This window comes from Gobio gobio, assembly GCF_949357685.1.
Source record: "Gobio gobio genome assembly, chromosome: 12".
In the NCBI taxonomy this organism is placed as follows: Eukaryota; Metazoa; Chordata; class Actinopteri; order Cypriniformes; family Gobionidae; genus Gobio; species Gobio gobio.
The window spans coordinates 56,971,901-57,043,989 of NC_137105.1; the positions used below are offsets into that span (position 1 = coordinate 56,971,901).

General features: G+C 39.9%; 3 protein-coding genes across 3 annotated transcripts in view; 2 read left to right on the plus strand and 1 right to left on the minus strand.

The window, feature by feature from the left end:
• Nucleotides 1-1,283: 1,283 nt before the first annotated feature.
• LOC307135156 (fatty acid-binding protein, brain-like) lies at nucleotides 1,284-2,179 on the minus strand. Its single transcript, XM_079831361.1, has 4 exons — nucleotides 2,068-2,179; nucleotides 1,777-1,958; nucleotides 1,515-1,616; nucleotides 1,284-1,432 (listed from the first exon to the last, which is right to left on the minus strand). Exons 1-4 carry the CDS (start codon nucleotides 2,138-2,140, stop codon nucleotides 1,382-1,384), a joined length of 408 nt encoding a protein of 135 aa, XP_079687487.1. The 5' UTR covers nucleotides 2,141-2,179; the 3' UTR covers nucleotides 1,284-1,381.
• A 12,308-nt stretch (nucleotides 2,180-14,487) lies between these two features.
• LOC307134802 (NLR family CARD domain-containing protein 3-like) lies at nucleotides 14,488-53,317 on the plus strand. Its single transcript, XM_079830798.1, has 8 exons — nucleotides 14,488-15,087; nucleotides 15,148-16,352; nucleotides 21,483-21,656; nucleotides 21,732-21,905; nucleotides 22,009-22,182; nucleotides 51,440-51,613; nucleotides 51,695-51,741; nucleotides 52,439-53,317. Exons 1-8 carry the CDS (start codon nucleotides 14,521-14,523, stop codon nucleotides 53,032-53,034), a joined length of 3,111 nt encoding a protein of 1,036 aa, XP_079686924.1. The 5' UTR covers nucleotides 14,488-14,520; the 3' UTR covers nucleotides 53,035-53,317.
• Nucleotides 53,318-67,136: 13,819 nt separating this feature from the next.
• Nucleotides 67,137-72,089, plus strand: part of slc16a10 (solute carrier family 16 member 10) — a 44,026-nt gene continuing 39,073 nt past the window's right edge. Inside the window, exon 1 of the mRNA XM_079831884.1 lies at nucleotides 67,137-67,480. Within this exon, the coding sequence (XP_079688010.1) occupies nucleotides 67,207-67,480 (274 nt within the window). The 5' untranslated portion in view covers nucleotides 67,137-67,206. The remainder of the gene's footprint in view (nucleotides 67,481-72,089) is intronic.

The following is a 72,089-nucleotide window of genomic DNA, read 5'->3' on the forward strand; positions in this document are numbered from 1 at the left end:
AACATGATACAGGTATTAAATTATTAAAAGAGTAAAAAGATGTGGACGTTGTGGCGGCCAAAACACCCCGGACAGTCGAGTGACCACACACACTTCCTCCCGCACACACACTTTATGATGCCAAGGACCCCCAAATATGATGAACCTTTATGAGGGACCCCTTCCTAAAATCCATCTATTTTTATGCATGAAAAAACATTTAAACTAGATAAATAGTGTGACATTATAAATATAATATTGTTTCCCAACTGAAATGGGCTATTAATGTTGGATGCATAAACCTGAAGAAGAACCTTTTCCATTAAAAATGATTTGTATAAGCAGCTTTCACAATAAATGTGTGTAAGAAAACCGCCGTACACCCCAGTGAGCGAGATAAAGGACTATAGTGAGAGAAACAAACTACAGATACAAAGGAAACATACACAATTATGGAATGTGTACGGCAAGAAAGGAGAGAAACATATAGAAATTAAACAGAATATTAGGTCGACTTTATCCACTTTTGCTTTGTCTTTTTATTTTCTGAACTTTTCTGGGGATCCTTCTGGAGGACCCCTGGCATAAAAAACACATTATTCCCATGTTTTTACCACAAAATTTTGTTTTATGTATGGACAGCACATACTCTCACACACACACACACACACAGACAGAAACGTGTTGTCAGCGCTGCTGTGTTATTTTTTTCTCAACTTCTGAAACAATTGAGATGCATTTTTTTTATTTATTTCAGAAACAATTTTAAACTGTAACTATTTCAATTGCATTGAATCAGAACAATAAATCAAGATTAGAGACATGATTATTTCACCGATGTTCTGTGATGTGAGCAATCCGCAGTTCACTCGTGTTGTTGTGAGATTGTGTGTGTGTGTGTGTGTGTGTTATAGTGATCTATGTCCCTCATCAGAGCTGATGAACACTTCCTGTAGTTCTAAAGGAGTCGGCGTGTGTGAGATGCTGAGCGTTCCCATCATCCATCAGTCTAACACTCTTCACACTCGAGTGTGTGTGTGTGTGTGTGTGTGTGTGTGTGTGTGTGTGTGTGTGTGTGTGTGTGTGTGTGTGTGTGTGTGTGTGTGTGTGTGTGTGTGTGTGTGTGTGTGTGTGTGTGTGTGTGTGTGTGTGTGTGTGTGTGTGTGTGTGTGTGTGAAAGTTGGATTTATTATATACAGCACAGATATACTGTTATACTATTGTGATCAAGTGACAGAAATCAGGGCTATGGAATCATCAACATCAATCTCAAGAGAATGAAGCGTAAGAGAGTAAATCAGAATCAGTTTGATCAGTTTGTGTTTATTCAGTTCTCCACTCATGAACATTTCCTGCCGCTCCGCACATTCACATGTTCTCAGTGAGTCACACGTCCATCAGTTTATTCCCTGTCGTATGTGCGGACCGCCTGCACGCCCTCGAACATCAAGGTCTGGAGACGCCAGAGACCAGGAGAGGACATTCAGGAACATCAGCATCATATATAAGAGTAAAACATGAATAATGCTGCTTACCATAATCATCTGCCCACCCTTGAGTTCTCTGGTGAACGTCGTCTCCTTGCCGTCCCACCTCTGAACCTGGACAAGATTTCCTCCGTCCAAGGTTATGATGGACTGAAGTGAGATGAAGAGAAGCGAGTCATCGTTGTGCATCATATAAACCAAACGTGTCCTATATGAAGGAACTCACGCAGGGTAAAGAGACACACCCTGCCAAAGAGCTTCAGAAACTGCAGTCAGATGTGCTGGAGACTCACTGAATGAAGAAACTAACCTTCACACGTCTGTCATCGGCGGTGCTTTCCTCAAACTCCTCTCCCAGTGTGAAGGAAATCTCGTTGACTTTGACGCTGGTGTCGGTCAGTAATGTCTCTATGACGACTCTGTCCCCCTCACGACTGATGACAATCGTGGTTTTGGCAGCATTTCCTGCATCCCTGATGGCAGAATCAACACCTGTGGAACAGAGACATCAGGAAACATCACAGACAGAACTAGAAACCACACAGAACATATACGTCATGCGTTTAAACCCCAGACTGCACTACAGCTTCTCCTATCTCACCCAGTGCTCTCAGGTATTCATCAAAGTTCTGGCTGTCCACCAGTTTCCAAGAGCCACAAAATGCATCCACCATATTGAGAGAGTAAGAGCTCAAACACACTGCGGTCCGGTCTCAGAGTTCTCCTGTCTGAGGACACGAAGCCCAGACTCATTAATACTGTCAGGAGGCGGGGCTTTAGGCCAGGTGTGTGCTGATTGGGTGGATTTTTATCTACTGAAGCTGTTATGTGAGAAATTACTGTAATTTCAATAGTCAAATCCAGTAACTGGTCTGGGACTTTGCCTTCGAGCAAATATTAAAATGTTAATAATGTGACAGTTTAGTATTTGCATATTGGCCTGGTTCCACAGACAGGGTTTAGATTAAGTCAGGATTAGGCTTTAGGTCAATCGGGATGTTTGGCTTTTATAAACGTGCCTTAGAAATAAAGCATCACTGGTGTGTGTCTTCAGACTAAACCTGGTGGTGTGTGATTCCAGAACGAGCACGAGTGGGAAAGGACAAGACACATTTCACCCTTCACCAGGAGTTTGATGGACAGGTAATTTGAGCAATCCTAACACGGAGTCCGCCTTTATGTCTGACAAAGCAGTCAGGAGAGTTAGTAGATTAACACCGGTGGACTTGAACTTGATAAGATGGTGTGTACTGACGTCTTGTATTGCTCAAATGCCTCCCTAATCTCAGATCTCAACAGCGGTACCAAAACATCCAGAAGGGGAAACTGGGTCATAAAGAAGAAATGCTTTTTCCTTGAGCCCTGAGAGGTTAAACCATAGTGTGGCCTATGGCATGGGCGTGAGCTTGGTGACATCTGGACCTGGTAGGTTTGCCGCTGACTGGTGTAGTCTATCAGGGCTTTGATGGTAAGACCAGAGCCTTCCATGAGGATGTCACACCAGGAGAGAGACAGATCACAAGCGTATCTTTAATCTGGGACATCCTCTCATAACTGTGTTCAACCAGCCCCTTCACATTCAAACACGTTTCAAGGGGCTTGAACACAAGCCAAATACAGCTTCTCCCGCCATCTGGACACTTCATCATGGAGATCGGGACGGAACGGACGGCTCACCAGAGTGGGATGTTTATGACCCGTGAGGAATTGCTCATCCAGTCAGCCAGAGGCAGATTCCTCCTTCTCCACTGATGTCTATGTTAAGTGTGGCCGTAGCGCGGGTCAGAACGGTGACCAACATGAGGGAGGAGACGGGCTCACCTGAACATCCATCTCAACTCCATCACATCTGGCTCCTCAGGACTAGATCAGGCCAACTACACGCTCTCTGCCACATCATGCTCTCCAGAGTGAAGCAGAACGGGACATGACCCGCAGACGCCTGACTCCCACCCCCTTAAAGAATCGATATTTTGTAATATTTTGCTCAAGATAAGGGTTTATTAAGTCCACATGGAGACTCTGCTTCTAACCGCAGGTCGAGAGCTGTCGCTGCACACGTTTGTGAATGTTCGCTGGAGCGATGGTTTCGGGAAACACAGACTGGTTGAGCTATGTTGATAACGGTGGAACTTGCAGCCAGAGTTCCCTAACGCTGCTTTTGGGAAACGCTCTGGACGGGTCTTCATGAGGACAGATCTCTTCCTCCAGGCGGTGATGACGGCTCAGACGGTTTATGATTTATGTTTAACGCATTCCTCCTAGGATTGTCTGTCAAACGCTCCCTCTGTATAAAATGATCCTAATAATCCCGTTCTTCAATCATTATGAGCGACTGTGATTGTTGTGTTTTGATCAGCGCAGAGAAAGGAAGGAGGTATGATGTGAGGGCTGATACGCTCTTCTTCACCTGCGATCTGGGCAATAATCACACCTGAAGAAAGAATATGAGAAACTAACACCACTGCACGGAGAACACCTTTAACACTGGAGAACAGAGGAGCTCATAAACTGGTGTTATGGTGAGTGAAACTCTAATGGATAATATCATTCTTTGTTTCCTCTCACTCAGTCAGTCTGTAGACATCATGACTTTACTGTGTTTTATAAATCAGTTCCTGAATCAGTAATGCTCTTCCCCTGCAGTCTCTCAGCCAACATACACATACAGAGCAATCACTGAATACACGGAGTCAACTAATAAAGGGTTCATATCACACTCTAGGAATTCTTCATTATATAACACAGAACACAAAAGCTGTGATGTATGTATTTGTCCCTTCAGGGGCTCCGTATGAAGTGTTGTGTTCCCACGGGAAACTCTGCATCTGCTCTAAAGCACTGAGACAGTTTTTCCTCATATTATTCTCATATGGAAATATCTCAATGCTTTGACTGTAAAGTTTCTCCCACAGATTATTTACATCACTAATGTTTCACGAGCGAAGGTTCAGGCCAATAAACAACACATTAAAGGGTTAGTTCACCCAAAAAGGAAAATTCTGTCATTAATTACTCACCCTCATGTCGTTGGACACCCGTAAGACCTCCGTCCATATTCGGAACACAAATGAAGATATTTTAGTGTAAAGCTGATGCTGAGAAAGGCTTCACACAGGCCTCCATTGGCATTCAGTACATTGACACTTCCAAGATCCATGAAAGGCACTTAAAACGTCGTTACAAAGTCTATCTCACCACAGTGGCTCTACAATAATTTTACGATGTGACGACAATAGTTTTTGTGCGAAAAAAAAAATCAAAATAACACCTTTAACCAACTTGTTCTCGACTTCCGTGTGTGCCTCCACGACGCATGCGCGAGAATATGACGCAGATCTGGCGTTCGGACACATGACCCAGAAGAGATTTGTTTACGAGCAGAGGAAGACGCGCGTGTCTAAGCTGTTGGATTCTACATTGATCGTGCTTTAGGCCTCGGCATAGTTCTCAAAATGGGGTTAAAGTGTGTATTTCATGGATTCCCGAACGCCGGCGCTACGTCATATTCTCGCGCATGCGTCGTGGAGGCGCACACGGAAGTCGAGAACAAGTTGGATAAAGGTGTTATTTTGATTTTGTTTTGCGCACAAAAAATATTGTCGTCGCATCGTAAAATTATTGTAGAGCCACTGTGGTGAGATAGACTTTGTAACGACGTTTTAAGTGCCTTTCATGGATCTTGGAAGTGTCAATGTACTGAATGCCAATGGAGGCCTGTGTGAAGCCTTTCTCAGCATCAGCTTTACACTAAAATATCTTCATTTGTGTTCCGAATACGAACGGAGGTCTTACAGGTGTCCAACGACATGAGGGTGAGTAATTAATGACAGAATTTTCATTTTTGGGTGAACTAACCCTTTAATATTGGAGGAACTTCAGGATTAATGAATATTAGTTGGGTTATATGTAATAAATTAAATTACATGTAGACAAAGGTCTGTGCAGAACCTCACAGTTATAGAACAAACATTAAATTCATTATTTGTGTGTTTTGGGAACACTAGAGAATACAGTATAACAGTATATCTGTGCTGTACATAAAAAATCAAACTTACACACACACACACACACACACACACACACACACACACACACACACACACACACACACACACACACACACACACACACACACACACACACACACACACACACACTCGAGTGTGAAGAGTGTTAGACTGATGGATGATGGGAACGCTCAATATCTCACACACACCGACTCCTTCAGAACTGCAGGAAGTGTTCATCAGCTCTGATGAGGGATATAGTTCACTATAACACACACACACACACACACACTCGAGTGTGAAGAGCGTTAGACTGATGGATGATGGGAACGCTCAGCATCTCACACACACACACACACACACACACACTCACACACACACACACACACACACACACACACACACACACACACACACACACACACACACACACACACACACACACACACACACACACACACACACACACACACACACACACACACACACACACACACACACACACACACACACACACACACACACTCGAGTGTGAAGAGTGTTAGACTGATGGATGATGGGAACGCTCAATATCTCACACACACCGACTCCTTCAGAACTACAGGAAGTGTTCATCAGCTCTGATGAGGGATATAGTTCACTATAACACACAGACACACACACACACACACAGACACACACACACACACACACACACACACAGACACACACACACACACACACACACACACACACACACACACACACACACACGAGTGAACTGTGGATTGCTCACGTCACAGAACATCAGTGAAATATTAAAGTTCAATTCACATTTATTTGAATAGCACTTCTCACAATATAGTTTGAAAGCAGCTTTACAGTAAAAGTGTCTACAGTACAGATGATCTGTTATCAGAGGAGACTGTGAGATCAGAGATGGAGGAAGCCATTATATTACACACTCCAGTACAGGAGGAGGCGCTAAACACACTTGACGAGCGACTGAACACTAAGAGCAGAAGAAGAGAGATGGGCGGGGTTTGTGTGTTGTTGACACCTGAGGCCTCCTGCGCATGCGCCTTCTGAGGAAACACCTGAGAGTCCAAACCGAAAGTAAAGACTCGATTCTGACGAGATGTAAAGTCTCATTTCCAGGAGTTAAAAACGGCCATAAATATCACATTACGGTAAGTTCATTCATCAGCTTCTGATATCATGTTATATTTTTGTGCAGTGTTTTCTGTGTGATCATATTAAACTTTGTTAAAACGTTAAACTCGATCTTTACAGTTTAACGGCCATTTTAAGGAGTTGTGACGCATGTAAAAATGACGACACGTTCATCTTCAGGATTATAATAATATTGATATATAATTATTATTGAATATAATAACTCTGCTAAGTTTCTGCTTTAGCTGAGATTAGTTTACGGATTCTTTATCATCTGAAATACTCAAAGCTGTTAATGTACACATTTAAAGTAAATCTAAACTCGATCTGGCTTCTGGAGGCCTGATCCTCAGCTTTAGTGATCATCTTCATAATCACACAGAAATATAGTTCTGATGGATATTAACTCTATAACACTATTGCATCTCTGCTTTGAGGTATTTAAAGGATGAAGATAAATAAGAGAATTTTCCACATTTAATGTGATGATGCAAACAAAATAAATAAGTAGGCTAATGTGAAAAATTAAGAGGAGAAAAGTAAAATATAAGACGTATAATATCATGATTGCAATAATTAATTATGAAATATTTTAAGGAAAATAGCATCTCCGCAGTTTCTCTTTCACTCTCACTCTGTCTCTTTCCAATTATGATATTAATAATCAGGACATATGAATCGCTTCATTAAAGCTGTTTTAGTTCACTGGAGATTTCACAACCATCTTTACAAGACAAGACTTTGATCATATATTTTAGAAGGCTGTGATATCAGTAGAGTTATGATTTCTGGCCTCATAGAGATGATGGATATATTATAATCTGATTATTTAATATAATATGCAGTCAATAGGAGTACCGCACCGTTTTCCACATAAAAACAATGAATGTGTTGGAATAATAAGACTAAAGTGAAATGTGAGTCGACCTTATTTGTGGTGAATTTAATGAACTTGTTTGTTTAATAAATACATTAAAGCTCATTGTGGAGGGAGAGCAACTATTACACATTTAACAAATGTAATGTTTAAGCTTTCAGAGGTTATTATTAGTGCTTCAGTGATGAAAAGCAATGGTCAACACTGTCCAGTAAGAGCATCAGTGAGGTCAGACAGTGCTGATGGGTAATAAATCACTGATCCAGTTCATCTCAAAGCGGCTCAGACCTGATCTACGGTCAGTAAACATCACTTAAAGGAGCTGTATGTAGGACTGTGGCCAAAACTGGTACTGCAATCACTTTCACATGACTGTAGAGCGGTGTATCCCCTCTCCCCCTCCCCCTGACTCGAGGCTGCCAGATAGGCTGCAGATCCAGCAGGAACGTAGGCTGCTACACGGAGCTTTCAATGGCAAGTGACGAGTCGTACACAGTACGTTTTTTTTCTTTCTGTTAATTATGTTTATGCTTCAAGAGCGATGTTTTGAGAAGTAATTATGAATCGCAAAAATTTACTAATGGCGATTAGCCAAATATAATTGTAAATATGAACGATCGTATGTGACAGTACATTCCCACATGAAAAAATACTATGGTAAAATTACAGCAAAGCTAAATAACATTAGCAATATACACAAGTTTACGCGCCAAATCGTGGGCGGCGCCATTACTCTACACAAATGCATTTCATTTCCGCCGGAAGTGGTGCGCAGCGTCTGCCGGTGTAAACACAGCGAACACAAAATTGGAACTATTAACGGTTTGGATTCATATGAAATTTGCAGTTCACAAATGGATGGGTTCAGGAGCTGCAGATCATGAAGCCTATGTAACGTTAACCTTTTACCTTGAAGCATTCTGCACCGTTCTGTGTTCTCAGGTTGCACTACTTGCAAATAAACACTGAAAAATATCTGATTGTGTGACACTTCTTGCTTTTGCACATTATACGGTTATTGCGATTGTGTGACACTTCTTGCTTTTGCACATTATACTGATTTAAGTATATTTATTGTGAAGATTGTGGGTATGGATGCAACAGACACTTATGGCTGTATTTAATGCACATTTATTTCAGCACAACGCTAGGGCTCATGTTTGTCAGAGCACAACATACAGGCACAATCTTATAGAGGAATGTCATGTCTTCGTCCTTGCTTGGCAACACCATGTGAATCGGTACTTTATCTGACAAAATAGTGTACTTGTTACGGACGGTTCCAATCACCCTTTCCACGTGAATTCGGAGGTGGGCATTTTTTCTTGTGCTCCCCACATCTCTTGCATCCAGCTGACAGCGTTCTTTTGTGAAAGCAGGGATCTTTACCTCGGCACACATAAGTCCCACACTGTCCTTTATGTCAAAGCCGCGATCAGCCAACACCATATCCCCAGGTAACAGTTTGTTTTACAAGCGCGATCCAAGCGAGCCGACGACTCTTTGTTACCTCGGATACTTGGTCTCCGTGGTTGCGTCTCCAAGCAGGAAAGCGGTGGAAAGTTAATCCATTTTCGACCTTTTTCCCATGGCGATTATGTGATGCAGTGTTACACCCCACAATGCAGCAACGGTTTACCATGGTTTCCAATAATAACGCCAAATTAAGACACACGACTGAGAGGGAGCACGTCTACTCGTTCCCGAGCCACTTTTCTTCATGTTGTAATTGTTTAACGTTATATCCTCTTTGTAACTGCGATATCAGTGCTTTGTCGGCACAACGGAGCTAGCTAGCGAAACAAACCCAGCCCGCCAGAACGGAAGTGGATTGCATCGATGGGAGGAGTTTACGATGTTGAGCGGAAACGGCTCAAAAACTTGTGTATTGGTCATACAGGTCCACTTGCAGCATGTTTTGTCCACTATATATGCGAAGAACGAATGAGGAATCATTTTTACTGAGGTAACGTTAGGCTACTGTCTCAAATACTTTTTCACATTGCAATAATAAGCGTGCTAATGTTGTTTTCCTCAGCGTCCAGCATGATGACAGAGAAACGGGCTCTGATAATGCATTACTAATGTTAGCAATGACGACTCGCCGTTTTTATTTACCAAACAATTCCTTAACGTTACCTTTTCAATTCAATGACCCGCCTCCTCCATCTGCGCTAACCTAACGTTACTTTGCATGAACATGCATAACTTTGTTCGACTGTCATGAATATTTGAAATGTCCATTTACATTAAGTACAAGTTAGCCAAACATAGATGAACCTTACCTGTCCAGGAGAAAATTAGCAACGTTGGCATCAGTCTTCAAATTATTCTCCGTTTTCAGCCGTCTCCATCTTTCAAAGGCATCTCTTATACAAATCCTTGTTTTATTTCGGACACTGTCACAACGTTTTTCTGATTCTTAACGAGGTCGTTTAGGTTTCGTAAAGTTAGACATTGTTTATCCAAAAAGTTTGTAGCTGCAGCTGTGGTAACTAGAGCAGAGCTGGCAACCCGAATGCAGAAACACTACTGACTTCGTGATTGGTCGACAGGTGGAGGGTGGGGCTTCAGGCCAAAACACAACATGACAACATCAACATCAGTTGAGGGCTGCAACTTCACTTTTAAAATGACAATATCTTGGCTGGACAACCGTTGTCAGTGATATAAGTATTAGAAATTAACATGATTTCTTAATGTCTAATGACATATCAGGGCCATTTTATGATTAATTGAAATACATTTCTTACATACAGCTCCTTTAATGGACATCAGAAGATCCTCCAGAAACTGCAGATTCTCCAGAACATCTGTGTAGCATTAAGATTGAGCATTAGCATAAATATTGAGCATTAGCATTAAGATTTAGCATTAGCATAAAGATTGAGCATTAGCATTAAGATTGAGCATTAACATTAAGATTTTTTTTATTTTATTTTTATTTTTTTTAACTTTATTTATATAGCGCTTTTCACAAAGTAGATTGTTTCAAAGCAGCTTTACAGTGTTAAACAGGAAAATAATGCAGCATAATTTTATTCAGCTGTATAGCCACTCCGGAAAAAACGCTGATGTCATCAGTTCATTTCAACCATCACACAGCGACAGTGTGGGCTTTAGATCAATAATTCGATCAGTAATTTAGTTTAAATGGTTAATTTAGTTTATTATTTAGATTTATTTCGATGTTTATTTGAAAAATTTAGTGTCCCCAATTTGAGCATTAGCATTAAGATTGAGCATTAGCATTAAGATTTAGCATTAGCATTAAGATTGAGCATTAGCATTAAGATTTAGCATTAGCATTAAGATTGAGCATTAGCATTAAGATTTATCATTAAGGTTGAACATTAGCATTAAGATTTAGCATTAGCATTAAGATTTAGCATAAGCATTAAGATCAGGTTTCCACTGAACAGGTAAAGCGTTATGTGTGATTTTGTTCTGTGTGCAGGTCTGAGGTCAGTTCATCATTATGGAGAACAGAGGGAGCAGTGAGAGATCTTCATCTGCAGAACCCAGCTGTGTGACCTCTGACCCCAGCTGTGTGTCTATGAAGAGTGACCGATCCATGGGTCAACCTTCTAATATCAGTGATGAAGCAGTGACCTCTGACCCCAGGTGAGATATATTCCAGTATTAGAGACATCAGACTGACTCATAATAAATGAAATACCAGGCAGAACTAAAGGAATAATTATTTCGATGTGTTTTCTCAGGATCTCCAGGAAGAGAAAGAGAGACAGATCTTCATCTCCAAATCCCAGCTGTGTGTCTGTGAGGAGTGACCGATCCATTGGTCTTCCTCCTGGACTCAGTGAAGCAGTGACCTCTGACCCCAGCTGTGTGTCTGTGAGGAGTGACCGATCCATTGGTCTTCCTCCTGGACTCAGTGAAGCAGTGACCTCTGACCCCAGCTGTGTGTCTGTGAGGAGTGACCGATCCATTGGTCTTCCTCCTGGACTCAGTGAAGCAGTGACCTCTGACCCCAGCTGTGTGTCTGTGAGGAGTGACCGATCCATTGGTCTTCCTCCTGGACTCAGTGAAGCAGTGACCTCTGACCCCAGCTGTGTGTCTGTGAGGAGTGACCGATCCATTGGTCTTCCTCCTGGACTCAGTGAAGCAGTGACCTCTGACCCCAGCTGTGTGTCTGTGAGGAGTGACCGATCCATTGGTCTTCCTCCTGGACTCAGTGAAGCAGTGACCTCTGACCCCAGCTGTGTGTCTGTGAGGAGTGACCGATCCATTGGTCTTCCTCCTGGACTCAGTGAAGCAGTGACCTCTGACCCCAGCTGTGTGTCTGTGAGGAGTGACCGATCAATTGGTCTTCCTCCTGGACTCAGTGAAGCAGTGACCTCTGACCCCAGCTGTGTGTCTGTGAGGAGTGACCGATCCATTGGTCTTCCTCCTGGACTCAGTGAAGCAGTGACCTCTGACCCCAGCTGTGTGTCTGTGAGGAGTGACCGATCCATTGGTCTTCCTCCTGGACTCAATGAAGCAGTGACCTCTGACCCCAGCTGTGTGTCTGTGAGGAGTGACCGATCCATTGGTCTTCCTCCTGGACTCAGTGAAGCAGTGACCTCTGACCCCAGCTGTGTGTCTGTGAGGAGTGACCGATCCATTGGTCTTCCTCCTGGACTCAGTGAAGCAGTGACCTCTGACCCCAGCTGTGTGTCTGTGAGGAGTGACCGATCCATTGGTCTTCCTCCTGGACTCAGTGAAGCAGTGACCTCTGACCCCAGCTGTGTGTCTGTGAGGAGTGACCGATCCATTGGTCTTCCTCCTGGACTCAGTGAAGCAGTGACCTCTGACCCCAGCTGTGTGTCTGTAAGGAGTGACCGATCAATTGGTCTTCCTCCTGGACTCAGTGAAGCAGTGACCTCTGACCCCAGGTGAGACACAAAATTACAGATTTTTTAATGCAGTCAGATGACTTTGTGCGATTTATTTAATTGCAAAAGACTCAATTCAATTGAAAAAATATGCAGATCAGGCATAAAATTATGACCTTAATATTGTGTTGGTCCCCCTTTTGTTGCACTGTGATTGAAACTGAGATGCTCTGTGTATTCTGACACCTTTCTATCAGAACCAGCATTAAAGGGTTAGTTCACCCAAAAATGAAAATTCTGTCATTAATTCCTCACCCTCATGTCGTTCGACACCCGTCAGACCTCCGTTCATCTTCGGAACACAAATGAAGATATTTTAGTGTAAAGCTGATGCTGAGAAAGGCTTCAGATAGGCCTCCATTGGCATTCAGTACATTTACACTCACAAGACCCATAAAAGGCACTAAAAACGTCGTTACAAAGTCCATCTCACCACAGTGACTAAATAATTTTACGCAGCGACGACAATAGTTTTTGTGCAAAAAAAAAATCTAAATAACGACTTTATTCAACCTCTTGTCTTCCGTGTGTGCCTCCTCGACGCATACGTGAGAATATGACGCAGATCCGGCGTTCGGGAATCCATGAAATGCACACTCTAACCCCATTTTGAGAACTACGCCGAAACCTAAAGCACGATCAGTGTAGAATTCAACAGCTGAGACACGCGCGTCTTCCTCTGCTTGTAAACAAATCGCTTCTGGGTCATGTGTCCGAACGCCGGATCTGCTCATATTCTCACGCATGCGTCGTGGAGACACACACGGAAGACAAGAACAAGCTGGATAAAGGCGTTATTTCGATTTTTTTTTGCGCACAAAAACTATTGTCGTCGCATCGTAAAATTATTGTAGAGTCACTGTGGTGAGATGGACTTTGTAACGACGTTTTTAGTGCCTTTTATGGGTCTTGTGAGTGTAAATGTACTGAATGCCAATGGAGGCCTATCTGAAGCCTTTCTCAGCATCAGCTTTACACTAAAATATCTTCATTTGTGTCTGAAGATGAACGGAGGTCTGACGGGTGTCCAACCACATGAGGGTGAGGAATTAATGACAGAATTTTCATTTTTGGGTGAACTAACCCTTTAACTTCTTGAGCAGTTTGAGCACCAGTAGCTCGTCTGTTTGATCGGACAACACGGGCCAGCCTTCTGACCCTGTGGCCGGTTCTCCACTGGTCCTTCATGACCCTGTGGCCGGTTCTCCACTGGTCCTTCACTTTTGATAGAGACTGACCACTGCAGACCGGGAACACCCACAAGAGCTGCAGTTTTGGAGATGCTCTGATCCAGTCGTCTAGCCGTCACAATCTGGCCCTTGTCAAACTCGCTCAAATCCTTACGCTTGCCCATTTTTCCTGCTTCTAACACATCAACTCTGAGGACAACATGTTCACTTGCTGCCTAATATATCCCACCCACTAACAGAGATTATCAGTGTTATTCACTTCACCTGTCAGTGGTCATAATGTTATGCCTGATCGGTGAATAGTATGCATGTGCGGCATGTTTCAGAGTTACACACACTCATGATACAGTGTTTTAGAGCGGCTTGGTATCTTACTGAGACATTATTAAAGTATCAGAAAGCCTTATTTTGAAAGAAAATCCTGCTCCACACAAACTCCATCTCTGAAGGTGAATCGAGATCAAAATCAACAAATCTCAAAATCTAAAGACTAAACACAAACAGTGTGACTTATAATAAATAAAACAGCAGGCGGAACTAAAGGTAGAGTTCAGACATGTGTCTGTGAAGAGTGACAGATCATTGCCTCTTCCTCCTGAGTTCAGTGGTGACGCAGTGACCTCTGACCCCAGGTGAGAATAAATGTGTAGTGGGTGATTTAAACTGCTCTATGGGACTCAAAAGCACACTGAATGCACACAGAGAGAAGAGTTTGGTTTTCCACTATACAATATGGATTCTGTTTTGATTTATTATATCATTTAAATTATTTTATTTTATTTATACGTTTAAATCCTTTATTTTACATATTTTTTTAACCTGTTCTTTTGTCATTGTTTGATCAGAGTGGATAGAGATGATCAGACTAGAGGTTCTCCTCAACCAATGAATGATGAGCTCCAGAGAGTCAAAGACCGGCACAAAACCAGCATGAAGAACAAGTATGAGAGATTATTTGAGGGAATGAAACTCCAGGAGAATGAAGCCCTCCTGAACAGGATCTACACACAGCTCTACATCATAGAGGGAGAGAGAGGAGGAGTGAATGAAGAACATGAGGTTTTACAGATGGAGAAAACAACCAGAACACAACACTCACAAGACACTCCAATCTACTGCAATGACATCTTTACAGCCTCACCTGAACCAGGACGTGAGGAGAAAGAGCAGATCAAGACTGTTCTTACTAAAGGCATCGCTGGAATCGGAAAAACCGTCTCTGTGCAGAAGTTCATTCTGGACTGGGCCGAGGGAAGAGCCAATCAGGATGTAGATTTCATGTTTGTGCTTCCATTTCGAGAGCTGAACTTGATCCGAGATCATCAGTACAGTCTTCACAGACTTCTGCTGGACTTTCATCCTGAACTTCAAGATCTGGACTCAAGGATTTATGAGCAGTGTAAAGTTGTGTTCATCTTTGATGGTCTGGATGAAAGCAGAATCACACTGAGGTTTTCAGACGCTCAGGAAGTTTCTGGTGTGACTGAGACTTCATCAGTGGATGTGTTGATGTCAAAGGAAGTTTCTGATGTGACTGAGACTTCATCAGTGGATGTGTTGATGTCAAAGCTCATGAAAGGAGAGATGCTTCCCTCGGCTCTCATCTGGATCACCTCCAGACCAGCAGCAGCCAATCAGATCCCCTCCAAATACATCAACCGTCTGACAGAGATTCGGGGATTCAATGAGCCTCAGAAGGAGGAATATTTCAGGAAGAGAATCAGGGACGAGCATCAAGCCAGCAGAATCATCTCACACATCAGAAGAGCAAGAAGCCTCCACATCATGTGCCACATACCCGTCTTCTGCTGGATCTCATCCACTGTGCTTCAAAAGCTTCTGGAAGAAGATCTGAGTGCAGAAATCCCTCAAACTCTGACTGAAATGTACATCCACTTCCTGCTGATTCAGATCAACATGAGGAATCAGAAGTATGAAGAGAGAGATCCAGAGAAACTCCTGCCGTCCAACAGAGAAGTGATTGTGAAACTTGCTGAAGTGGCTTTCAAACAGCTGATGAAGGGCAATGTGATGTTCTATGAGGAGGACCTGAGAGAGAGCGGCATAGACGTCACTGACGCCGCAGTGCATTCTGGGATCTGCACTGAGATCTTTAAGGAGGGATCTGTGATTCATCAGAGGAAAGTCTACAGCTTCATTCATCTGAGCGTCCAGGAGTTTCTCGCTGCTTTCTATCTGTTTTACTCTCATGTGATCAAGAACGAGGAACCACTGCAGAAATTCAGATCTTACTGGTCTGATAAAGACCCTCTGTATGATCTACTAACATCAGCAGTAGATGAAGCCCTCAGGAGTGAGAATGGACGGCTGGATCTGTTCCTGCGGTTCCTGCTGGGCGTCTCTCTGGAGTCCAATCAGAGACTCTTACAGGATCTACTGACACACACAGAGAAAAGCTCAGAGAGCATCAGGAGAACCACACAGTACATTCAACAGATGATCAAAGAAGGACCTGAACTCTCAGCTAAACTCTCAGCTCAACTCTCAGCTGATCAGTCCATCAATCTGTTCCTCTGTCTGCTGGAAGTGAAAGATCAGACTCTGTCCAGAGAGATTCAGGAGTTTGTGAAATCAGACAAACACTCAGAGAAGAAACTCTCTCCGTCTCACTGCTCAACAATCGCCTACATGCTTCAGATCTCAGAGGAGCCGCTGGATGAGCTGAACCTCAGGAAATACAACACATCAGATGAGGGCAGAAGAAGACTGATACCAGCTGTGAGCAACTGCACAAAAGCTCTGTGAGTGTTAATTATTCACTAATGAAGAATCATGTGTAATAATGAATCAGCACCATTTGTTAAATGAGAGGTTTTCTCCTAAAGAACAAGCTCACAGTCTTTAAAAGCTCATGATTTCATTATTTTAATGTTCCATGAGGCTCACTTATTCTGATGGTAAAGATTTTTTTGCTCAAAAACAGTCATATATTTGCATAATGTGATTTATTATCTAGTTTTATTCGGACTCTTGTCAGTAAATGCCCACCACATTTTTCAACATTCAAATTTCTGAACAGAAGCACAGAAGTAGAGCTGCCCCCTAATAGTTGACCAAACGTTAGTCATTGAGAAGAGACTTAGTTAAACAATTTGAAATTGGTCGGTTAGTTGCAGAAAAACTCCATAGGAAGTGGCGAAGTCACACAGACTGTGACGGACAGATCGTTAACACAGCTGGTGCACAAGTTTACATGGCCACTCACTCTAATTTTAATGTGAACCTGCATAAATGGGCTATTAGACGCAAATCCAAGTGTTTGTGCGGAGTGTGGAAGCTAAATTAATACCACGCTTTCAGTTTTCTGCTATATAATTTATTTATTCGTATATAAATCGTAATTCGTACATTAGTTTTACAATCTCTGTATGAAATTTTTGAAGCTTCAAAGTGGTAGTTGCATTGATAGTCCAATGGAGGGACAGAAATCTCTCAGATTTTATTAAAAGTATCTTCATTTGTGTTTCGAAGATTAACAAAAGTCTTATGGATTCGGAATGACATGAGGGTAATATTAAGTGAACTAACACTTTACCTGTTGTGCACTGTGGATGCATTTTGGCAGGTGTAGTTTTAATTTGTATTGGATTATACATTGGTTCTTTAGTTTTGATTGAGTCACTCGCACCGGTTCACAATCACATGCTGTATTTTTCAGCCGCATGCACTGTAGAATAGAATAGAGAATAGAATAGAATAGAATATACTTTATTATCCCGTTCCTGGGAAATTTGTCTTAGACATCATGACACGGCCAGTATACAATACAACACAATACATACATACATAAAAAACCTACATTCTAATATATGAAATTACAGCATATATCTCAGACATAAGATTCCCTATTTAAAATTTTGACCGCAGTTGGCACAAAATAATTTTTGTAACGATTCGACTTACACTTCAAAACCCTAAATCGTCTCCTTGATGGTAACAAATTAAAATTCATGTGTAAAATGTGTGTGTCATCAGCAACAATTTTTTTAGCTTGCTTAAAAATAGATGCCTCGTACAGCTCTTGTATGGTTCTTTTATCCTCCCCCCCTATAATTTTTTGAGCTGTGTGTACTAGTTGTGATAATTTTGATTTTAATTGAACAGTCAGATTCCCATACCAAGCAGTGATACCATACCTTATTAAACTCTCAAATACAGACTGGTAAAACAAAAACAAGATCTTCTGATTCACTCCAAACACTTTTAACCTTCACAGGAAGTATAACCTTTGCTGTAATCTAGAGCACAGACCGTTAATGTGAGGAGACCAGCATAGTAAGTTGTCTACATAAACACCTACATATTTGATTGAAGTCAAGTCAAGTCAACTTTATTTATATAGCGCTTTTAACAATGTAGATTGTTTCAAACCAGCTTTACAGTGTTAAACAGGAAAATAATGCAGCATAATTTTATTCAGCTGTATAGCCATTCTGGAAAAATTTCAAGTATCATACAGTGACAGTGTGGGCTTTAGATCAATAATTTGATCAGTAATTTAGTTTAAATGGTTAATTTAGTTTATTATTTAGATGTATTTCGATGTTTAGTTGAAAAATTTAGTGTCCCCAACTGAGCACGCCAAGCCAGAGGCAACAGTGGCAGGGAAACCAAAACCCCATTAGGTGACCTAATGATAAAACAAGATTGAAGAAACCTGTTCAATAATATTACCATGTATTATAACAGGACCACAGATCTAGGGTCGAAAATCATTTCAGCAGTCTTTTTTTCGTTTAAAAGCAAAGAATTAGAATCACACAAGCCTACAAACCTGTCAACATCAAAAAAGTACTGCAAAGGTTTTGTTTTTCTATTCAATAAACTCAGTATTGCAGTATCATCAGAAAATTTGATGAAAAATGTATTCTCCTGACTAGCAATACAATCATTCGTATAAAGTGTAAATAAAATGGGTGAACTGACACAACCTTGTGGGGCCCCTGTATTAATGGTTTTCACTTCAGAATAAGAGTTGTTAACTCTGACCTGTTGTGTATGATTAGTTAAGAACGAATATAACCACTTAATGACGAATGTATTTACATTTAACTCTATCAACTTATTGTTTCTGTATCTTGGGTTGAAGTGTATTAAACGCTGAGCTAAAATCTATAAAAAGTAAACAGGCATATGCATGTGAATCTTCTAAATGGCTATTAACCAAATGAGTGATGCAATTAATAGCATCCTCAGTGTCTCTTCCAACCTTGTATGCAAACTGAAGTGGGTCAAGGAATTGTTTAACCTGATCCTTTAAAACAGATAAAACAAGTTTTTCAAAGCATTTCATAATATTTGAAGTCAAAGCCACAGGTCTAAAATCACAATTCTCAACTGGGCAAGCTTTCTTAGGAACTGGCGTAATTATAGTTTTTTTCCACAAAGATGGAATATGTGAGTCCAAAGATTTCTGAAAGATGGGGCAGAATGCTGAAGTAAGCTCATTAGCACAAGTTTTTAGCAGAAAAGCAGAAATTCCATCAGGACCTGTAGATTTTTTAGTACATATCCCTCTAAATAGTGCCCTTACTCTTTCTGGTGTAACTTCTAGCCTCTGACTTGAGTCACATGTAATATAGTCCAGAGTACACATTGGTTCTGCCGATGATTCAAACCTAAGAAAGAAATCATTCAGGTCATCTGCTTTTTGCTGGTTATTGCTGGTTATAAGCTTTTTCCTAGGGGGTGCCATATTGGTTACTACCTTCATAGCATTCCACAGTTTTTTAGAGTCCCCTGAATTAAAATTTTGCTCTATAGTATCCCTATGTTTTTTCCTTGCCCCTTTCAATAACACATTTAATTCCTTTTGGACTAATTTTAATTCAATTTTGTCTTGGTTAATAAAAGCCCACTTCTTCCTGTTTAAGCACTTTTTAACTTCTTTTTAGGGCTGTCAAAAGATTAATTGCGATTAATCGCATCCAAAATAAAAGTTTGTGTTTACATAATATATGTGTGTGTACTCTGTTAATTATTATTTATATATAAATACACACACATTCATGTATATATTTAAGAAATATTTGCATGTATATACTGTATATACATTTATATAATCTATAATATATATAAATATAAATGTTTTATATATAAAAAATTATATTTTTTTCTTAAATATATACATGCTTTTGTGTGTATTTATATATAAATAATAATTAACAGAGTACACACACATATATTATGTAAACGCAAACTTTTATTTTGGATGCGATTAATCGCGATTAATCTTTTGACAGCCCTACTTCTTTTGTTATATAACTTTTGTTATTAGGAAATACAGTTAAATTTTTCTTCTCTACAACTGTATCTACACAATTTTTTTTATAATCAGTCATGGTTTCTGTGGCAACCTCAATTTCCATATCATGAAAGAGTTCCCAGTCCGTCGAAGCAAAGCAGCCTTTTAAAATTTCAATGCTGTCATCAGACCAAACAGAAACTGTCTTTGTCTGAGGTTTAAACCTTTTAAAAAGGGTCTTATAAGTTGGCATCAAGTGAATCGTGTTGTGATCACAGTTCGATATAGGGGGTTTAGCCTTGGCAACATATGCATCCTTCACATTCCCATAGCATTTATCTAAAATCGTATTACCTCGAGTAACGCACTTGATATACTGTTCATAGCCTGGAAGTGAAAGTTACAGTCTGCATTGATTAAAATCTCCAAGAATAAACATTGGTGCTCCTGGATTATGCTTTAATTGCTTGTTGACACAGCTGGCCGCTTTAACGGCGTTCCCACTCGGTGGAACATACACTGCGCAGATAACAATGTTTCCAAATTCTCGCGAAGATAAAAAGGCCTCAGTGATAAACACAGTAATTCCACATCAGAACTGCACATTGTTTCTCTCACCATATATTGACTGCACCATCTGTCCTTTATGTAGGCACAAACGCCACCGCCTCTCGTCTTTCCCGAGTTTTTATCCCTGTCTGCTCGAACAAGGGAAAACCCCTCAAGTTCCACCATTGAGCTAGGGACATCACGGTGGAGCCAGGTCTCTGTAAAGACCATCAAACACGAGTCTCGATACTCATGGCAAATTCTTGAGTTTATACGTAGCTCCTCTATTTTGTTCCTTAAAGACCGCACATTGCTCAAAATCATGGACGGCAGCCGTGGTTTGTTGCCCCGGTTTTTGAGACTGAGACGGATTCCTCCTCTCTTTCCTCTTTTTCGGGGGCCTCTGTGGATGAACTTGCTTCCTCCTGACATCTTCAGGTATGTCTGTGGATAGCGCCGTCCTGGCAGGCCTCAGTGAAAGCAGCTCCTCTCTAGTATAGCAAAACGATAGTATGCCAGCAGAGCATGCAGGTCTCACTGCATTCGAAGCAAAAATTTCCTCTCCGATCAGTACCAAGAGTAAAAACTGTGCCAAAATCATCTTCATTATGATAAAAGCATACTTAACTGAACTAAAACCAGAAAATAAAATAAAAATACTTAAAATAAACGCATACGACAACAAGCTGGCCAATGCACACGTGTCCGAGTCGCCAGCAAAGCAGCGCCACCGGATGTTCAATTTTCAATTGAGGCCTGTATAATGTAGAAGAAGGTTAGCAATAATACATATAACATTTACATATAACTTTCCCATGCTGATTAGTCAACAAAATAGACAGTGACTAGTCGTCCAGGAAAATCGTTAGTCAAGGGCAGCCCTACACGGCAGTAGCCGAAAAAAGATCTCTTATCTTAATGAACCTGAATGATAAAATTATCAGACTATTTCCTCACGCTCAGGAGCTCATTTTATAGTGATTTTAGGCTGGAATGTTACAATAGTTTATAAAATATTTTACATCTGTTTATTGTTATTTTATTATTGTTTTAATTTAGTTATTTTCATCTATTTCAGTCTTTCTGGCTTTAAACTCACTGATCAGTGTTGTAAGAGTTTGTCATCAGCTCTTCAATCCTCAAACTGTGTCCTGAGAGAGCTGGACCTGCATAACATTGACCTGCAGGATTCAAGAGTGAAGCTGCTCTCTGATGGGCTGAAGAGTCCAAACTGTCAGCTGCAGATACTGAGGTATTTAAGAACAAATAAGAGAGAATTTTACATTCAGCCGGTCATAATGTTGATGTGTGTTCTGCTCTCTTTCAGTCTTACTCACTGTAATCTCACTGATCAGTGCTGTGAGAGTTTGTCATCAGCTCTTCAATCCTCAAACTACGTCCTTAGAGAGTTGGACCTGAGTAACAATGACCTGCAGGATTTAGGAGTGAAGCGGCTCTCTGATGGATTAAAGAGTCCAAACTGTCAACTGGAGATACTAAGGTATTTAAGTAAACATAAGATCAAATGGACAGTCAGCCTGGTCATACTGTTAATGTCTGTGGTAGATGATCTGACTGTTGATGTGTGTTCTGCTCTCTTTCAGTCTTGCTGGCTGTAATTTCACTTTTCATTGCTGTGAGAGTTTGTCATCAGCTCTTCAATCCTCAAACTGTGTCCTGAGAGAGCTGGACCTGAGTAACAATGACCTGCAGGATTCAGGAGTAAAGCTGCTATCTGATGGGCTGAAGAGTCCAAACTGTAAGCTGCAGATACTGAGGTATTTAAGAATATATGATGGATCATTTACAGTCAGCCGGTCATAATGTTGATGTGTGTTTGTAGATAATCTGACTGTTGATGTGTATGTTAAATGTGGGTGGAAAAGCGACTATTGAGTTAGCCATTTGAACAAATCGGTTGAATGAATGATTCATTCAGGAATGATGAAGTAACAGTTTAGTTTAGTTTATTTATTTATTTATTTATTTATATATTTATTTATATAGCACAATACAACAACAGCCGCTGCCCATTGTGCTGTGCAAAAAAAGTTAAAAAACAATATAATAAAAACAACAGTAAAGATAGTAAAATTACATACAAAGACACTTATACATAGAACAAGCTCAAAATTGACTCACGTATTATAAGCATTCTCTTAAAGATAAGTTTTGCTTTAAATAAAAATTCTGTAGATATTAATCTAATCGATAACGGTAGGCTATTCCACAATTTAGGGCTGACTATGGCAAAAGCCCGGTCTCCCTTTCTTTTTAGACGCTATCTAGGAACCTTCAGTAGCTTTTGATTTGATGACCTTAAACATTTACATTTACATTTACATTTATGCATTTGGCAGACGCTTTTATCCAAAGCGACTTACATTACATTCAAGGTACACATTTTTTCAATTTTGTCAGTTCTCGCTTTCCCTGGGAATCGAACCCATGACCTTGGCATTGCTAGCACCATGCTCTACTGTTTGAGCTACAGGAAAGCCTGTGCACAAACATCTAGCAGATATGTTAATAGTCACCAGCTCAGAAAGATAGGAAGGTGCCAGCCCATTTAAAGCCTTAAAAACAAAAAGTAAAATCTTAAACTCTATTTTAAAGCACACCTGCAACCAATGGAGAGAGAGTAAGATGGGGGCAATGTGCTCATATTTGCGTGTGCCCGAGAGAAGTCTTGCAGCTGCATTTTGGACTTTTTGCAAGCGGTTAATATAGGACTGACCTATATAGTAGTTGCAGCTGGAAAAAGCATGATTTGACTACTGCATTACAGTGCACACTGCAATGACAAGGCAGAGTCAAAAATGACACCCAAGTTTTTAACAGATGGCTTTACATAAGCATCTAAACTGCCCAACACTTGATTTAAGCTGCCAGAGAGAGCTAATGGTCCAAACACAATTGCCTCAGTCTTACTCTCGTTGAGGTTTAAGAAATTATTGGATATCCATGCCTTAATGTCTAATAAAAAAGCAGTAAAAGCACAGAGACCAGAATTATCGTTATGCTTAATTGGCACATATCTGAGTGTCGTCCGCATAACATTGAAATAATCCTCCATGTTTTCAAAAAATTTAACCCAAAGGGAGCATATACAAAGAAAACAAAATGGGGGCAAGGAAGATCCTTGGGGAACCCCGCAGGACAGGCGTGATTTAGAGGATAAATGTCAATTTATATAGACAGAAAAAGATCTATTGTTAAAATAAGATTTGAACCAGTTTAATATCTGAATATCTGACCTGCGCAATGTTCAAGACGAGAAATAAGAATTTCATGATCGACCGTATTAAATGCCGCACTCAAATCCAACATAAGAAGTACTACCGAGTCAACAGATAATAAAATATCATTGAACACTCTTAAAAGAGCAGTTTCTGTACTGTGCTTTTTTCTAAAACCAGACTGAAAAGATTCAAAAACTCCACTGGACTCTAAAAAATCCAATAATTGGACCTAACCTACCTTTTCGAGAATTTTTGAAATAAAGGGTAAATTAGGTAAGATTAATTTAAGTTAGGTAAAAAAGGGTAAATTGGCCTAAAATTTGAGAGAACTGTCACTTCAAGGTTGGATTTTTTCAGGTTTAACAACAGCATGCTTCAAATATTCTGGGACAAATCCTAACGAGAGAATCTTTTTTATAATTGCTTGTTTATGAGGTCCAATGACAATAAAAAACCTGAATAAAGCGGTGCGCAGGGATAATGTCAGATACAGATGAGGCTAATTTTAACTTCATAAGCAGTTCCTGAAGAGAGGTTAGCGATATAGTTTCAAAAGCATTAAAAAATGAAGTACAAACCTGAAGACAGGGGGGATCATAGTTTATGGGGACAATAAGCTCTCTAATGTTGCATATTTTGTTTGTAAAGAACCTTAAAAAGCGTTCACACACAGTGGCTGGGTCGTCAAAGTGCAGATCACTAGAAGGATTTATAACGGAGTCAATTGTTGAGAAAAGAATCTTAGGTCTTTGATAATTTATAGCTATAATGTCAGACAAATACTTCTTCTAACTTCTATCATACTCCTTCACAGCCCTCTGATAATTAGTTAATGAAGTACATCATATCTTTAATGACACATGCATCTTATCTTTTTTCCATTTCTGTTCTGCACGCCGACATACTTGTCTCAGGGCCAGTGTATCATTATTTAGCCATGGTTCTGCCTTAGGAAGAAACCAGTTTACTCGACTCACAAATGTGGGATGCAAAATCCTCATTAAACGTAGGGCTAAACATACGCAACCAAATAATAGGTTTCTTATCTTTAACAACCTGATCTGCAATAGAGCAACATCATCCGAGAAACTTAGATCACAGATTTCAAGGTCATAAATAGTGACACCATATGACAAAATAAGATCAAGTGTATGGCCGAGTAAGTGTGTAGGCCCCGTAACCATTTGGATTAAGTCGAATAAGTCAATAAGGCTGATAAACTCTTTAGCCAGTGGATTTGTATCACAGCAGACATGAATATTAAAATCACCAACAATCAAAATTCTATCAAACTGTGTAAAAAATCCCACCTAAAAGGTTGGCTAACTCATTTATAAAGTCTTTGTTTGGTTTTTGGGGGGGCGGTATATAACGGCAATCGCTAAGTTTTTTACCCTTTTCAGTTTTCAGTAACAGTACCTCAAAACTGGAGAATCTCTCAGATTTTAAAGTCCGACCGGAGAAGCAGCTTTTAAGAATGCAAGCTAATCCGCCACCATTTCCAATTGTTCTTGAACAGTTAAAAAAATAACAGTTTGAAGGCACAAGTTCAGAAAAAGGACTCACGTCCTCAATTGGCAACCAAGTTATGAATAAGAAGTCCAGCTTGTTTGTTATAAAAAAGTAATGTAAAATAAATGTCTTGTTTACCACCGATCTTGAATTTATAAGGGGCATCTTAACTTGTTCTGACTCACCAACAGACTGTGCTGCATGATTTAGTGGATGTAGATCTCTGTGGTTTATTCCTAAAAAAAAAAAAGTGGTTTATTAATGGACAACCGACATCGTGCAGGGACTGGTCGCATATACTGATGAGTAGCCTCCACAAATCACCACAAGACGAAACAACCACTGACTGGCTGGCACGCAGACGCACGCGTTAGCTGCATTTTTAGCTTAACAGCAAATCCTCCCCACTTTCCTCTTCGTCTGCAGCATTTCCTCAGAGGAAAGTTCCATGGCCCTCGGCGCAAGCAGGCTGGAATAGACGCCAGTACAGGTGGAGGTGGAGAGTTAAAATAATTTCCCCTTGGAGCGGTGTTAGATAAAGTTTCTACTCCGCTCCGTATATTAAGGAGCGTTTGCCGATCATAGACCACAAGTGTTTGAACAGTTTGAGCCAGGAAAGAGCTTAAACAAGCAACAAACAACACAGAGAACACAGAGAGCAGACAGCCGGCCACACACATCATGACAGCTTTTTTGGAAGTGTCATTGAATCATTGACTCACCGATTTGTTAACAACATGATATCATTAAGTAACTAAACACCAATGTGTTTCTGGGAAATGCAAGTTCTGTGGTTACAAAAAGCAGGCAATAGGCAAGGCAAGTTTATTTATATAGCACTTTACATACACTATGGTAATTCAAAGTGCTTTACATGAAAAGGAAAGAATAATAAAAAGAGGGTGCATAAAAGATTGACACTAAATGCATTAAAACAGTTAAAAATAAAATAAAAATGAGAAAAAGAATTAAAAAGAGTACATAAAATAAAGTGAAGTAAGTTCAGACAGAGCTCATTCAGTAAATGCACAGCTAAACAGATGTGTTTTGAGCCTGTATTTGAAAGTGGCTACTGTTGGAGCACATCTGATCTGATCAGGAAGCTGGTTCAGCTGCGGCTGGCATTATAGCTAAATGCAGACTCTCCTTGCTTTGAGTGAACCCTTGTTATTTCTAGTTGATGTGATCCTGATGATCTGTGATGTGAGATGGTGGTCCAGTGGGTTAAACCATGGAACTGATACACAGAAGGTTGCTGGTTCAATCCCAGCGGTCACCACCAGTGTGTCCTTGAGCAAGGCACTTTACTCCATGTTGCTCCAGGGATTGTCCCTGTAATAAGGGCACTGTAAGTCGCTTTGGAAAAAAGCGTCTGCCAAATGCATAAATGTAAATGATCTGAGTGATCTGTTAGGTTTATATTTTATGAGCATATCTGCAATGTATTTAGGTCCTAGGCCTTTGAGTGATTTATATACCAGTAATAATACTTTAAAATCTATTCTAAATGTAACTGGAAGCCAGTGTAAAGACCTGAGGACTGGTGTGATATGGTCATATGTTCTGGTTCTGCTCAGCGTTCTGTATGAGCTTCAGCTGTCTAATGGTCTTTTTGGTAAGGCCAGTGAGAAGACCATTACAATAGACCACCCTACTGGTGATAAAAGCATGAACGAGTTTCTCTAGGTCTTGTCCAGAAACAAAGCATCTAATTCTTGCAATATTTGAGGACTATACCAGAAAGCCCGACCCAGTTTTCTAGCCTGTCAAGAAGTATGTTGTGGTCAACAGTGTTGAATGCAGCACTGAGGTCGAGTAGCACCAGCACTGATAATTTACCTGTATCTGTATTGAGGCGAATATCCTTTATTATCTTTATGAGCGCTGTCTCTGTGCTGTGATGTGGTCGGAAACCAGATTGAAAATTGTCAAAGTATCCGATTGAGCTTAAAAATGTGTTCAGCTGACTGAAAACAACTTTTTCAATGATCTTGCCTATGAAGGGGACATTTGAGATTGGTCTGTAGTTGCTCAATATGGTCATATCTAGATTGCTCTTTTTCAGGAGAGGCTTAACTACTGCAGTTTTAAGGGAGTTTGGAAAAGTCCCATAGAGAAGTGAGGAGTTTATTTCTTCTAGGAGATCTGCTTCTAAACAGTTAAACACACGTTTGAAAAAAGAAGTGGGGAGTGTGTCAAGGGCGCAGACTGATGTTTTAAGGTGCTTGTACCGTTTAGTCTAAAATTTGACCACTAATTGCTTCAAAATCAGACACAGTAACTTTCTGAGGTTGTGGTCTGATCTGACTGATCCCAGAGCAACTGAAGGATGTGCTGATCTCCTTTCTGATATTATTAATTTTCTCGGAGAAGAAGGAAGCAAACTCACTACATTTGCTGTCTGAGAGCATTTCTCTGGGAATGTGACTTGGGGTTTGTTAGTCTCTCGACAGTAGCAAAAAGAGTGCGCATGTTGTTTATGTTTCTGTTTATAATATTTGAGAATAAGGTCTGTCTAGCTTTGTTAGTTCCACATTGAAAGCATGAAGACTGTCTTTATAAATGTTATAATGGACTAAAAGTTTTGTCTTTCATATTTTGAACTGCTGTTGTGTTTCTCCAAAGTGATTTTTTTTTTTTGTCTGCCGCTCTTCTTCCTGACTTTCACAGGAGCAATAATATCAATTACACACTTAACTTTTGTGTTAAATAAATCAAGGAGAGAATCAACAGAGTATGCAGATTTGCTTGGTGTAGATATGGCCTTCATAAACAGCACATTATTGTCTCATTTAAGCATCTCTTTTTGACAGAGACAGATCTAGCTTAAATGGCAGGAGAGATCAATATATCAAAGTAAATACAGAAATGATCAGACAGTGTTACATACTTAATAGCAATCGATGAAATGTTTAGACCCTTACTGATAAGTAAATCTAGGGTGTGTCCACGATTATGTGTGGGCCCATGTACATGTTGAGTCAAATCAAAAGTATTTAAAACAGTTATGATTTATTTTGCAATATTGATTTCTGCATTATCTATGTGAATGTTAAAATCCCCAGCAATAGCAAAACAGTCAAACTGGAAATGGTTGATATCAGCTCTGTAAAGTAAATCTTGAACATTTGCAATTGTGCTAATTTTCAGTAAGACATAACCCTATTTGCATTATATTGGTCAGATCTATCACATGATATAAATTAAGGGTGTTGCGATGTACCAGTATTGACAATGCATACTCCACATAAGGGTCATTTTGACATAATTGTGTGTGTATTTGACCATTCAAGTGCATGTTCTTTTTAACAGCTTATTGTGCTTAACCCCTTAACCAACGCCCCTATTTTTGAGAATTTTCTGAAAACGACATACCCAATTGAGAATGTCTGCAGCTCTTAAACCCTATGGTCTATATTCATAAATCTGGTCTTATTTTAAACTGGACACGTGAAATGTTGCTGCCCAAGAGTCATAAAAACTCAGAGTAATATGGGAACAGAGTAAAACAAGGTGACTCACGTTTTTTGTTTTTTATTCACTTTAGGAAAAAATTATGAGACTTTAATGTTAAAGGTCCCATGGCATGAAATTTTCATTTTATGAGGTTTTTCAACATTGATATGAGTTCCCCTAGCCTGAATATTGTCCCCAAGTGGCTAGAAACTCGGTGTAAACCGAGTTCTGGCTGTCTTTCTCTGCCTTTGAGAAAATGACAGCTCAGACTAGCTGATCTGGAATGCTCCTGTTATGACGTCATAACAGGAACGGTTACCTCGCTTTCCTCCGCCCAGAGAATTTGGCACGCCCATGCGAGCACCATATTTGTCCTGGAGAGATCATGGCTTGTGAACGAGTGAATGTGGGCAGTTTCTCAGTGTTTGGAGGTACAAATGAAAACAGAAGTCTTTTTTCAGTTCCCTCTGATCTGTGATCAGTGATCAGTGATTTCTGATGTGTAGCTAAATATTCAAGTTCACACAGAACTTTTTTATTCGTGCACACGCTGCGTCTTCTCTCTCTCCCGAACCAACGCTGTTTTCGTGTTTTTCTATCTTGTGAGTCAGTGTTTTTGTACGTTCTCGTCGCGTCTATCTGTTCTAAAATGTGCATACAGTCATGAGTTTCTGCTCAACATCGGCAAAGCCACATCTTTAGAGATAAACCTCACGCACGCCGAAGCTCGGGCTGCACTGACCGGTCGGCCTTCAACATCCCCGACCCCCAGTACTGCATCTGGCCCACAGCGCGAGATTAAGCAGAAGAGAGGTAAGCGTGGGTGTATCCTGGCTATGCTAGCCAGGTATTCCCACAATAAACTGAATTACATTCGATTACTGCTGTTGTGTATTTGTTTGCGCTGTGTACTCAATGCGCGTTACTGACACTTTTCATATGATAGGAAAATATCTAAAAATAATGCTATAAATCAACACTTGCTCGTAACTCGTTCATCTCAACAGCTGTAATGGTTCATTACATGTGTTACAAAGTTGGTAGAATAATGATGAATACGGACTCGGCGTGACTGGGACTCGTTTATTCAGAACTCGTGTTTATTCAGAACTCTCAGATACAAACAAAATAAACTCACTGACAGCGCTCTCACAACTCAGTAATTACTATATAACTTTGTTAGCAATCGCTCCGTCTCTGGTCCGTGATGTCAGGTTCGCGAACAAATCATTCTTTGGAACCGGTTCTTTTTAGTGAACCGGTCGAACCAGTTCACCAAATTGGACTGAATCGTTCTAAACTGTTTGTGTCTCGAGTCAGCGCTGATCCATAATTAACTAAAGTTACTAAATTTCTGACATGAGTGACAGACAGCCCCTCCGACTAGAAATAAACTAATAACCTGAAGTATATGCTAGTAACTACAACAGTTCACTGAACTGAGACGTGCTGAGAGAACTGATGAGAAGTGAACTCCGGTCCATCCAGCTCTCTGGCAGCAGGCTCGTGCCATAGACCTCGTTAAACCATGCCCTCTCCGCTACAAGATCTGATACTCATTTCAAATGCAAAGATGTCAGCCAATCACAATAGTGGGCGTTTTTACTGAAGTCTCACAGCAGACACACCCCTTGAAACAGGGCATTCAGCCAGAGGGCAAACATCGGTATAGAAAAAAATGCCTTTTATTTTTAAATTATGACATTATGGCCCGGTTTCACAGACATGGCTTAGACTAAGCCAGGATTAGGCCTTAGTTCAATTAGGACATTTAAGTAACTTTTATAAACGTGCCATATAAAAAAAACATTGCTGGTGTGCATCTTGAGACAAAACAATGACACTGACATATTTTAAGATATCTCAGTGCAAGTTGCTTTCAGTTAAAACTGCTCAAACATGCATTTTAGTCTAGGACTAGCTTAAGCCTTGTCTGTGAAACCGGGGGTCTATGATGTAAAAATCATACTAACATGATAAGTACACCTCAGAATACATTATAAAATAAAATAAAAAATCCATGCCATGGGACCCTTTAAGAGCCTATAAATAACCTAAATATAAAACTGAATGTCTAATGATATGATTCAAATTTGAGGATGATACTCTCAGAAATGTAGCTTCTGTAAGCTTTTATGTAAAGAAAAGTCTAGGCGTCCTTTCAAAAAGGCAATTTTTTCAGAACATTTGTAATTGTAAAAAGTAGTTTCTCATTCAAATAAATCTGCAATAAACTGCTAATTATAATGGATATACAGTTACTGAATAACGCTTCGGTTAATAACGTAACCTCGGTTCCCTGAGAAGAGGGAACGAGTATTGCGTTTGGTAAACGCTACGGGGAATTTCCTTTCCTCAAGATTTTGAAGCAAATTTTTATCCTAAAAATACCATGTAAAACGCAGTGCAGCTGCACGGCTCTCAGCAGGAAGCAGCTGCGTGCTGATTGGCTGTGTTGCTGCAACTGCATGAACCTATGGCGAGACCGCTGGGCGGGAAGGACTAATCAGGTCCCTCTAATATTCCCGCCACAGGGGGCAGCAGAATTTGCATAGCCAAGGGTATAAAAGACCCTGTCTCGCCAGGTTCGTCAAGTTAATCGACTGAAGCGACTCCCAGAGCAAGCCAAGCACGGCAAGCAAATTCAAAACTCGTTCCCTCTTCTCAGGGAACTGAGGTTACGTAAGTAACCGAAGCGTTCCCTTTCGAGAGTACTCTCGTATTGTATTTGCTAAACGCTAGGGGACCCAATGTTAAACACTGTGCTTGCTTAACGGCTCTGATAGCCTGGAGAAACCATACCCAGGCCGACCTAAGTGGGCCCGTAAATATGATATTCATAGAAGTCCCCCATATGAGTCGGGCTATTTCAATGAGAATAACACAAAAAATATATATATATATATTTTTCCTCATTACTAGCCCTAAATTGCTCCTGTCCCAACTTTTTTTGAAATGTGTTGCAGGTCTGAATGACAGGAAAGGATGCATATTTACAAATGACATGAAGTTGACCAGACAAAACATGAAATATTTTGTTTTCATATTGTCTGCAATGAAATACAAGTCAAAGTAAATTTAGAAATCACCTCTTTTTTTTTGCGTTTTCCATACTGTCCCAACTTTTTCTGATATATATATATATATATATATATAGACCAGACAGAGTCGGGCCAATAGGAATATTGAACGACCAGACAAGTCGAGTCATATAAGGAATGTGCTTATGACTTATACAAATACTTAACCCAGACTGGACTATCGGGCCGTAAGGGGTTAATATGTATTATACGGCGAGAAGCCCAGCCTGTAAGGCAGGGACATCCAAATTATAAAACCTGATAAAAATTAACGGGGAGGCTCAGCCTGCCGCCGCACAGATATCATCCAGTGAAATGCCAGTAGACCAAGCCCATGACGAGGCCATGCCTTTAGTAGAATGGGCTTCGATGCCTATAGGGCAGCTGAGATCTTTGGACTCATAAGCCAGCGATATGGCATCCACTATCCATCATGACAAGGTGTGCTTTGTAACTGCGCACCCACGGGTGCGGCCCCAAAGCCTCTATGTATATTCTCAGCGCTCTGACAGGACAGAGCAAATTAGCATCTTCCTCATCTAGTGATGATGAGAGTGCTGAAAGTGAAATGACCTGTGCTCTGAACGGAGTCGAGAGCACCATAGGTACATATCAATGTCTTGGTTTGAGGACGACTTTAGAGTCGTTTGGCCCAAATTCCAGACAAGAGGTGCTCACTGAGAGCGTGTGCAGATCACCCACTCACTTGACTGATGCGATTGCTAGCAGAAAAGCGGTTTTGAGTGATAGGAGCTTTAAGCTCACCAAATGCAGAGGCTCGAATGTTGAGCCTTTCATAGCATCCAGGACCGTGGACAGGTCCCATACAGGGACTGAAGGGGGGCGAGGTGGGTGAAGCCTTCTAGCCCCTTTGGGGAAGAACGATCTTATCGTGCGCTTCCTCAGTGACAGTCCATTCACTTGAATGTGACACGCTGCTATAGCAGCCACATAAACTTTGAGCGTGGAGGGGGAGCGACCCGCGTCCAGTAGCTCTTGTAAAAAAGTGAGCACTTTTGACACTTCACAATTACGTGGGAAGAGCCTTCGTGCTTTACACCAGTCCGAAAAGACTGACCTTTTGCCTGAATAGAGCCACCTGGTCGCGGGAGCTCTAGATTCAGAAATAGTGTTTAACACACTTTCAGAGAGGTTCTCATGTACCCGTTGATGAGCCAGACATGAAGCGCCCATAGATCGGGACGGGGATGCCAGATCTGCCGTTTCGCCTGCATGAGGAGGTCTCTCCTCAGCGGAATTGGCCACGGGGCTGTATCTGACAACCGACTTAGCTGTGAGAACCATGGTTGATTTCTCCAAAGCAGGGCTATTAAAAGCACAGCGCATTTGCTCTCCCTGATCCTCTCTATGACCTGAGGTAACATTGAGATTGAGGGAAAAGCATAAAGAGGAAGTCTGGGCCATTCGTGGGCCAACGCGTCCTTTTGCTTGGAGAAATATATTCGGCATTGAGCATTGTCTTGTGAGGCGAAAAGATACACTTTTGCCTCACCAAACATGCCCCAAATTGTCTGAATCATTTGTGGGTGAAGAGACCACTCTGCTGGGGACACTTTGCCCCTGGACAGCATGTCCGGACCCAGATTCAGAATGCCTGGCACGTGAGTCGCTCTCAGCGAACTCAAGTTGTGCTCCGCCCATATTAGGACTTTTTTCGCCATCGTGTGTAGACCAATAGATCTTAGGCCGCCCTGGCGATTTATATAGGCTACCACTGACCTGCTGTCCGTTCGGATCAGGACATGGTGGTGCTTTATGTACGGAAGGAAAGCTCTTAGCGATAGCGTGACCACTTTCATCTCTAGACAGTTTATGTGAAGGCTCTTTTCCAAGTCTTACTAGAGACCGGAGACTGGCCTGCCCTTGTGAAGGGCTCCCCAACCTAGGTTGGATGCATCTGTCGAGATAACTTTCCACTTCGTAACAGTGCCCAAACTCACGCCTGTCTGATACCAGACAGGATTTTTCCAAGGAACCAGAGCCAACACAGCTGTGGTCAACCTTGATTTGTAATCGGCCCGAGAGCCATGCGTGAGCTGGAATGTGGCGATTCAGCCAGTGCTGTAGGGGGCGCATGTGTGACAGACCTAGTCTGAGAACTGGCGCCGCCGAGGCCATGAGACCCAACATCCTCTGAAAGTGTTTGAGAGGAGTGCGTGCACCGGACCTGAGGGAAACGGCTCAGTTTCCGAACAGAGAGCGCGCGCTGTGACGTCAGTCGCGCGTTCATCTGTAGTGAGTCCAATACTGTTCCCAGAAACGAAACGTTCTGTGTGGGAGACAATGAGCTCTTTGACACATTGATTCTGAGGCACAAGCATTTCAAGTGGTTGAGAAGCCAAGATCTGTGGTTTAATAACTGTATCTCTGACTGAGCTATTATGAGCCAGTCGTCGAGATAGTTGAGAATTCTCATTTCCCGAAGCCTCAGCGGGGTTAACGCCGCTTCCATGCTCTTTGTAAACGTGCGGGGAGCCAGAGATAGACCAAAGGGTAGCACCCTGTATTGGTATGCTTTCCCCTTGAAGGCGAATCTCAAGAATCACTGCATGAAAAAAGGTGTATCCGGACCAGTATACTCCTGTATACACTGCTGAAATTCGGAAGAATCCAGGAGTATACTGGCCGGATAGGTCAAATTCCATGGATCCGTATATATCCGTATACATCCGAAATGGTACCAAATCGGATGTATGTTGTGGCCGTATACTCCCATGCTACAGCCATTTGTTGCCATGGCAAATAATCCCATCAAGTTTTTCCCAGGAGACATTTTCACACCTCTAAACAGCTTTGCCTTCTATCCCCTATTGGTCCTTCATCTCAAACTGGATTGGTTGTTTTTCTAAAACCACTCCCAAAACCCAGACTGCTATTGGAGGACAGGACGCATTGAAAACCCAGTAAAGTGATTTTATTGGTTACTTCTAAGGCTAAGGGTGGGCTAGGTTTTGTAGCATAGTGACTTGATTGGTTATAAGCCAGCTATGCAGATTTTGCAAATATATATATATGCAAAATCTCTCTCTCTCTATAAATATATCCCCTCTCCCCCCCAAAAGAAAAATACACTCAAAACAATTTGATAAAGTCTGAAATATTTATTAAAAAGGTATTAAAAAAACATTCTTAAGAGCATTATAAACAAACATTAAAACAATGGGGAAACAAATGTAACAAAATGTATTTAAAAGGGATGAAAATGTAAAGGAACAAATGTAAAAATATAAACAGTCCAAAGAACATTATAAACATACGTTAAAATGAAGTGGTTAAGAAACAAAAGAAAAAAAAGTGAACAAAATGCAGTTAAATGTACATGTAAAGTAAAGTGCATTTAAGAGATGTAAAGGAATAAAATACACAGTGTACATAAAAAGGAACATCAAAAAAAAAGGAATAAATATACAAAGTACACAATAAAAAATGAGAACAATAAATTTACAAGACAAAAAAAAAAGTGTATATAAAATACCCATAAATATTCCAAGTAAACAATATAACCAAGAAAAAAGAACAAAGAGCCTTATAAACATACATTAAAATGAATGGGGGAAAAGATAAGTGACACAAAATATATCTAAAGGAAGGCAACGTAAAAGGAACAACAATACAAAACGTGGAGATCAAAAGCTACATGGACATCTAAAAAGGAACAAATATACAAAGTATACAATATAAAACGAAAGAAATCTATACATTAAAAAGTGTATATAAAATATATGTAAATATTCTATATATGGGAACCAATAAAAGTATAAGTATATAAACATAGGAATAAAGAAAAAATAAAATGGAACAATTGAATATTAAAATTATAAATATAAAGGAATTGTGACCAACTCTAACACAATGTTGTTTGAGTTTTGAACATTTTTTCAAACTGCCGTGATGGGCTGGTGATGTGATGTGATGCGTAGCGTGGGTCAGCCTAGTCTGGTTTATAGTACCTAGCCTAACCATCCACACTGGCCATCCATTAACAACAGCATCATCTTCATCAGACATCAGGTCTATAGTTGTGGTCTTCCACAGGTTCTGTGTTGGTTTGTGCAACCCTGGACCTGGTCTCCAGCAACTGCAAAACATGACAGTAAATTAAAACTCAGAGAGGAGTATAGTAACATTCTGGGGGGAAAAAGCTTAACCGGTTTCTTAACTTACCCGTCTCTTTCTCTGACGGTTCTGTGTGATGTTCTTCATAGTGTTCTTCTTCTCTGGGCCTTTTCAGACTGAGCCAAAGAATACTTCCTCAGCAAAGTCTCACAAAATAAAATACATCTTGCAACCTGCCAAATAAATCATGAATAATATATAGTTAATGCCAATAAAATTAAGTAAAACAATTCAATTAAAATTTATTTGTATAGCGCTTTTCACAATACACATTGTTTCAAAGCAACTTCACAGAAAATGCATGCGTCTACATTACAGAAAAAAACAGAGAACATTAAAATAATTACAACATTTTTAAGATTACCTTTTACACATTCAGGGTCAACATCTGTAAAAGTTCTTCAGGATCATGGATCCAAAACTTCTGGATCATGAGGGGGGAAGAAACATGCACACACAAAAGAATATTAATTTGTTTGATAAAACATTAATATTAATTATCAACTTACTGACATGGACTTGCAAAACGTACTCACCAGGTCCATACAAAAACTTCACAGTAGAGACAAAATCCTGGTTTTCCTGTAATTCTTCAGTCCAAGGATGGTGGTTTCCTGTCCTCTCTGCTGAATGAGTGTACATGATCTCAGATTAATCATTCCAAAGCTCCTTTACATTTATGACAAGCTTGATCTTAAAACTAGCTGACAGTAGGGATGGGCATTATGACCATATTATTCTACATACATGAGAAATTGTATTTCACAATAACGATATCACAATATATTTATTTTATTTTGATAGATATGTTATTAAAATGCTACAGAATAATACTGCTTTAAAAGTCTTCACTGTATGATATTCTATGAATTAATATCAATGGATTCTTAAAGAAGCAGAAGGTCTTCTCTATTCTTTTGTTGTTTGATTAAAATTATGACAGACAGCTGTTTATTAATCTGCTGCCCCTTTAAGAACGGATGCACATAATGACACGCATCCGGGTTTCCCCACGTTAACTTGAACTGTTTAATGCTGCCTTCACGTGCTATCGGAATTATCGTAAATACGAGTTTCCTAGGTAAAGATTGCACATGAACGCCCTCTGATGTCGTGTTTACCACTGGGAAGTTCGGAAATAATTTTGATACCCCAATTCCCGAGATGGGCGTGTCATAAGCTTTAAACATGGTGGCGGGCAGAACTAGACTGCTGTGGCAGGTGTGGTTTTATTGTTGTTTTTTTCCAAAACAGCTAGGTCGTCTTGTCTTACATTAATGTAGTACATATTTACATGCACGAGTAATCATATGAAGCGTATTGTATGTTTGGTACGCAGCGAAAATAACCTGCATTTGACTGAAATTACAGAATCAGCAGAAAGCGGACTGTCTGGAATGTTTATATGGTTGTCGGTGCATGGGAGACTACAAATGATGATGGTTTTGATAAGATTTTCCCAATAAATAGGCAAGAATAACCTGGTTTCAACCATGATTCCTGTTCACACCTACAACAAAGCACTTGAATGCAACAAGCTCGTAATCACGACTTCTAAAGTGGGAATTAGGAAATTTCCGATAGCACGTGAAGGCAGCATTACTTACTTAAGACATAACTGACTGTTTAAATCAAGTGAATACCTCACATGACAGGCTTACTGAGATAACTGTGTGCATTTTACAGAAAGATAATTGATTGCGAGATCGCATGCTTTCTGAGAGAGGCTTATTTTAACACATGCATGTCCCACTCATTATTCTACATTCATGCATGTTTTTTTGTCAAAATGTCAAAAACTTTTAGTACAGTCAGTGCTGCGTTATATACACTATATTCATATTCACATTCCGCGATATAGAAAGGTAATTTTAACGTTTACTGCAAAATCGCTAACAATAGTCATAACTATGATCGTCATTAACACCCAGCCCTAGCTTAACAGTATTACAACACAACAAAACACAGAATATGTAAGTTAATCGCGATTAGCAGATGACTTTAATACACTAACGTTATATCTTGATGAGCAGTAGAAAAAATATAAAGGGATTTACGTTATCTTCTGCCGTCTGTTGCCCGCCATTGGTACTTAGTCTGTTCGTATTCATGTTTTTTCGTTCTCAGTCGACATCCCACAATCAAAATGATGTAAACAGATGTGTTTTCAGATGTAAAATGATCCATGCAATGCCATTAATGGACCGACGAAGCAGTCTTTTTCCAGATTAGAACTAGAAGCCGCGCCCGTGTCCCAGCGAGCCGCGAGCCACTCCAACGACAACGGGTGTATAATTCAAACTGAAGGCGCGCACTGTCATTGGCCAGATTTCTGGATGACGTTCAGATTGACCAATCACGCTCAAAAGAACACGGAAAGACAGCATAGCCTTGCAACCATAGAAAAAAAACTTTTTTTAAACTACAATTAGAAAATGTGTATATTTCTTTTTATTTGCTGTTATATTTAATTAAATGGTCAAGTGGTGTTTTGTGATGTGGGCAGAGGCTTGAAAGTTTCAACCTGGAGAGCAGTGCAGATTTGTACTCTTTAAAAACAGATTATTGTTTGATATTTAGTTTGCTTTATAGTTTATTATATTTGTATCCAGAATTACAGTTTGAATGTAAAATTACACCTAAACTGTAAAACAGAAAATTAAAGTAAAATATCTTAATTAGTATCTTAACAGTGTTTTCTATAAAACTTTTAATGTAAATTTCTGTGAAGTTTTTGAACTTTATTTGACTTAAGATATTTTACTTTAATTTTATGGTTTTTGTTTGGCAGCCATAGCTGCCAGTCATTTGATCGTTTTTTTAGGTTTTTATTTTTTACAGTGTAAATATAAAACTAATAAGATTTACTTTAAAGGTCCCATGGCATGAAATTTTCATTTTATGAGGTTTTTCAACATTAATATGAGTTCCCCTAGCCTGAATATTGTCCCCAAGTGGATAGAAATGTTGATCGGTGTAAAACCGAGTTGTGGCTGTCTTTCTCTGCCTTTGTGAAAATGACAGGCCAGACTAGCCAATCCTGAAGTCTCCTGGTTTGACGTCCAAGCAGGAGCGGTTTCCTCCCTTTCCTCCGCCCAGAGAATCTGGCACGCCCAAGCAAACGCTCGTCGAGAGATCATTGCATCATTGCTTGTGAACGAGTGAACGCTGGCAGTTTCTCAGTGTTTGGATGTACAAATGAAAACAGAAGTCTTTTTTCAGTTCCTTCTGATCTGTGATCAGTGATTTCTGATGTGTAGCTAATTATTTATTATTCGTGCACACGCTGCGGCTTCTCTCTCTCCAGACAGAACGGTGTTTTCGTGTTTTATATCTTGTGAGTCAGTGTTTTTGTACGTCCTCGTCGCGTCTATCGGTTCTAAAATGTGCATACAGTCATGAGTTTCTGCTCAACATCAGCAGAGATAAACCTCACACACGCCGAAGCTCGGCCTTCAACATCCCCGACCCACAGTACTGCATCTGGCCCACAGCGGAGGCACCAAACGCGGCGTGAGATTAAGCAGAAGGGGGGTAAGGGTGAGCATATCCGGGCTAGCCAGCCTAGCCCCACAATAAACTGGATTACATCCGATTACTGCTGTTGTGTCTTTGTTTGCGCGGTGTACTCAACGCGCGTCACTGACGCTTTTATTTTATTTTAAAAATAATGCCATTATCAACACTTACTTTTAACTCGTTCATCTCGACAGCTGTAATGGTACTTTGCATGTGTTACAAAGTTGGTAGAATAATGATGAAGAGGACTCGGTGTGACTGGGACTCGTGTTTATTCAGAACTCTCAGATACAAACACAATAAACTCGCGCTGACTGACAGCGCTCTCATAACTCAGTAGTTACTATAAATAACTTTGTTAGCAATCGCTGAGCTCAGTCTCTGATACATTAGTGATGTCCGGTTCGCGAACGATCTTTCTTTTGAACCAGTTCTTTTTAGTGAACCGAATCAGTTCACCAAATCGGACTGAATCGTTCTAAACGGTTCGCGTCTCCAGTCAGCGCTGATCCATAATTTACTAAAGTTACTAACTTTCTGACATGAGTGACAGTCCCTCCGACTAGAAATAGACTAATAACCTAAAGTATATGCTGTAACTAAAACAGTTCAGACATGCTGAGAACTGATGTGAAGTGAACTCAGGTCCATCCGTCTCCCTGGCAGACTCGTGCCTGCTCGTGCCTCGTTAAACCACGCCCCCTCCGCTCATATAAAATGCAAAAATGTCAGCCAATCACAACAGTGGGTGTTTTTACTGAAGTCTCACAGCAGACACGCCTCTTGAAGCAGGGCATTCAAGCCACAGGGCAAACAGCAGTATAGAAAAAATGCCTTTTATTTCTAAATTATGACATTTTATGATGTAAAAGTCATACTAACAATATAAGTACAGCTCAGGAAACATTATAAAATAATAGAAAAATGCCATGCCATGGGACCTTTAAAATTACAAAGAATAATGTTAAATTGTTAGTATGGACATAAACCTTTAATACAATGAGCTAAATATTTTATTACAGATTATTTCTGTCATTTTACATACATTTGTATGTAATTTATGAAAACAGAAAAATAATACAATGATGTTCCTGTATAAAAAATGAGAATTACTGTAATTTGTCATTAATGATATAATCCTTAAAATAACAGTCAAGTTGTTTATTTACAGATATTGTTTGTATAGATAATGTATAAATAATACATTGATTTCCATGTATAAAAAACAGAGTTACTCTAATTTGTCATTAATGATAAAATAATGGTCAAGTTCTTAATTTACAGACATTGTTTGTAATTTTACATGAATTTGTATGTAATTTATGAAAACAGAAAAATACTGTATAAATAATAGGGTAATTTCCCTGTATAAAAAATGAGAATTAGGCTACTGTAATTTTTCATTAATGATAAAATAATAGTCAAGTTGTTAATTTACAGATATTGTTTGTAATTTTACATGAATTTGTATGTTATTTATGAAAACAGAAAATAATACAGTGATGTTCCTGTATAAAAAATGAGAATTACTGTAATTTGTCATTAATGATATAATCCTTAAAATAACAGTCAAGTTGTTTATTTAGATATTGTTTGTAAATGTACATCGTTTTAAACATAATTCAAAATTACAAGAAAATACTGTAAAAAAACAGAAGTTTTTAACAGTGTAACCTTATTGTTTGCACCTCTATTGCGTCACCTCATCTATTGTGAGTGGTGGATTTCAAACCTCAAAACGCCCCTTTTTTGCATCTTGTTAACGTTAAGGATCTTGGAGTGACACTTTTTGTTAACAGTTGCAGAGCTGAAAGATCTGCTTGTGTTTCTGTGTTTCTTGAGCAAGTGAATCCCGCTTCTTTTTTATTCCATATTTTTATTTTGAGCATATCAGTTTTTGGTGTTTTTTAAACAAACTTTTTTATATTCCACATTTCATCTCCTTTTTATTTAATGTTATTATTGCCTGCAATTTGTAAAACTTTGCAAAAATTGTTTGGGGATAGTCTAAAATGTTTGGTTAATTATCCTTTGTTAATTCCATTACATTTCTTTGTTTATTTCATTACATATTCAGATTTTTTTGTGAACGTATATGTTCAGACAGGGTTTTTATTTTGTACTGTTCTTATAAAAAATATTTGATTAAGAGACTCTTTTCATGCACTGGGTTTAAGGCCCTGACACACCATTCTGATGGTTTGGCTCAGACCCAGGCAACGTGAACCAACCCCACAGTCGGCTGTAGTCATTGCTAGTTCGGTTTAGTGCTTCAGGGCCTTAAGAATTTATTTTTCTGTACAAAAAGCTTGTTTGCTGTAGCCTACAGTAGACCAGAGATAATTCTCAATCCTGAAGTCCTCCCTCTGAGAACAGCCAGCACTAGTGTCAGTCATTAACATATGAAAGGTCTTCTTCACACCTAACAGTCTTCAGTCCTAGCACACCCAGCAGTGTTTCAGCTGTATATGTCCGTGAAATTTCACGGATTCCTGTATACGTCCGCATATGTGAGGTTTCCGGGTTTTTCTGGAAATATACTGTTCCATGTTACTCTGATCCGCTTTTTCCCACATACATCCGGTAAACATCAAATTACACAGGAGTATACCATGCCTGGATAGTGCCGGATTTCAGTGTTTTCATGCAGTGTAAGCTGAAGTAGGGGTGGGCGATATCTCGATATTTAAAATATATCGAGATATTTTTTAAACACGATATGGATTTTGACATATCGTATATATCGATATATTGTTTATATTTAATTCTGAATCCGCCACTTTGCTTGTTTGCCTTCTCTGTGCTGTGCTCGCGCCCGCTCGCTCGCCCCCTGCCTCCTTGCTTTTGTTCCCCCTCCCCTCGTGTGTTGTCATGGCGGCGTCCGCAACCAGCTCGGAGGCTACAGAACTCGTCTTAAAAACAACTGGCTCCATTATATGGAGATACTTCGGTTTTAAGGCGTCGGACGAACAGCAGACAGATGTCTACTGCCATGAATGCCGACAGTTGGTTCTCAAACACTTGATCCAAGATACAGTTTACCAAGGCAGCAGTACACTACGGCGAGAGAGCGGCTTGCTTGCTGGAGAAGGTTACTTACTATGCCCTTGATTTGAGTTGTTTTATTTTTGAATGAAAATTCATTATTTGCATGCATTTTAAAGCCTTGCGCGTAGGGCACCATGCGCTTTCCCGAGCGCGCGCACTAAAAGCCTGTCAAACAAGATTACTGGACTAAATCTTGATTACTGGTTAACATAAACACATTCGGTTATGTCTAAAGTGAAAGTAAAATCGGCGTGTGTCTGTATATTAGATGCGGGAAAGTCTTAAATTGACAGCAGGGCAGCCGAGTGAACACGCTGCCGCTTGTCCTTAAAGGGACAGTTCACTCTAAAATGATGTCATTATTTACTCACACTAATGTTGTTCCAAACCTGTATTAATTTCTTCTGTTGAACACAGACAGCTGATGGTAGCGATTGGCATTCATATTATTATTTCCTACAATGGGGACCAGCAACTGTTTGGTTTCCAATATTCTTCAAAATATATGTTATGTCCAACAGAAGAAAGAACTTTATTCAGGTTTAAAACAACTTGAGCGCGAGTAATCAATGACAGAATTTTCATTTTTGAGTGAACTATGTCTTTTGTTATCTGACAAAATCACTCACGTCTCTTGACTGAAAAACTAATACAGTAGCTTTAATAAGAATCAATGTATATTTTATAGGGAAGTCTATGTAGTGTTTTATTGTTACATTTATTAATTCAATTTCATACTTAAATGCTGCTGTACTGCTCTGAGCTGCCAGTGTAAATCTTTATAAATATATATTTATTTTATATTATACAGTATACTAGGAATGTGTACAAGGTTTTTTAAAAGTAAAGTTTTAAGTTTAAGTAAGGTTTTCAAGTCTTTTAAGTAAAATAAAGAAAGTATTGCAATAAAAATTTTTTATTTTTTCCTCCTTAAGCTCTTGATGTTCGGCTAAGAATAGAATAGCAAAAATCTGATGCGACTAGCCATCAGAACCGAACCGAAAACCGTGGTAAAAAAAACCGAGGTATGTATTGAACTGTGGACTTACTGTATTGTTGCATCCCTACTTTGTTCCTACATGAACTGCCTACCTCTTTGCACTTCAATAAAAAAAAAAGACTGTGGTATTTGGCACATTTGTTTTTGCAGTAGTTTTTGGGGGGTTATTTTTCCTGTAAAGATATCGAGATGTATATCGTATGTCGAGATATAGCAAAATATATTGAGATATATTTTTTGCTCCATATCGCCCAGCCCTAAGCTGAAGAACCGTGATCTCCGATCCCTCAGGCGGCACTGCATCAAGAATCGTCATTCATCTATAAGCGATATCACCACATGGGCTCAGGACTACTTTGGCAAACCTTTGTCAAGTACCACAATACCTAGTTACATCCACAAATGCCAGTTAAAACTATACTTTGCCAAAAAGAAGCCCTATGTTAACAGTGTCCAGAAGCGCCGTCGACTTCTCTGGGCTCGGAGGCATCTGGGATGGACCATCACACAGTGGAAACGTGTACTGTGGTCAGATGAATCAGTATTTCAGGTATTTTTTGGGAGGAATGGACGCCGTGTGCTCTGGACCAAAGAAGAAAAGGATCATCCAGACTTATACCAGCAACAAGTCCAAAAGCCAGGGTCTGTCATGGTATGGGGTTGTGTCAGTGCCCTTGGCAAAGGTAACTTGCACTTCTGTGAAGGCACCATTAATGCTGAAAAGTACATAGAGATTTTGGAGCATAATATGCTGCCTTCAAGAAGACATCTTTTCCAGGGACGTCCATGCATATTTCAACAAGACAATGCAAAACCACATTCTGCACACATTACAAAGTCCTGGCTGCGGAGGAAGAGGGTACGGGTACTTGACTGGCCTGCCTCAGTCCCGACCTGTCTCCAATAGAGAATGTGTGGCGCATTTTGAAGCGCAAAATGCGACAACGAAGACCCCGTACTGTTGCCTACCTTAAGACTTGTTTGCAGGAAGAATGGGACAAAATTACACCTGAAACACTTCATCACTTGGTGTCTTCAGTCCCTAAACGTCTTTTAAGTGTTGTGAAAAGGAATGGCAACATTACAAAGTGGTAAATGCTTTACTGTCCCAACTTTTTTTGAAATGTGTTGCAGGTCTGAATGACAGGAAAGGATGCATATTTACAAATTACATGAAGTTGACCAGACAAAACATGAAATATTTTGTGTTCATATTGTCTGCAATGAAATACAAGTCAAAGTAAATTTAGAAAGCACTTCTTTTTTTTTTTTGCGTTTTCCATACTGTCCCAACTTTTTCTGATTTGGGGTTGTACTACAAGCAAATCATCCATGTAAATTTGGAGTTAATTTGGCTCATTTTGGATTTCATTTACTACCTCTAGAATTTGGCCTAGGGATTTATCATGAAAGTGCATCTCAACTGTTGGATCATCAGGTCCTACAAAAATATGGAGCTGTGATAGCGTCATATTCCTATAGGTAGACATAGAGAGACAGCTGATGTGAGCTTGAATGACGTGACCTGCCTGAACAAACACTACACTTGATATATAGAGAACATTACTCAAGAGTCAGTAGCCTGGACTTCCGGTTTGAGTGATGTAGACAGTGGACGCGCGCGTACGAGCCTCCCGATGACTTTAAATTAAATAACAGTAATTGCAATCCACAACAGGTCAGACACGCACTACGGGTCTATAATAGAAGTGCGACTTCAAAAATGCCTAGCTCTAAAGCAAAAATTGACCAAGATTCAAAGAAAACCTCGATAAGCAGCAAGTTAGCTAAAATGGCGGCGGCCGCACCGGAGGCCAACGAGGAATTCTCTATGAGTACGCTGACTATGGAGCTTGAAAAACAGTGCAAATACCTCAAAGAGGACATGAGTGCGTTAATCAAATCCTCCCTAGCACCAATCCAGCTTTCCATAGAAATTTTTCCATTCCATTCCTTTCCATTCAAGAAACTGTGGATACGTTTGGAAGGCGTCTCACAAACGTGGAAACAACGGCTGGGGATAACTTCGAGGCCCTTGCTAAAGCGGAGACAGACATCGCTGCGCTAAAAGCAACCAACGAAGTGCTGTTAGACCGCTTAGACAACCTGGAAAATTGTTCACGCAGGGCAAATCTTCGGATCATAAATGTTCCAGAGGATAGCGAAATCGGAAAGGACATGATCAAGTTCACCTCGGATCTGCTAAAAGATGTTCTGGGAGACCAGGTGTTCGAGAAGCCACCAGAACTGGAGAGAGCACACCGCGCATTGGCGCCCAAACCCAGGGACGGTTTCCAGGAGAAGGAACGAGCTTTGCGCTGGGCCAGGCAACACAAACTGCAGTACCAAGGGACAACGGTCAGAATATACCCTGATCTAAGCGCGGCACTTTCTAAGAAGCGTGCTGCCTTCAAGAACATTAAAACAATGTTATATCAGAAAGGGATCCGTTTCAGATTTCTCTATCCTGCCCGCCTGCGATTCACACACGATGGGGAAACCTTCACTTTCGAGTCAGCATCCGAAGCCGAAAACTTTTTCAAACAACGGATCGACGTGACTGCCGCTACCGAGTAACGTTAATCTTTGTTTACTACAGCCTAAATAACTGATTTAAAGGGCTAGGAATGCTTTACACAAGAGAGGAATACTTTCACTTTCGAGTCAGCACCTGAAGCCAAAAGACTTTCTCAAACGCGACTGCTGCTGCCGGGGAGTAACGTTATTCATTGATAACTAACGTTACAGGCTAAATGACTGAATGAAAGGTATGCACACACGTCTACTGCTGTGAAAGTTTTTTTTTCTTTCTTCTTTACTATGACGGAGTACTTACTTGTCACTGTTTGGGAGGACAATGTTATCAAAAACGCCGGTGAATGGACTGATAATGACAGTCTACGGTTTTGCTCGGGATCGTTTTGTCAAAAACATCGGAAGATGGACTATAAGTGACCTCCCCCAAACTTTTCTTTTTTCTCAATTTTACTTTCTATTTCACTTATTTTTTTTCTGTGTGCCTGTCTGAAAATAGTTCATATTTACACACTGTTATGATGTTGAAGGATAAGTCCTCGGTTGGCTCAACAGTTGAGCAGTTAGTTACGAGTTACTGGGAGTGCAATTGGGTGATAGGAGTCCTGCAGCTTGTCTCAGTTGGGGAGGCAAACATAGGAAAGAGTGTTTTAATGTTCATGGGTTGGTTAACTGCCGCATTGATCGTTTGTTTGTTTTGTTTCTTGTTTTTCTTCATTAGACTTTTTTTTCTTTTTTCTCATCCCATCATAGTGAACTATTTCCAACTTTTTGAGCAGAGGAATGTCCGGAAAGTCATGTATTAGATTTACATCATGGGATGTTAAAGGTCTTAATGGTCCTGTAAAGAGGTCAAAAATATTTTCTCATCTTAAGCGTCTTAAATCCGATATAATCTTCCTCCAAGAGACACATTTACTCAATTCAGACCATCTTCGGCTGCAGAAACCATGGGTGGGACACATTTTCCATTCTAAATTCAATGCTAAGGCAAGAGGAACAGCTATAATAATACACAAAAAAATTCAGTTTTCTGCCTCTAATGTTATTGCTGATCCTCAGGGCCGTTATATCATGGTGTCTGGGAAACTATTTAACACCCAGGTCTTGCTGGTGAATATATATGGCCCCAATTGGGACGATAAGAATTTTGTACTTAAGTTGATTGCGGCTTTACCCAGCTTTAACACACACTACCTGATTTTAGGTGGTGATCTAAACTGTGTAATGGACCCAAATTTGGACCGTTCCAACCCGAAACCACAGGTCCCTTCAAAAATGGCGAGTGAAATGTTAGCCTTTTTTAACCAGACTGGCTGTGTAGACCCCTGGCGTTTCTACAATCCCCATAATAAGGTTTTTTCTTATTTCTCACATGTACACCATTGCTATTCGAGAATTGATTATTTCTTCATAGACAAAAACCTCCTCCCTTCAGTAAAGGGAGTGGAATACTCCGCTATCGTAGAGTCCGATCATGCGCCCTTACTGTTAGATCTCTCCTTTCCATCTAACTTCTCAAACTGCATATGGCGACTAAAGTCATTACTGCTGTCAGACAAATCATTTTGTCAACATGTATCCTCTTCAATTGACAACTTTTTACAATTTAACTCAACAGAGCAAATCTCCCCCACTCTTCTTTGGGAGACATTAAAAGTAGTGCTTAGGGGGGACATTATATCTTACACAGCATTTATCAACAGAGAGCGAGAAAGGAAAAGGCAACAGTTAATTGAGAGAATTTCCAAAATTTATATTCAGTACTCTTCTTCTCCTACACCAGAACTTCTCAAAGAAAGGATTGATCTTCAGACCAAATATAATTTAATTTCATCAAGCCAAGCAGAACAGCTTATTCTTCGGTCACAGGGTTTTTTCTATGAACATGGTGACAAGGCTGGTCGACTCTTAGCCCATCAACTTAAATCAAGGTCTTCAGCACAACATATTTCCCAAATTGCAGATGAGACTGGAGATCTAACCATTGATCCCCTTACTATTAATAACATTTTTATGAACTTTTATTCCAGCCTTTATAAATCAGAAACCCCTAAAGATCAATCTAAATTGGTAGAGTTTTTTGATCAAATAAATGTTCCCACTATTTCATTAGAATATAAAAAAGACTTAGATCATCCCCTCCAGCTGCAAGAAATATCTGCAGCCTTGCAAAGTGGCAAGACCCCGGGGCCCGACGGCTTCCCGATTGAATTCTATAAGAAGTTTTCTTCTAAATTAGCTCCACTCCTGCTCAAAATGTTTGAACACTCTCCATCTCAAGGAGCTCTGCCAAAGTCCCTTACTGAAGCACTGATTACACTATTATTGAAGCCTGAGAAAGATCCAACACAATGTAGCTTATATCGACCAATCTCTTTGCTAAATGCAGATGTTAAAATTTTAGCTAAATTACTAGCTCTCCGATTAGAGTCTCCCTTAGTTAATATCATTTCAGCTAATCAGACAGGTTTCATAAAAGGTCGGCACATTTTCTCTAACATCCGTCGCCTCTTAAATGTTCTTTACACCCCTTCATCCCAGGACACCCCCGAAATTGTAATATCACTAGATGCCGAAAAGGCATTTGATCGGGTGGAATGGGACTACCTTTTTTTTGCTATGGATAGGTTTGGATTCGGCCCAAGATTTATAGAGTGGATCCGTCTCCTTTATACTTATATAAAAAAAAAATTTGTCAAGGGGTACTAGACAGGGATGCCCACTTAGCCCCCTTCTGTTTACAATCGCAATCGAACCACTATCTCTGATATTAAAATCCACACCTTCATTTCATGGCATAAACAGATGGGGTGTAGAACATAAGCTCTCATTATATGCGGATGACTTGCTTCTTTACATTTCAGATCCTCTATCATGTATAAATGATATTATCCAAATTCTGCACAATTTTGGGACTTTCTCGGGCTACAAATTGAATATTACTTAAAGTGAATGCATGCCTGTTAACACACTTGCTAGGCAAATACCCGACTCTGTGTTTCCCTTTCGCTTGGCAAGATCTGGGTTTAAATATCTAGGTATCAATATTGCACACACCTTTTAAAGGACTATATGAAAATAATTTTACTCCTCTTTTGATTAAACTCAAATCTGATCTTCAAAAAAATCTAACCCTAGCTGGCAGGGTGAACTGTGTTAAAATGACAGTTCTTCCAAGATTCTTATATCTATTCCAGTGCCTTCCCATCTTTCTACCCAAAGCCTTTTTTAATAGATTAGAAAAATCTATTTCCAGTTTTATATGGGATGGGAAAACTCCTAGGATTCGGAAAGAGTTTTTGCAGGAAAATAGGAGAGATGGTGGGTTAGCTCTACCTAATTTTTTATATTACTATTGGGCGGCTCAAGTTCAAAAAATAGTCTACTGGATGCACTCATCAGGAACTAATGATTGGTGTGAAACAGAATCTAAATCCTGCACAGCAACCTCTTTACAAGCCCTAGTTACATCTAGCCTACCTATTAAAACAGCACAATATACATCGAATCCGGTTGTTCATTCTACTCTTAAAATATGGACTCAGTTACGCCAACACTTGCAGTTAAGACAAGCACTTCTGTCTCAAAGTCCAGTATGCAATAACCACAAATTTGTCCCCGCCAAACTCGACTCTGCATTTAAACAATGGCAAGAAAAGGGCATTGCTCAGTTTAGTGTTCTCTATATTGATGGTCTTTTTGCTAGTTTTAATGATCTGTGTTCCAAGTTCAATCTTAATCAATGCTGACCTTTTTCGTTACTTTCAAATACGTCATTTTGTGAACGCCCAAAGCCCATCATTTCCATACACGCCATCCAAGTCTCCTGCAGACTCTCTGTTTGAAGTTCCCTCCCACCTACAAGGTTTTATTTCAAGAATATATACAATTCTTTTGGCTTTAAAAAGTGTAGGAACGGACAAGATTAAAAGTGGCTGGGAGATAGAGCTTGGCACAGTATTTTCTGAGGAATTTTGGAGAAGTGCCCGAAGTAGAGTGAACGGTAGCACCTCCTGTGCCCGACTGAATTTAATACAGTTCAAGGTTCTGGACCACATTCACCTAAGCAGAACACGGATTGCTTCTTTTAATCCTTCTTTCGACAAGACCTGTATAAGATGTCACAATGGAGAAGCAGATCTGACTCATATGTTCTGGGCATGCCCCAAACTTAATATCTATTGGTCAACCATATTTGACACACTTTCCAAAGTATGTGAAATACAATTGAAGCCATGTGCTGAATTTGCTATTTTTGGCGCCCCAGGTGATAAAACAAGTCTGACTCAGAGACTAAATATTCTGGCTTTTGCATCCTTATTGGCTCGCAGAAGGATTCTATTGCATTGGAAATCTGCAGTCCCACCTAAGGCATCTCAATGGCTTCAGGATTTGATGTTGTACCTACATTTGGAAAAGATTAAATATTCAATTAGAGGTTCTCAGAAATTCTTTCATGTCTGGCAACCATTATTATCATATTTCTCATCCATAAATGTACTTCCTGATGAGTAACAATATTTAAATGTATACTGTAACCTTTTCTTTTTCATAGACCTCCCTATTTGGTGATTTCGTGGTGTTTGATGCTTGGTACCTTTGTAAATAAGCATGGTGTATGTTGCTCATTGATGCACCACTTTTACACCTTTTGATTGTGGTATCCAACCATATATTTATTATTATTTCTATTTTATTTACTTTTTTATTTATTTACTTTTTTTTGTATATTTTTGTTTATTTATTTTATTTATTTTTGTTTTTTTTCCTAGTATTTAAACTTTGTAAACATGTACTATAACTGGTTAATTATTGTCTAAGGCAGTTTGTTCAGGGGTGGTTGGGGAGGGTTTAAAAAAAATGTCAAAACACAGTACCTGTACAAGTAACAGCTTTTGTCATTGGAATAAAATATATTTAAAAAAAAATACAAGAGTCAGTAGCCTTAGAAGCTTTCTCTTCTTAAGTAGATGTTTATTAGTCTAAATTTTTTCACTGGAGTTAGCTTCACTGGAATGACACCAAGCAAGGAGTAATGTGATACGCTTAGTGGTCTTAAATGAAGGGCCGTTTACACTTTAAAGAGACATGACAACTAGCCTTAAAGCACTTTAGTTACAGGAATGATTGTAAATAATTAATTAATTCACGGAATTTACTGTTTCTTAGTTTTGTGAATTTAATCAGATTTGTCTTTGTCATCTTTACTAAAATACAAATATCTGGTGGACCCCCTAAGTATATTTTTTTACCTCTTAAAGGGGGTCTCCCTAATGCCTTTTGGAGAGATCCCGGATCACACCAGCACCCCCCCCCCTCAATTCAAGCACTTCCTTTAACACACACACAGTCCTATCAGAATCAAAGCACATTTAAAACCTCATCAAATTAAATATCACAGTGAAACACCATCATTCATAGAAATGTAAATGTGAACCATGGACTGCATGTAAGCTTACATTTCTGATGTATTTATTATTAAATTACTGCTGTAATTCTGTAGGTTGTCGGGCTGTATGGTGACACAGGAAGGCTGCGGTTTTGTGTCTTCAGCTCTGAGTTCAACCCCCTCACACCTGAGAGAGCTGGATCTGAGCTACAATCACCCAGGGGATTCAGGAGTCAAGCTACTCTACGACAAACTGGAGGATCCAAACTGCTCACTGCAGAGACTCAAGTGCGTCAAACACTGATACTGACATACTGAACACGTGTGCATGATGCATATCTAAATTATTGTTTGTTTGTGTGTTTATAGTGTGGAGCATGGAGGGGAGATCAGGATCACAGCAGGACCACAAAAGTGTAGGTCTACAAACACACACAGAGACACACACATGTTGGGTTTCAATGTTTTATGGGGACTTTCCATAGATGTAATGATTTTTATACTGTACAAACTGTATCCCCTACACTAATCCTACCCTTATACCCCCTACACAGACGCACACTCTCTCTCACACACACACACACACACACACACACACACACACATACACACACAAACACACACACGTTTGTTTCAAGTCAAGTCACCTTTATATATAGCACTTTTACACTACAGATGGTTTCAAAGCCACTTTGCAGTGATAACAGGAAAATAACACTTAAATGATGCAAACAGTCATTATCCGGGTGAAATTAGTTAAGTTGATTCATTTTTGTTCAATGACTATGTAAAGTACATCAATTATTAAATGAGTTCAATTTAGCTATAAAACAGCTCTGGATGAAACGGTGATATCATCATCCAGCTAAGTCCAATAGTGAAGATAGAAATATTGCTGAATATTAAGTTTCACTATATTAGTGAGGACATTGCTTATTCATCTAATAAGTTGATTATTTATTTTTATGATTGATAAACTGTTTTTCTCATGGAGACCAAATGGTCAGAAAAACATTTTTGTCCCCATAACATAGGGTTTACCAGAACCACAAACATACACGCACACTCGCCTAGTGACTGTTGTTCTAGATGTTTCTCTCTTCTTGTGTTCAGATGCCTGTGATCTCACACTGGATCCAAACACAGCACACACTCTTCTTGTTCTGTCTGAGGAGAACAGGAAGGTGATGCGTGTGTTTGAGCATCAGCCGTATCCTGATCATCCAGAGAGATTTGATGTATGTCCTCAGGTTCTGTGTGGAGAGAGTCTGACTGGACGCTGTTACTGGGAGGCTGAATGGAGTGGATGTGCTGGTATATCAGTGACATATAAAGGAATCAGCAGGAAAGGAGGGAGTCGTGACTCTGTGTTTGGATACAATGACAAATCCTGGAGTCTGTCCTGCTCTGATTACAGAATCACTATCTGGCACGATAAGAACTTCATTGTTATACCTTTTGTCCGTTCATCCTCTAAGAGAGCAGGAGTGTGTGTGGACGTGTCGGCCGGCACTCTGTCCTTCTACAGCGTCTCTGACACACACAATCTCACGCACTTACACACATTTAATACCACATTCACTGAACCCCTCTGTGCTGGATTTAGGGTTTATTATCATGAGTCTTCAGTGTCTCTGTGTCAGATTAAAACAACAGACACACACACACTTGTAAATCCTCTTTATGTTCACATGCACACAGAGTCATAAATCTGTTCAGCTACATCTAATTGTTTTGATAGCATTTTATTTTTGTAGATTTAGAATATATGTTAATGTGGTATCACTGTAGCAATGTTACACATTCCTATTTATTTTTTTATGTTATTGTTATTATTATTATTATTAGGAATAAATCACATCTCCTGATAGTGTTTTTTTTTCGCACACGCTGTCTGCTCAGATTTACCCAGGCTTCGATGAATGTGAACTACAGAAGACGTGGGCTACATAAATTGTAACAGGGTTACTCTGGATTAAACAGGCTTTAGGCAAAAGCATGCAATATATTTCTTACACTCACAGGTTTGAGATTCATTTAGGTTTTATGGTAACAGGTTCTCTTCTAACCGTAATAACTTTGTTAATATTAATATTTTCTTATTTCTTATGCTTCACTTTTGACTATTCTTGTGTAAGACTGCATTTTATAACTTCTTTCCGCTATTTTATGTGCTCATAATGGGCATACCTAGATAAAACAAGTAGTAGTCCTTCGACACACTGACAAACTCACACAAACATTTCTTGTTTTCATATTTATTGAAATGCCATATATGGCAAGTTTTGATTTTTAGTAGTATGATTGTACTGTTGTCCTGGGTCTCATCTCCAACAACAATGAGACGGCATACTTGGACGAAGTGGAGCAACTGACATCATGGTGCCAGGACAACTGTCTCTCTCTGAATGTTAACAAGACCAAAGAACTGATTGTGGACTTCAGGAAGAGACAGCATCGGTCATACTCCCCTCTCATGATCAGCGGGACACCGGTAGAGAGAGTGAGCAGCTTCAAATACCTGGGTGTGAACATCTCCGAGGATCTGACCTGGACTACACACATCCAGACACAGGTGAAAAAAGCCAGGCAAAGACTGTACCACCTGCGCCAGCTGAGGAAATTCAGGGTTTCACCAGCCATCCTGAAAACTTTCTATCGAGGGGCGATAGAAAGTGTCCTGACTCAGTGCATCACAGCGTGGTACGGGAACAGCACCAGTCACGACTGCAAAGCCCTGCAAAGAGTGGTGCGCTTATCCGAGCGCATCTCAGGCTCAGCTCTCCCGTCTCTGCAGGACATCTTCACCAAACGCTGCAGAGGTAGAGCTACTAAAATCATCAGAGACATTAATCACCCTGCAAACTCTCACTTCACCCTGCTGCCATCTGGTAAGCGCTTCCGTAGCCTGATGGCAAAGACTGAAAGACTCAGGAGGAGTTTCTTCCCCCAGGCCATCAGACTCCTGAACTCAGTCACGTGACTTCACTTCACCCCGCACACGCATAAACATCCAGTTTAAACATTAACATCCATATACTGCCATTGCACTGCACTTTACGTTCCTATTGTTACTGTGTAACAACCTGTAATAAACCTTGCACATTATACTTCTTTATATATACATATATATATATTTTATGTTAACCACTTATTTTTAAGTCTACAGTTTATCTCACTTATCATATCCACATATTTTTTATATTTTTATTTTATCTTATTTCCATTTTTATCTTTACTTGATTTATTTATAATCCTACTTATGTTAATACTTTTTATTCTAATTTTATTCTATTTCTATTTTAATTTCTTGTAACTGTTATTTGCACTGTCCATGGAGCGGACCTGTTTACATTTCACTGCCAGTTGTATATTGTGTATATAACTGTGTATGTGACAAATAAAACTCTTGAATCTTGAATCTTGAATCTTGATTGGATGCTCAAGACATCCTGGATACTGTTGTTTGATCCCATCTATATATACACCCTTCTTACTTACAGAGCTGCCAACTTTGAGATTTGATGGGGCCAACCAAAATTTTGTCGCGGTACAAAGCAAATTTTTTTTTGCCTCATTCAGCATATATATATATACACACCCACACACTTCAGTGGTTCACCACAGAAAACATTCTCTCTGCATCAGTATTTGAATGGGGTACTATTGTTTTTTGTTGTTGATTTCTTTGTCTATTTAGACAAAATGCATATTTAAGACACAATTTTAAAGCACTATGTAGAGGCATGATTTTGTCTAAATAGAACTACTTTAACTTACAAGCTATGTTAAGTTAAACTTGTAAGTTAAACTAGTTGTTACATTCAAGCTACCCTTTTGAAAATATAGCCAAGTTACTATCAAAAATCATTTTTACAATGGCATTGTTACAAATAACTGAACAATTGTTAATGAAGAATGTTATTTGGGGTTTCAAGCAACATCATGCAATGTAATTATGATTTCAAAGAGTATGGGTAAATTCAGGGTTATTGGAACACTTTTTTCCCAGTCATTTCAATGGCAAAAACTGTCAGAATCATTCGATTTTTTTAAAACCCAATACTTTTTTGGTTGAATGGTGATAAACGGTATATATCCCGGTTTATATATATATATATATCCCGGTATTTTCGAAGTTTTTCTATTTGGAAAAAATAAATCTGCCCAATGATGTCCTAAAAGCAATGTTTATATTGAAATACAGTGAATGTAATGTAGGCTATGCAATACATTGTGCAAAAAGGGGGTTTATACGGTGGCCAAAAACAAAATTAATAATTTTGAAAAAGCATAGGCTTTTAGAATACTTGATTACCCCATAATGGTCACTTTCATAAAAATATATTTACTTGTGGGTTTAAAATTCCACATATGTCACATTTACTGTCCAACAACAAATATTTTAGAAATATGTATATTTTAGTCAGAATTATTGCGTTCCTATTCTATTGCGCTCCGTCTGTTTGGCGCGCGTGCAGGCGGCGGCGCTCGATCACGGAAGCTTGATTTTTAGCGTAGATTCACTTGCAGAAGCTCGTCCTCTCCAGACAGCAAAATGGACATATTTGCACGACTTTCTAATATTTAGCTACAGATGGAGAATATACCTGTGAAATGTAAGTTATGCACTGAGGACCACACCTCACCACAAACACCGCAAGTCGGCTATTTATAAATATATCTGTCAGCCTATCTCTCAGAGCATCTGAAAGGACAAGCTGCTTTAAACTATACATGTTAACTATATCTTACCAGTTATTTTGAAGCCCTCAATATAAAACATGTGTCATGTTTAGGACAAATTGTAACATGCACTTTCCCTGCATCAGCTCATTCTGCACCGCTATTTTTATCAATCTACTCGAGAATACTCCCGTGGCTTTGCTTGACTTTTTCTTTTCGTTTTGATTTTTTTAGTTTAAAAATTCAATTAAATTCAATTAATGTATTTGTATAGCGCTTTTCACAATACACATTGTTTCAAAGCAGCTTTACAGAAAGTGCATTTCATAAATGTACATTGAAAAATGTTAGAAAGAGAATGTTAAAGAAAATTGTTAGAAAAAGTTAATCAATCATGTATTAATTTAGGCCATAACGCTGACGTTGAGTCGTCTCTTCACAGGCGTCGAGTCGTCTCATCACAGGTGTTGGGGCATCTGAAGTCTCCATGAGAGGCTGGATACAAACTGGAGCTGACGAACTAGTTACCTCGGGACTAGTGTCCCGAGATAACAACAGAAAAGCAGATGGGAAATAATTAGCATAGCTGCTGTTCAGAATATTAATGCTTTTGATCCGATTTAACTGTAGTATAAAAGGTAATTATAATGTGAATGCTTGGCTAAAGAGATGCGTCTTTAATCTAGTTTTAAACTGGGACAGCGAGTCTGAACCTCGAACAATATCAGGAAGACTATTCCAGAGTTTAGGAGCTAAATGTGAAAATGCCCTGCCTCCTTTAGTGGACTTAGATATCCTAGGAATGACCAGAAGCCTCGAGTTTAGTGATCTTAAAGAGTGCGATGGATTGTAGGGCGATAGAAGATCCGTTAAATACACTGGAGCTAAACCATTTAGGGCTTTATAGATCAGTAGCAATACTTTGTAATTGATACGGAACTTAATAGGTAACCAGTGTAGAGATGATAAAATTGGTGTTATATGATCATATTTTCTTGACCTAATAAGAACTCTAGCAGCTGCGTTTTGGACTAACTGTAGCTTGTTTATTGATGATGCAGGACAACCAGCTAATAAGATAAAAAAGCATTACAGTAATCTAGTCTCGAGATCATAAATGCATGAACTAACTTTTCTGCATCCAAAGTAGATAGCATGTTACGTAGCTTAGCAATGTTTCTAAGGTGGAAAAATGCCGTTCTTGTAACATATGAAAAATGATTTTCGAAAGACAAGTTGCGGTCTAATATAACACCCAGGTCTTTTACTGTAGTGGATAAAGTGACAGGACATCCTTCCAAGTTAAAGTTGTATTGTGAGAGGTTTTGTGGGCAGTTTTTTGGACCAATAAGTAATACCTCTGTTTTATCTGAATTTAATAGCAGAAAATTACACGTCATCCAGTATTTAATATCATCAACACACGCTGTCAGTTTAGATAATTTAGCGTTTTCATCTGGTCGTGATGAAATATATAATTGAGTGTCATCAGCATAACAATGGAAATTAATTCCATGTTTTCTTATAATATTACCAAGTGGCAGCATATATATTGAGAATAGCAGAGGGCCTAACACGGATCCTTGCGGCACCCCATAGTCTACTGACGTTCTCTTTGATTTTTCCTCATTTAGACAGACAAAATGGTAGCGGTCTGATAAATACGATCTAAACCAGTTTAATGCCTGTCCCTGACCACCAGTGTAATTTTGAAGTCGATCTAATAGTATTTTATGATCTATAGTATCGAACGCAGCACTAAGATCGAGTAGAACTAGTATTGAGATACAGCCTTGGTCAGAAGCTAGAAGTAAATCATTTGTGATTTTAACGAGTGCGGTTTCTGTGCTATGATGCGGCCTGAATCCTGATTGAAATTTTTCATAGATATCATTTTCTTGCAAGAAAGAGCACAATTGAGCGGACACAACTTTTTCTAGTATTTTAGACATGAATGGAAGATTTTAAATTGGTCTGTAATTTGCTAGGTTATTATGATCTAATTGTGGCTTCTTAATGAGAGGTTTTATGACTGCCAACTTCAATATTCTTGGAACATGACCTAAAGATAAAGACGAGTTAATAATATTGAGAAGAGGCTCTTCCACTACAGGTAACAACTCTTTCAGTAGTTTAGTGGGTATTGGATCTAATAAACATGTTGTTGGTTTAGATGCAATGATAAGTTTATTTAGCTCTTCCTGTCCTATGGTTGTAAAGCGGTGTAGTAGTTCTTGAGGGGCGATAATTGCGGTTGAATCATAAGACATCATTAAAGATTGTACATTTACAATTTTGTTTCTGATGCTTTCTATTTTCTCAGTGAAGAAATTCATAAAATCATTACTACTAAACTGTAACGGAATATTTTGCTCAGGCGATGCTTGTTTATTTGTTAGTCTAGCCACAGTGTTAAATAAAAACCTTGGATTATTTTGGTTATTTTCTATTAGTTTGCGGAGATGCTCAGCCCTGGCTGCTTTTAGGGCCTTTTTATAACGTGACATACTATCTTTCCACGCGATTCTAAAGACCTCTAAATTAGTTTGTTTCCATTTACACTCTAAGTTACGAGTTTCTCTCTTGATAACGTGTAGCACTGTTGTACCATGGTGCTTTAGTTTTCTCTCTAACCTTTTTTAATCTAATTGGTGCAACAATTTCTAATGTACTAGAGAAAATGGTGCTCATACTGCTAGTCATTTCCTCAAGTTCATCTGTTTGTTTGGGTTCACTGAGCAGCTGAGACAGATCAGGTAAGGTATTTGAGAATCTATCTATAGTGGTTGGAAGGATTGTTCTACCTGGTCGATAACGTGGTGCAGCATGACAGATTTCAGCAGTACGCAGTATGCAAGTTACCATGTAATGGTCAGTGACATCACTTTGCGGTATAATATCTATATCGGTTGGGTTCGTTCCATGTGATATAATTAAATCTAGTGTGTGATTAAGACGATGAGTGGGACCAGTGACGTTTTGCTTGACCCCAAAGGAATTTAATAGATCTGTAAACGCAGCCCCTAACGCATCATTTTTGTTATCTACGTGTATGTAAAAATCTCCAACAATTAATGCTTTATCGACGTTGACCAATAGATCTGAGAGAAAGTCTGCAAACTCTTTTAGGAAATCAGCATAGGGCCCTGGAGGTCTATATACAGTAGCCAAGGCTAGAGATAATACGGATTTCTTTCTTACATCTAAGAGCGTAACATTTAGCACTAGTACTTCAAACGAATTAAACCTGTGACCTGTTTTCTGAGTAACATTAAGAATATCTCTATAGATTGTTGCAACACCGCCGCCACGACCAATCAGACGGGGCTCATGCTTATAACAGTATCCTGGCGGAGTAGACTCATTAAGACGAAAAAATCATTTGGCTTAAGCCAGGTTTCAGTAAGGCAAAGTACATCGAAACTATTATCTGTGACCATTTCATTTACAATAACCGCCTTAGGTGTGAGCGATCTAATGTTTAGAAGACCTAGTTTTAGAAATTGTTTTTGTTCACTAATATTGAGATTTTCTGGTTTAATCACAATTAGATTTTTCCTAGATCCTACAGTAGATTTAATGTTTGACCTCACTAAACGAGGAATAGACACAGTTTCTATATAATGTTCTACATTGGTACTTATGTCAATTAAGTTAGTACAAAATTGGTTTTGTTCACTAATATTGAGATTTTCTGGTTTAATCACAATTAGATTTTTCCTAGATCTTACAGTAGATGTAACGTTTGACCTCACTAAACGAGGAATAGACAGTTTCTATATAATGTTCTACATTGGTACTTATGTCAATTAAGTTAGGACAAAATTGTTTTTGTTCACTAATATTGAGATTTTCTGGTTTAATCACAATTAGATTTTTTCTAGATCCTACAGTAGATTTAATGTTTGACCTCACTAAACGAGGAATAGACACAGTTTCTATATAATGTTCTACATTGGCACTTATGTCAATTATGGTAGAACAGCAAAGACTGTGATTTGGACTTTGACTTACTAGTCATATGATTGTGTTCAACGCCCTGGAGATGTTGTCCGATAGAAGAGCCGCTTCGATTCTGCTGGGGTGAAGGCCATCAGGACGGAAGAGCCTAGGTCGCTCCCAAAACAGATTCCAATTATTTACAAAGAGCAGCTTCTGTTCATTACACCATGACATTAACCATTCATTTAGAGCAAATAATCTACTGAACTTTTCATGTCCTAGTCGGTACGTGGGAAGCGGTCCAGACACGATGATCGTTGCTTCAGGCGATGTTCTGCGCACCGTCTCGATCAGGCTCTTGTAGTCCCTCTTCAGAACCTCCGTCTGCCGCAGCCTGGTGTCGTTCGTTCCCGCGTGCAGCACGACAGCTCCGATGCGCTCGTCACCGTTCAGGATCTCGGGAACCTGCGCAGCGACATCGAGAACACGAGCACCAGGAAAGCAGTGAGTGATAACCTTGCCTTTACCTGAGGTAGTGTGGACATGCCGGACGATGGAAGTACCGATGACCACAGCGTCGCGTTCCGTCTCGCAAAGAGGGGAGAAGCGGTTCCGGGTGAAGATCTCGAAGACCGGGAGGGGCGGAGAGGTCCTCGCTCTGGTCCTGGCTCGCGTCTTCAGATGTAGAAACACCCAGGGTCCATGGTGCTGTATCGGTGCCGGAGTGAACGAAGCCAGGGATGATGATCGCGTCCTGGGTGCTTGGGTCCTGTGCAGAGAAACACGCGGAGTAGACGAGGTCGGAGTCAAAAGGTTACTATCCACTGACTTGAGAACATCGGCGCGCGATGTTTCTAGCGCTGATCGCCGCTCTCTCAGCACAGCTTGTCTGTCTAGAAGGCCGCGAATCTGCTTCTCCAACGACTCCAACTCCAACTGCACCGAATGCAGCTCGAACGTGTCCTCACCTGCACTCAAAGGTAACATTAGACACACATCCGAGTTATTCGCCATTGTAGCAGATGTGCTACGATGGCGAATTGTAGGTTTCAGTGGTTACCGGGTGTAAATAAGTTACCACGCGTGCAATGCTAGCGGGCTACGGCTAGTAGCGGAAGTTCGGATATAAGTAGCGATATCAAAGCAATCCGATTGTTTTTTATAGAGAATCGTTTCGGAGATATGTTCACACGCTGTAAATAATAGAAAGTATTCATTTGTAAGCGAGTGTTAAATTAGCTCAAAATTACTGTCAGATGTAAGTAATTACCTAGACAAACTATACATCATTTAAAAGATCTAAGACTCAAGCTTCCATTTTTGACCTCTGTTTTATTCTCAAAGACATATAGTGACAGTAATTTGTTAATATGTGTCAGGAATTATGAATATGAAAACCGTCTGTACCTTCTAAAGATTGTAATACGAGCGTCAGCTGCTCTCATTCATAAAAAACTCTTCATACTTCATACTGGCAGCCGGAGGGCACTCTGTGCACATGTAGTCCATATATAGATGCCATGTGACACTGACATAAACAGCTTCCAGAAATCGCTCTAACATGCAGGCAGACAGGTTTGAAGATAATAAACACACAATCGCGACAATATATGGCTTATCTGTGTTATTTATACCATGTTGGGTGTTTTCATAATAGATTATATTTATAATGCAATGCTACTCAAGCTTTTATAATTATGCAGAATATTGTAAAATATATTTTCTGTCTGATTCTGTGACCCAAAGCCAAATGAGATCACATAAGGTTATTTAAAACATTTGACTTGTGATATAAAGTAAGTTTGGAGTAAAAACATGGTTTTAATCTCATTAGCTAATTGTTGTGTTTTAATAAATTGGTGTAATAAATCATAAATTATAGTTTAATAAATCATAAATTGTTGTGGCAGAGAATATAGATTGTTTTAAGTTATCTGGTCTACCTTTATGAAACAACTCTGCACTGTGCCCAATCAGAATTTCCCCTTGGGGACAATAAAGTTAACTAACTAAGCAAAAACTCACTTCATTTTGATTTTCCCCCCAGTAATGTGTACTTATCTAGTAAATTAATCTTGATTCAAGAATTTTAAATATTTGGACTAGAAACAAGAAAAAATACCAAATAAGAAGAGCATTTTTGCAGTGTAGTCAAATCTTCTGATCATTTAAAATATAATAGGCCTTTGTTGATTACATTCCAAATAAAATAAACTGCAAAAATAATATATTTCCTTTGCTCTGTTGCTCTCTGTCACATAGGCTTACCTGAAGCTCATTCATTATGCAGCTCATCAATGTGAGTCCTTTGTTATGTCAGGTGCTATCTCATCATTATTCATTAGATATCACGCCTCCTTGCATATTGGCTTTGTGAAGAGAAACTGTCTTACAAATTTTTAAATCAGTGTATTGTTTTATGTGAATGAGTAGACTCAATGATTCTCACATCAGTTTGAAGAAAAAACTATACAAATACAGACAGGAGTCTTGGGAACAGATATCTATTGTGTGTTTTGAGGCCTTAATTTTAAAACAATTTTTTTTTTGTTTTTTCAAAATCCGTGCATAAACATTTTTCTCTCAAAAATACAAGCCTGTGCATACATGTTGCTCACATATTATGGTAGTCCAGTTTGTGCTGAATACAGTGTAATTACACTTTTGCCATTAATGTGTTTATAAGCAACTGAAAAAAACACAAATGTAAGAGCATGTCAAAACTTCTAAAGGGCCCAAAAAGAGCTCAGACTCCAGTGGCCTGTTGCACAAATCCGGTTTAGGTTTTAACCCAGGTAAGTTTGCGGTTAGTTAGAGCAAACTCTGTTTTTTGGGGCTTATGAAGGTGGATTGGTTTTTAGCTGTGTTAATTGCCATGGTAACTTACACTACACGGCTAACCTGCTCGAGAGCAGGTTTTATTCTGGGTTAGAGATCACAAACCCAAACTGGACCAATCAGCAGTGAGTAAAGTGACATAAATCTGACACATCACAGTCAAATCTTTAGAGTTTGTAGCAATGGCGTCACCGTTTTTGAAAAACCCTGTGGAGATCGGAGCGCAGATAATAAGAAGGGCACTTCGTCGGGAAAGAACTTTTAGGGATAGGCATAATCCCCTAGCTTTTCCCGATGATTATCTGTACGAAAGGTATCGGTTTTCGGCAGATAGTATAGTTTATCTATGCCAGCTTCTCGAGTCGCACATTAAAAATATGACATGCCGAAGCCACGCGCTTAATGTACCGCAACTTATATGTATTGCTTTGCAGTTCTTTGCTAGTGGTACATATTTGCATGCAGTGGGTGATGCTGAAAACATAAGCAAACATACCGCCTGCAGAGCAATACGGAAAGTGATCATTGCATTGCATTGATGTATTCATTGTTTTTCCTGGCCACTTAGAGACGCTGGCTATTAAAGAGGGGTTTTACAGAATAGCTGGTAAGATCATTTCAAATGCTGCCTACCTATTACGATTCATCTTATGTTAAAGACTTTAAAGTTGCATAACCAATGTTTTTGAAAAGGATTTCCTAGGGTCATTGGTGCAATAGATTGCACACATATGTGACCCTGTCTGAAAACCCAGCTAAAGTACTTTTTTTGTAATTCGCTGTTTTATACATAAAATCATCCTACATAATGTAAAGGACATTCTGTGAAAATATAACCTTGATATCTTTAATATTGACTGAGTAAGATCATGTCAAAAGTTAGCTGAATTTCGGCCTCAGAAAATCATGATTTTGAGAAATTCCAATTTTAAAATCAAGCTTATTTTTTGAAATTGTAAAACATTTTAACCATTATTATTCTGATAATGTGCCATATACCACATTAAAGCTAAGATTCTCCCATTTTCATTGATATAGGACACATTTATGGGAAAATTCTTAGTTTTGTAAAACAAGTCTATTTATTATGATGTGCATGTCCAGAAAGCGTGAAACATTGAAATGAATGGGGCACCACAAGAGCTTGATTTACCAAGTCAGTTCACTCTAATGATTTGTAGGCTATAACTTTATTAGTAAAATGTAATCTCAGTAGAAAATGTCATTAATAGGCCTATATATCTCCATTAATTCATAAAACATCCATAGAAAATCTCACTGTGTAACATTTGGAGTAAATCCAGGACTAGGCCTAATGCCGTAACAAGTGAACAGGTCAGTCTCAAACTGTGTGCAGATAGTTAGTCATTACTGTGAATCTTCACTTTTCACAATTCGATTAGATTATGATTCATTAGGATTTTTTCATGGCTCATTGTGCTTAATAACTCTTTTACATAAAGCACGTCCTGCACTTTATGTTCTCATGCATGTTCTATTCGTATAGGTTTACAAACCGAAACCAAAACATCAGACGCAAGAGCTTTGCTTCCGAAGGACATACGCAACTTTTTTATATTAATATATAATACGGGTTCTTTATTTAGCCTACAAAAAACGTAGGCCTATATTAATCCTTATTAATTAAACTATCAGCTGTTCTGTTCCTTGCACTTCGCTTGCCGCGGCCGGCGTCAGAGAGGGAACTCATAAACCCAGCGCCTCAGCATCCAAAGACCAAACTATTTCGACACTTAGCAGCCAATAAATGTGTTTAAACTAAGATGGATGTATCGGCAGAAGGTGGAGTTAGGAAACTAATAAACTGTTCCTGAAATGTCGGTGATGGCACAAAGAAATCCACACAGAAATCGGAACCCGGCTTAAGTCGCCGTTTTCTTGCCTTTCCCGACACTGATCTGATCCTTGGTCGTGCGGATTGATATTATGGTCTGTTTGCACTTTGTAATTGTAAAAAATACGTTTCTGAACAGAATGATATAAGAATCAGGAGTTGTTTCTGCGTCCAAAGTAAACAAAGAGACGATTCAAATCAATATTGAAGAAGCCCACGTCCGGTATTTTTTGGTGCAAAATAATAAAACGTAGCGTCAATAAAATAATTTATTTCAGTATTTATAATATTATAAATGAAAAATTGAGTACTGCATCTGAAAGCCCTTGGTATAATCTATCATTTACAGCAATAAACACAAATTGCCTGTTTTGGTCATTTTTATGGCTATGACTACTTTGATGCTCTATATCTCATCATTAGATTATGCGACTTTAGCCGGGCTTTCACAGACGGGGTCACAAATTAGAACACATTAAACGCAGCGAGACCAGTAACGAATGGGATTTGTGAATGTCCATTTCAGTGACATCTGACACATCATATATGTGATGCGATCTGGGAAAACCGTCGGATGTCGCGCTGGAACATTTTCAGCAAAGTCCATGAATGTCCATTTTTTGTCAAAATTGGGATTTCGTCAAATGATTATTCTATAACATCTTGTCTATCATTTCTAAAAATATCTTGGCAAAATTCATTTGTTTAGTGCAGGAAAAATAGCGATTTATAGCGGCAAGCTGAAAAGTATGGAAGCCCATTTCCGCCACTTAAAAATAAATCATAAAAAGTCAAAATTATGACATACTTAAGTCATAATTATGACATAAAAAGTTGAAATTATGATTTAATAAATCGTAATTATGACTTTAAAAATCGAAATTATGATTTACTAAATCGGAATTATGACTTTAAAAGTCATAATTATGAGATAAAAACTCGAAATTATGAGATTAAAAACTCAAAATTATGACTTTAAAAGTCGAAATTATGACTTTCTGCTCATTGATGTGCCGTGACCCAACACATGATGAGTTGCGCGCGCATGAATGAGTATTTAACTGTAGTTTGAGCTGCTGATGATGGAATGATTGTCTTATTATCTGAACGGCATTAATATCTCTGAGCAAACGCTCTTCAGAGGATTTGAAGCGCAAGCTTTAGCGCAGAAACAACAGAACGGATGTGAGGTGGCATCTGAACATATTCTGATGTGTTATTATGGAAATATGATCCAGAACACACACCCTCAGAATCTGCAGTAATGCAGGAGTGTGTCCAGTGGGATCTGATCTGTACAGTCACCTGAGGGTGGCGCTGTTCTGAGATCATATTTCATCAATAACGCAGCAGAATATGCTGTAATTTCCCTACAGAATTAATTTTATTGACCTCCACATGCTCGGTTTTGATAACATTTCAAATAATTTAATTGATGTATATATATTTAATCTGTTACAAATTCTAATAAAGTAATATAATTATATATAAACATATAATGTCATCTTTCTCTGTGCTTTTAAACAGATATAGAGTAAGACATGAACAATGCCTCCAATGATAAATATGTGCAATAACACTTAGCCTATATTTGACAAGAACCTCTTCCTCCATTCCCTGTTAATTCTGTGTTCTGTTCTATAGCACACCTGTACATACACATTACCCTATTTTTGTTTATTATGCATATGTGCATCTCATTAACGTTAGCTAGTCCCCTTGTGTAGAGATGCAGCTGATAAATTCTAGTTTTCATATTCAGTTCAGACCTTTATTTTGAAATAGTGATAAACACGGAAAAAAGTAAAGATTTGTAGACAACCAATTTGTTTTCATGCCAAGAGTTCAAAATATAACATCCAGTCAATTTTTTGAGATAAAAAGTATAAAGGGAAAAATTATATAGATTTGCAATTTGAGATGCAGCAGTGAGCTAAAATGCACATGTCCTTTTATATATATACACACATTCCTAACAGAGTTTAGCCAGTGGTTTCTTCTATGAACTGGTCAGAGCTCACTTTACTCGCATGTCTCGAGTGTCTCTTTAACAACACTAGAGCGCGCGCGCGTGCTGATGCAGTCCAGCTGCTGAGTTCCTGCAGTCTCAACACACTCCGTCACACACACACACACACACACACACACACACACACACACACACACACACACACACACACACACACACACACACACACACACACACACACACACACACACACACACACACACACACACACACACACACACACACACACACACACACACACACACACACACTCTCTCCTGGTGTTGTGATTCAGTGATGTGTGAATAAAGCCTGTGCAGGATGAGTGACCGCGGGCAGCTGTTGTGTTACTGCGCGTGCCCGTGCAGGACAGATGCGCTTCTCCAGGAGGATCTCCATCTGTTGCGCGCTCGTGCGGTGGGTCTGTAGCCCCGCCCCCGCAGCTTCATCTGTATTTATAGGTTATTGCAACAGTAGCGAACAGTGTAACAGCAGCCAGCGCACTGTACTGAGCGCATCCCGGGCTGTCAGTGGAGATCCAGCACGAGCAGCATGACTGAGACTCAGCCCGACTCCGAGCCGACTCACGCGGACGCGCCGCCGGAGGACGCGCAGGGGAACGGCGGCTGTAAAGTGTCCGCGAGCGAGGAGAAGGCGCCGGCGGAGTTCGAGCCCCCGGAGGGCGGATGGGGGTGGGTGGTGATGCTGGCCTCCATGTGGTGCAACGGCTCGGTGTTCGGCATCCAGAACGCCTTCGGGATCATGTTCATGGCGCTGCTGAACGAGTTCGGCTCCGCGGAAGACGAGGACCTCCGCTTCAAAACAGGTAACAGAGCCATTTCCGTGATCGAGCGCGTGCAGAAGCGCTCCACGTGTCGCTGAAGGGGCTCGAGCGCGCGACGCGTCACTGGAGTTCTCCTGACTCATACCCCCCCCCACACACACACACACACACACACACACACACACACACAGGTTTGTTTTGCTATCTTTAAGTGAGGATATTCCATAGGCGTAATGGTTTTAATACTCTACAAACTATACATTCTATCCCCATACACTACCCCTAAACACACACACACACACACACACACACACACACACACACACACACACACACACACACACACACACACACACACACACACACACACACACTCTCTCTCTCTCTCTCTCTCTCTCTCTCTCTCTCTCTCTCTCTCTCTCTCTCTCTCTCTCTCTCTCTCTCTCTCTCTCCTCTCTCTCCTCTCTCTCTCACACACACACACACACACACTACCCCTAAACCTACGAATCACACACACACACACACTCTCTCTCTCTCTCACACACACACACTACCCCTAAACCTACGAATCACACACACACACACACGTTTGTTTTTGTGAAATGTGAGGACATTCCATAGGCGTAATGGTTTTTATACCGTACAAACCGTATTTTCTATCCCCTTACACTGCCCCTAAACCTACCCACATCACACACACACACACACACACACACACACACACACACACAACAACACACACACACACACACACACACACACAACACACACACACACACACACACACACACACACACACACACACACACACACACACACACTGCCCCTAAACCTACCCATCACACACACACACACACACACACACACACACATACACACACACACACACACACACACACACACACACACACACACACACACACACACACACACAACACACACACACACACACACACACACACTGCCCCTAAACCTACCCATCACACACACAGACACACACACACACACACACACACACACACACACACCACACACACACACACACACACACACACACACACACACACACACACACACACACACACACACACACTGTGCAGTTCACTTTCTGTGAAAAAAAACCTCATTCTGTGATTTATAAGCATTTTGAAAAGTGAGGACATGGAGAACACACACATTTGTGTCCTCATAAATCACAAACACACACACACACACACACTGCAGTGGGGCTAAGTTGTCACACTGTTATCCGTCAGTTTTTCTGTGGTTTGTTTTTGAAAGTTACTTCAGTTTTTGGTAACATTTTATTTGACAAAGTTCTTGCTACATATGTCACATGTACTTACCACAGTAATAACAGTAAAGTGTGTGTAATTACATGCACCTAACCCTCAACCAAACCCTGACCCGTACATATTCATTATTAGTACTCAGTACTTAAATGTATAATTACACTGTAACAAAGACACCTCAAGATAAAGTGTAACCTCAGTACTTATATGAGTAATGTGATGTCGCCTTTAAATAAAGGGTTACACTCTATTTGAAGGTGTCTTTGTTACATAATTACTGAGTAATAATAGTTTCTACATGTACTCACTATAGGTTTAGGGTTTGTTTGAGGGTTAGTTACTTGTAATTACGCACACTTTACTGTTATTGCTATAGTACGTACATGTATTCATGTGGAACTACGTCACCTTAAAATAAAGTGTCACAGTTTTTATAAAAACACACAAACCTACAGCAAACCATAGAACACACACTGTTCATTAAACACACACAGTGACAGGGATCAGGGATCTGCCACTGAACTGTCTGTTATAGGCTGAAGAGTAAAGCGGTATGAAGCACAAAACAACCCATGAGTCTCATAAATGTGATTTAAACGATGGCCAACAGGAGCAGATCTGCATCTGAGCATGTGCTGTGATTGACACTGTGGTGTGCCTTGTGTGTGAGTGTGTGTCAGTTGTTGTAATGACTCTAAACACACTCCTGAGGATCTCAGTGTGTAGAGGACAGACGTCACACACACTCGTTCTGACCGGAGCAGTGTGAGGTGATCAAACAGCAGTCCTGTGCTGAAGCGTGGCCGTGTTGAGGAGAACGAGGGAAGCGAGTCCGGTATTAAACTCCACACTGACCTGTCTCTCTTCTCTCTCGTCACATCGGTGTGTGTCTGTCAATGATTATCCCCTGTAGATCACTCATTTACCGCCGCTCGTCAGGGGTAAAGCATGTTTTCAGCTCAGAAGAGCGTCTCTAAAGCGTCTGCAGTGGCAGTGACTGATCACACTCTACAGGCTGAAGTTAGAGAATTCTGGACCCCTGAGAAACATTGATGTGGTCCCCAACGCCCTCCACTCATATCATATACGGTGTAGATATGGAATATGGGCATGGAGGCTCACATGTGGTGCCATGCACCTAATGGGGATTTCTTGCAAAATAACTAAACAGACAAATATATAAACGCAAATAAAGGTCATTGCTTTTACTTATTTTATATACAAAGATGTGTATAAAATATCATATAAAAATGACATTAAGCGATTAATAACTTAGTTTACAGTCATCAAGCAATTATGCAAGACAAACAAATAAAATAACAAAAGACAAGAAATTGATAAAATGATAAAATAAATTTTTTTAAAGTAGTTCTAGCAGCAATATAGCAGGCCTATAGAATGTCTTTCCAGTCAGTCTGAGGTCTAACAGCTGCAATAAATATTCAGAAATGACAATGAATGCAGTCAAATGTAGAATAAAACCACTGAAGTTTCTCATTGTCTTCATTTTTGATGAAGATAATGTGCTATTTTATTAAATAAAGCTAATAAATGTATCCATTAATAGTTGTGTTCACGTTTTCTTGACAGTATTGTTAAATATATCACGTCAGCAGCCGGCTGGTCTGTTATTCTTGTGACACACATATATTTCTGCATGTTATACAAACCAACAAATCTACACAATAGCACAAAAAAGACGGGAACTGAGCGCGTTATCATTGGGGAGAGATGGGACCGTTCCGGAGTGAGTGAGCGGCGTCCTATTCCCGCAGAGTAAATCAGGCAGCGGAAATATCGGGCCACGGCATCCCATCACGATGATGATGATGATGATGATGAAGATGATGATGATGATGATGATGAGGAGTGCAGCGAGTGTTTCTCTTCATCTGTCATTGAGATTATGATGAAGCTGTTAAAGTCCTCAACACTAGAGTCCGTCCAGCGCTGAGACGCTCCTGCCGCTGGGATTGATCTGAAGCGGTCAGGAGATGTGTCGCTCATACGGCCGTCTCAGGCCCGTGTCATTATAGCTGTCCTCCGTAATGCCTGGTGGAGATTGATCTGAAGCGGTCAGGAGATGTGTCGGTCATATGGCCGTCTCAGGCCCGTGTCATTATAGCTGTCCTCCGTAATGCCTGGTGGAGATTGCATCATCAGCTCCAGCTGTCCCGCGTCGCTCCACACACTCGTGCCAGCGCCGGTCAGAGGTCGGGTTCCACATCTGCTGTCTGATAAACGGCTCAGAACAATCTGACCACCCTCCAGGGCAGAGAAGCTCCAGCAGACTCTCTGAACGACTCGAGCTCACTTTATTAAAGAGCAGATGACTCTGAACGAACGCTCTGTTAACGTTACTGGGAGAACGTTTGTTGATAACTCTGAGAGAACCTTGCCAGAACGTTCCCTGTTCGCTGGAATACAGCAGATCTCAGATGCAGAACTATTATTGCTCAGCTCGAAGTGTGAATATAGGATATTAAGATATTATTAAGGTATTATAAGCATCATAATCTGCTTTGAAACAGTGTGTTTTGTGAAGAAAGCGTCTCTTTGGTCTGTTTTTAAGACACTTTTCACTGTTTTGCATTGTTTTCACTTGGCAAATGTCAAATATGAGATATATTTCTGATAGACCCTTGCTTTGGTCTAACTGTATGTTTTTGAGTGTGAGCGAGACTTCCAGCGCTTGTCTGTCTGTGATCGTCCAGTAGAGCAGATCCTAACGTTCCCAAACGCTGTACGAGTCTCTGTGGGAAGCGTGTGCTGGGATGTGGCCTGCAGAGGACTGGGGTAATGATGTTAGACAGCACGTCTGTTTCCTCCTCGGCCTGACCTCACACACACACAGCTGGACTGACCTGAGGGAGTGTGTGTCTCAGACTAACTACAGCTGGTCATGTGACAGATCTCACACACCACCATGAGCTCTGGTGTGTGTGTGTGCAGATCTCAGTGCTGGTTTAGTGTGTTTCAGACGGGCTGCATCTCTCACTCTCTGAAAGAGCCACAGCCACTGGGAAAACCGTCTCCATGAGAGGCTGGACATGGGCTCAATAATGCTGAGGTAGGAGAGACGTGTCAAAGTCACATCCACATGATGGAGGACCCAAGGTTTCCCAGCAGAACATTGCCCAAAGCATCACTGCCTCCGCCGCCACGCCTTCTTCCCATAGTGCACCTGGGGCCATGTGTTCCCCAGGTAAGCCACGCCTTCTTCCCATAGTGCACCTGGGGCCATGTGTTCCCCAGGTAAGCCACGCCTTCTTCCCATAGTGCACCTGGGGCCATGTGTTCCCCAGGTAAGCCACGCCTTCTTCCCATAGTGCACCTGGGGCCATGTGTTCCCCAGG

What these genes read in the sequence shown, in the direction of transcription:
- LOC307134802 (XM_079830798.1), top strand. Translation starts at nt 14,521, where the DNA reads ATGAAGAACAAGTATGAGAGATTATTTGAGGGAATGAAACTCCAGGAG. An exon ending in AGCAACTGCACAAAAGCTCT is followed by an intron (nt 16,353 to 21,482) that starts GTGAGTGTTAAT and finishes CATCTATTTCAG; the next exon opens with TCTTTCTGGCTTTAAACTCA. An exon ending in TGTCAACTGGAGATACTAAG is followed by an intron (nt 21,906 to 22,008) that starts GTATTTAAGTAA and finishes GCTCTCTTTCAG; the next exon opens with TCTTGCTGGCTGTAATTTCA.
- LOC307135156 (XM_079831361.1), bottom strand. Translation starts at nt 2,140, where the DNA reads ATGGTGGATGCATTTTGTGGCTCTTGGAAACTGGTGGACAGCCAGAAC. An exon ending in TGAATACCTGAGAGCACTGG is followed by an intron (nt 1,959 to 2,067) that starts GTGAGATAGGAG and finishes TCTGTTCCACAG; the next exon opens with GTGTTGATTCTGCCATCAGG. An exon ending in CCGATGACAGACGTGTGAAG is followed by an intron (nt 1,617 to 1,776) that starts GTTAGTTTCTTC and finishes ATCTCACTTCAG; the next exon opens with TCCATCATAACCTTGGACGG.